A 72,089-nucleotide genomic window follows, 5' to 3' on the forward strand; every position below is an offset into this window, starting at 1 on the left:
GCAGAAAATGAATGTGCATTTTCAATAATCCAGTCTGCAGTTTTTGTTCTGACAAAAGCAAAAATTCACCCACATAAATCCGTTTTAAATAATATAATAAATTATACTTCCGCCTCATCCCTTTTCTTAAAAAAAAAAAAAATGGTTTAAAGTTTTGAGGTTTATCATTTTATAATTTATTTTGTATTTTGTTAAAACTTGTATCTCAACGGTTAATCAATTGCTCTTTTGTGGTCTACAACATGAAATAATAAAAGTGTCTGCTACATGAATAAATGTAAATGAAAGAATCATTATAACAAAAAATTTAGAAACATTGGACACAACAATGTGGCACCATTGTGCAGTAGCAAGCATCACGACAAAAAAGGAACCTCAAGGTTGATCTAGGTAAATGTGTGCAAATATATAGGGCCCCATTCCTATATTTGCCTGGGGCCCCCAATTCATTAAATCTGCCCCTGCAGTTGTGTATTACTGTGCTCTCTATACACTGTGCTACATCCTGCCACAGAAACTGTAAAAAACCTGTCTCTCCACTGAACAATAATCAAACAGTTTATTTCACGAGTTCCTGCTTATATAATTAGCTGAAGTATGATAATGCGTATTTGGCGTGCTGTCCAGGGAAGGGCTCTGAGCTCGGGAATGGCCTGAACCTAGAGTACCCACCCGCCCCGTATAATTGTAAAATAAACTCAAAGTGCGGAGATGGGGTGGAGGAGGGATGCTAATAAACTGTCAATGGATAAAGGTAAGTCAGCTGTATTTATACTGTGGTGTTGATTAACTTGATTGTGCTCCACCGGTGTTGATTAGGCTAAGTATCTGACATGCTCCTCCCAAACCTTGTTAATAAAACATAATTTCTTGACATAATATTAGACCTTTTAGACAATGACTGGCTTAATGATGGCTTAAGTCTTTGTAAATTAGTTATCTTTAAGGGTTTTTTATAATAAAATAATCTGCTTAAATGGCATGTAATAGCCTTTTGTCCACATACAATAAGCCAAATTACATAATTAATTTTTTTTATAAAAAATAAAAAAGAAGCCAGAAGAGGTCACCCTTCCTCATTAAATGAACAAGTGGCAATGCCTATTCAGTCCACACATGCATGAGTAAATATATCAATGCAAATTCGGCTGCCACATTTCCTATTTAAACAAGTATACAATGAGATTTTGATCTTAAGAGAAGAAACAAAGTTTTCCATCAACCTCTTTCTGCTCTTGGCAACTGCTGCACACAGTGAGTGTTTCAGTTTCAAGAGTCTAAAGGAATGGGGTGAATGGGGTGTGTGTGTGTTTATTTAAGCAGCTTTAGGATGTTAAAATATAAAACCAATCCCATTTTATCAGCGATTTTGTTTTTCTCTCTGTTTAGGTGTGTTACTCTCAGGTTGTGCTCACACAGTCTGAACAGACAGTAGTTGTGTGTCTCCAGGTGCTTACTACAAACTGACCTGTGCATGCAGTGGATTCACTCTTAGTGACTATACCATGCACTGGATCCGTCAGGCACCTGGAAAAGGACTGGAATGGATTATTTATTATTATTCAGATTCTATTAAGAGCTCAGCTCAGTCGGTGCAGGGCAGATTCACAGCATCTAAGGACAGCTCTAATCTCTATCTGCATATGAATCAGCTGAAGACTGAAGACACTGCAGTGTATTACTGTGCAAGAGACTCACTTTGCTTGTTTTCATTCAGCTACCCTTACAAAAACCCAGAAGGGGGAGGGGGAGGAATGAGATAACTGGTCAGACTGTGTTTTAATTAATAATTATATATATATATATATATATATATATATTATATATATATATATATATATATATATATATATATATATATATATATATATTTAAAATGTATTTTATAGCATTTTTTTAAAGTGATTTATTTACTTTTTTTTTTTTTCAAATGAATACATTACACTGATACTATTTATTTGTTTGCTCTCTTTCTTATTCTTAAACAATTTTAAGTTATAAAGTCAGGTTAAAAACAACATCAGTTGTCTGGAATCCTTAATGATGGGTCTCTAACTAGATGAACGTTAATAATGCTCATAAGATACATCATACATCATTTCATTACAATGATTTACTTAAAAATAAGTTCACCATCTCCAGAGACACATCTACTAGCACAGTATATCTTAAATGACAAAATCTGCAAATTGAGGACATAGCTGTGTATTGCTGTGTTCGGTATACAAGCATACCAGTTTAATGCTTGTGCAAAAACATGTGCACAAATACTTTAGTCTAATCTTAACATGCATGTAATAGTTTGGACACTGAATGCCATGATAAGACCTTAATCATCATAGACTTTATATTTACAAAAAAAAAAAAAGGAAATAAAAGGCCAAAATTGTACGTAAATTAAATTGAATATGAAGAAAAGCTGAATATGACACCATATGTATTCGTAGATTATTATTTATGTTTAGTTAACCATCAATTAAATATACCAGAAATACCAGATACACATGGAATAAATAAATTAAAATCATAATTTAATATAGAAGGCTTTGAGCTCATTACTCTCCATGCCTTGTATCCATAAAATGTATGAGAATGATATGATGCCCCTATTTAAAAACAAGACATCCCCAACTGAATATTCAAATATTTAAATATTTAAATATTAGAGTATGCAAATTCATCATCCTCTTCATAATCAGTTCTGTATCACTGTACAGCTCAGTAATTCAGTACAGAATTATGGAGCATAAAATCTTGGGGTTTACATTACTGTTGCTGGCTTCTCAATGTATGATTCTAGTTTTTTGTTTCCAGTCTGCTCTTATCTGAATGTACATACACTGATCATGTTTTATTTTGCAGATTGTTGGTGTCAAACACTGACTGAGTCTGAGGCTCCAGTCATGAAACCTGGAGAATCCCATAAACTGACATGCACTGCCTCTGGTTTGGACATGGCTAGCTACCGAATGGCTTGGATCAGACAGAAGTCTGGAAAAGAGCTGGAATGGCTGGCAGCGATCAGCTATGATAGCCAGTATATATACTACTCTCAGTCTGTTCAAGGACGGTTCACCATCTCCAGAGACAACAGTAGGAAGCAGGTGTATCTGCAGATGAACAGCCTGAAGAATGAAGACACTGCTGTATATTATTGTGCAAGAGACACAGTGACTGAAATGACTACAGCACTGTGCACAAAACCTGCCAAGACAGTAGACAGATAAGACATTTTTACACAAAATAGTGATGAGCTAGAAAACAGCATTTCTGGAGATTATAATATTTGAATAAGAACAATTCAACATAGCTTATGTTATTCTGTTGTTTTGTTATGTTTGTAACAAAAAAAAAAAAAAAATTATAGGACTCTAGAGTCTGTCTTTAAAAAAATAACATTGCAGAGAATAAAGACACAGCTAATTGCTGTAGGTGTACAATTTTATTTTCGTATCAATAGGTGGTACTATTGTCCATGAAATGAACCTCAAAGTACTAAAACTTCACATGTTCACGTCATTTCTCTTGCTGTCGGGTTTCAATGCAAATGAACTGATGTCTGTTTCATATTTAAACAGCTACACTGTGGAGTGGAGGACTCATCACCAGCTCAACCTTCATATAAACCATGTTCACTTCATTTCTCTTGCTGTTGCTGGCTGCTGTGTCTTGTAAGTGAATGCCCTGGATAAAACAAAGTGTGTTTAGTATAAATATTCATATTCATAATTCTAAATGTTGTGTTTATCCACAGATATTGACTGTCAGGTTGTGCTGAGTTGCTGGCTTTCATCTCATCTGGTGGTACCATATTCTACTCTCAGTCTGTTCAGGGACGCTTCACCATCTCCAGAGACAACAGCAAGAAACAGATGTATCTGCAGATGAATAATATGAAGAATGAAGACACTGCTGTATATTATTTTGCAAGATATAGATATATCTATTTTTTTTTAAAAGTAAATAAATTATTAAATCAAAACAACTTACTAATGTCTCCCCAATCTCATTTGCGTAAATTGTTCTGTGACAAATTTGCATTTTTGCTGATAATAGCATATAAGCTACTGCTTGTCTGTAGTGTGACAACAGCGTGCACCATCAGCAACTGCAGAGAAATCTGGACCTAACCACCCCCACCTGGACCACTCTGGAGACAGACAATATCATAAAAGTGATCCTCAGTAGTGCTGCAGTTATTTCAGGAAGAGGACCATTTACATCCAAATTTTAATTTACACAGACCAAAACCTAAACATAGATGTTAGAATATAAACTGATTAATCCATTGCTTTTCAGAAAGAGCTACTAAATATAAAGTGTCTGTGTGTCTGCCATTGTGTGTTGATCGTATACCCAACAAAAGATTAATATTTTAAAGTAGTGGGCAGTTCTTGTCAGTCCTTCATTTACTTTATAAAAGGCTACTTTGAGATTGTGTTGACAAACACGCTTATAGTGCATTATTTTTCAGCTAACATGACAAAAATAGATTATCTTACAAGTAATTAGTGTACGATGTAGTTGTCATGATAACCCTACATGCTGATCTATGTAATTATAGTGAAATCGCTTGAATGGTACACAAAAAGTGAATTTGTAAGTTCAATAAAGAAAAGCTAAAAATGTGTTTAAAAAAATTAAAATTGGCTCAGTCTGGACATCCCAAGTACAAATGTCAAGCTATTACTGAGCTGGGGTCTCCAACACTTCACAATTTGTAGCTATATCTCCACAATCAAACACACCTGATTCAGGTCATCATCTCATTAGTAGAGACTCCAAAACCAGAAATGGGTGTCTGAGAGAAAGGAGACATTCAAAATTATCCTCACTAGTCTTTAGACGGGCCTCAAAATGTCACATCAAAGCATCAGTCTATCAGCAACAGCTGTCCACAGACCTCATATCAGCTATTACAATTAAAATACAACACTTACTCCACCCACATCAATAATACAATATACAAACTGAAATATCCACTATCATTAGTAATAAGAAAGAAAGAAAGAAAGAAAGAAAGAAAGAAAAAGCATTGCTGAGAAATTCAAAATCTGAGATTCAAAGACAACAAGGTGTCAAATCAGTTTCAAATCAATTAGAATTTAATAAAAATATGTTAATTAATTTCCCAATTCCAGTGTTTCCATACTTACCACACGTGTTTGCCGTTTTTTGTAGGGCAGATACAGTGTATGCAAATGTCTGATTTAATCAGGAGGATCAGTGTCACTCAAACTCTCAAAGGACTGTGTTATAAACAGGATCCTCAGGTCAGTGTTTGTGTTCTGCTGCAGTACAGTTGTTCTTTTCATTTGACAGGTTTAGGCTGATAATGGAATGCTACAGTATGGAGTTCTGCTGATGAGTTATTTCAGGTGAGAATGATTTCACTTCTCCAGATTGTTGTCACTTAATTTTTCTATCCCATCTAACATGATTTGTTTTTCAGCTGTTAGTGGTCAGTCTTTGACCTCCTCAGACTCTGTGGTGAAAAAGCCTGAGGAATCAGTGACTCTGTCCCTGCACTGCGTCTGGATTCTCAGTGAGCAGCTACTGGATGGGCTGGATCCGTCAGAAACCAGGGAAAGCACTGGAGTGGATTGGATAATATCTGGCTCAAGTGCATATTATGCTCAGTCTCTACAGGGACAGTTCTCCATCACCACAGACACCAGCAAAAACATGAGTAAGAAGAAGTAAGAAGTCCTGAAGGACTGAAGACACAGCTGTTTATTACTGTGCACGAGAGTCACTGTTGTAACAAAAGACTGCAGGACTGAACAAAAACTATTCATGCATCACATCTCACTGAAGCAATTGCAAACTTCCCCACAATTCAACAAATTATACTTGTTTAGAGATGTATTTAAAACATTAAAAAACTTCCGTCATCAAGCAGATTCTCAAATAAATGTGTGACTAAGGTCTGGATTAATTAAGGTACACCATAAAGATTATAGTCTGCAGGGTTTGATCAATCAGCAAAGATACAAAACCTGTACAGTTGTCATACATGACATTATGACACAAAAAAATATGGGTAATATAGCAGAAAATATAATGCAATGTATTTTGAATAACACATTTGTTTATAGGAGACTGGTGCTTCTATTTTTTTATACCCTGCAGTATGCACCATATATGACTATATATTGATACATAATATATCGCAATGAAGACACAAAAAAAACTGCTCTACATTTTTATATGTAATAGCTTTATTGAAAAAACATTAATTTGTGTATTAATCTTTCATGAGTTAATGCTTGAAAGGGTTTTAAAGCTGAACACATTCATAAACTTTTATAAGGCTTATTTTATTTATTTTAATTTTTTTACATATGTAAATATACAATAGACAGAAAAGACAAAGGACAATATTTGTATGTGTACACAAATGTCAACATATATAGCATAAATCAGTTTTTAATATATTTATACATGCACAGTGCTACATTGTATAACATGTACATCTATATTATTGGCTGCTGCTGAACATAAAATTACAAAAAATTATGATATACAAGTAAAATCGTCACATATTTTTTTCAATATTTCAATTATGTATTTATCCAGGATCAGCATGTTTTGTAAAAAGAAGTGCATGAACAATAATTACGACCTGATATTGGAAAAGTGCTGATCTACTACAACTCATTTAAGCTCTACAGCTTTAAAAAGTTATTAACTCACTTTCTCATGAACAAAACACAGTCACATCTGTTTGATGGAACTGAGGGGTTGCACGCACATGCCTGCTGCAAATAATCACATTTATTCACTGAAAAGTACAATCTTATTTCCATACCAAGATAGCAGGACACTATTGCTCATACAATGAACCTCAATAGTCTCAAGCTCCAGTGATTCCACAATTCAGGGTTTCAATGCAAATGATCTGATGTCTGTTTCATATTTAAACAGCTACACTGTGGACTGGAGGACTCATCACCAGCTCAACCTTCATATGAACCATGTTCACTTCATTTCTCTTGCTGTTACTGGCTGCTGTGTCTTGTAAGTGATCCCTGGATAAACAAACTGTTTTTAGTCCTTAAGTGTAAATATTCATAATTTTAAAATGTTGTGTTTTATCCCCGGGTATCGACTGTCAGGTTGTGCTCACACAGTCTGAACAGTCAGTAGTTGTGTCTCCAGGTGCTTCCTACAAACTGACCTGTGCCTGCAGTGGGTTTACTGTTAGTAGCACTTACATGTACTGGATCCGTCAGGCACCTGGAAAAGGACTGGAATGGATTATTTATTATTGTGAAGATATGAAATAATAAGAACTCAGCTCAGTCAGTGCAGGGCAGATTCATGCAGCATCTAAGGACAGCTCTAATCTCTATCTGCATATGAATCAGCTGAAGACTGAAGACACTGCGGTGTATTACTGTGCAACAGAGACACAGTGGAAACACAAATACAGGCAGCTGTTTCAAAACTCATCATGAGAAATGAGGACATGTTTGAGTTATGCAAGCTCTAAAGTAACATAAGGCTCATCTGAGGTGTTTTAAATGTACTAAACACAAAACAAAAATATATGTTAACAAAAACGTAATAATTATAAAACTTTTATTATTAATTTCACACTTCATTTTCAGTAATCTTTACTGGACTATTATCTGCTGTTTTTCTGTCCTATAGTAAACTATGTTTCAGTATGAAGTATAACCTGTACATTTTATATTCAGTAATTTTATGTCTCTTATAGTAATAGTGGACTGGTTGTTTTTTTTTCTAATAGCATTTCTGCTACATACCTTCATTAACTCTACGTGGATCCTGTCACAATGGAGGTCATTTAAAAAAAGTATTGCTTTGATTTAATAGAATAATTAACTATTAAACATATCATCACCACACTATGATACAACAAGTGTAGCTAAATCCAGTGAATCTCAAATACTTTCTGACAAAAAGCAGCCTACCAGGCAGATACATGTGACATCACAACCAGATCAAATAGTTATAAGCTGATCCTTTCACCCCCCCAAAATGAGACTGATACCAGTCAATGGCATTTCATCAGGGAACGAGAAAATGCAATAAACTATAACAACAACAGTAGTAATAATTAAAAACACAACACTACCAAACAAACACTTCCCTGCTGAGCTAGAATATTGGATTGCTGAAAAATGACTTAACAATGCTGGTGGATGTCCATTAAATAATTATTTCTTTCAAACCAACCTCAGGCTCCCACTTGGGCCACGGTGTGTCTCAATATTAAATAACACACCATGAAAGACATTACAGAACAAACACAGGGACATGAAGAGAGTCCCTCTGGAGCAGGGGCTCAATATGTAAAAGTGGGCATCAACTGTTAAAGTAAAATAGTATAGATGCATATGAATATAAAATAATGTCCTTTGCGTGTTCTTGAACTTGAACGGTCACATGTCGCATAATAGGCCTGTTTTGTGGCACTTGGGCTTCATTTAACCAACATGATAGTGTCAACAAATAGGTAAATGTTTGTATCAAAAAAGCATACAAACATGCAACAACTTCTATTTTAGCAATTTCCCAAAAAACAAAAAAAAACAAACAACAAAAAAAACACAACAGCTACGTAGTTTCAAACAGATTAATCGCAATGGTTAATTATATAATAATTATAATTCAAATGCATTTACGACGTGTTTTACTGAACACAATATTGTTGTTGATAATTGGTGAGAGAGGATGGTTAATTTTGGAAAAAGGGCAGGGGCCTTGAACATTACGAGCACGAGATTTCCTTTGTACCTGAACAAAAGTAAACATAGATTACGCAATATAAAAATATAAGTCGAGATTTCCTTTGTCTACTGTATAATAACACTCAAATGCAAATTATTTTGTGGGAAGGGTCAATGGTCTCCCAGACTCCTCAAAGACTTTGTTATAAGCTGAACTTTCAGTCAGTGTGTTTAAACAAACCCATCACTGTTTTTTACTGCGGTAATGGAGATACAGCAGGTTTGGACTCCGATGAATATTTCAGGTGAGAAACGACCAACTAGTTCTATATTACTGTTTTAAATTTCATTGTTCTAAATCATCTATATGACATGAACTTGTTTGTTTTTTCACAGCTGTTAGTGGTCAGTCTTTGACCTCCTCAGATTCTGTGGTGAAAAAAAAGTCTGGAGAATCAGTGCCTCTGTCCTGCACTGTGTCCTGGATTCTTCAGTGAGCAGCTACTGGATGCACTGGATCCATCAGAAACCAGGGAAAGCACTGGAGTGGATTGGGCGTATTGACTTGGGCGTATTGGCACTGTTTTTACTCTACAGGGCCAGTTCTCCTCACAAAAGACCAAGACTTCAATACCAGCAAAAACATGCTGTATTTAGAGGTGAACAAAGACCTGAAGACACAGCTGGATCTCCAAGGTCCAAAAAAAATTGTAAAACAAAAGACTGCAGGACTGAACAAAATCTAGTTATGTGATCTCCAAGGGTCCAAGAACATGTTTAAGGCACACTTCAACTTTTTGTTAATTCTTGTTAATTCTCTTAGTGTTTTAGAAATTGATGTAAACTTGAATAAATCAAGAAAACATTTACCCAAAAAAAAAAATCCATAACAGTTAGAGGGATATGTTGAATTGAAATGTTATTCTGAACAAAAAATCATTCACAAATTACAATTAATTTGAGTTCTATAACATTTCCACTGTGTGAACATTATTAATCAGCAAAATGTTCAGCACATCAGTATCTTTGAATGAAGGACCTTTCAACAGGTTTTCAGTCTAATCAGTGCAGAATCATGATGAAAGTAGTAAAGAAGCATCTTACATTCTGCATGGTTGTGTTTATATTATCTTTTGTTGTTTTCCTGTGTCCTTTTAAAAGAGTGGTTATTAAAGACGTTAGTTTAATTTATCTTCTTTGTCAACACTTTATTATTACAGCAAATTTGAGACACTACTATGTCTCTCTGAACTACTACATATAAACATACAATACATTTAAAAGACAAACAGGTTATGAAAGTTAATAGTCACAGAAATGTCAATTGTCCCTTTAGAGGGCACACCCGTCATGGCAAATGTTTACTTCTCCCCGTCTCTTTAAAAAAGCCCTCCACTCCGTTGTTTGTGATTTTGTATGCCTCAGCTTCCTCTTTTCATAACCATGGACAATGGATATTGTGTCTAATGGGTTTTTGTCTTCACTCTTCATGTTGCTCTCAACAGAATGTAAGAGACTCCCTGAAAACCTGTTGTAATCAGACTTATCATGTGTACTGTTTGTAAATGTTAATGTTGAACTGTTTGTTTTTTCAGTCCTGTTGGTTGTCAAACACTGACATGAGTCTGAGTCAGTGGTCATTAAACCTGGAGGATCCTCACAGACTCACCTGTACATTCTCTGGATTTAGTAGTGACCCGAGCTTAGCTTGGATCAGACAGACTGCAGGAGGAGGTCTGGAGTGGCTGGCATACATCTCTGGTGGTAGTAGTTATACTACTCTCAGTCTGTTCAGGGACGCTTCACCATCTCCAGAGACACAGCAAGAAACCAGATTGTATCTGGCAGGATGACGAATATGAAGATGAAAACACTGGCTGAGTATATTATTGTGCAAGACAGAACCACAGTTGATAAATACCCTGCCTACGTTTCTGTACAATATCTGAAAACAACCATATAAAACAGCTCAGTGAGCTCACAATAATAAAACCTCAGTGAATAAATTAATTAAACATATAGATAATTAGATTTGTTGCTTATACAACGATATCAAATGTCTTCAGGAGATTTTGGATGGAGGCACAAGTCCCTACAGTATGGGCCAAATTTTTTGATGTCTTTAGTGGAAGCTCTCATTATTTACTTGTGTTGAGAATGTTTCCATAACAACAGCAAGGTGATTATTAAGCTTAGCTGAAATTTTTTTCTGTATATTTTACATACAGCAATTGTGTACGACCCTTATAGGGAGCAAACACAAATGAAGGAGGAGAAAGCGGTTCGTCGGCGGGGGGAGGGGTTTACACAGAAAGTCCTCATTGTCGTGTGTGTCGACGTACAGCTCCATAACCAAAGACCATCTCCTCAACTCGGCCTCCATACCGCAGCAGCAACGCCAATCAACAATCACGGCGTCCCAGATGGGCGGGAAGGTGATCGACTTCTAGATCTGAAAAGGAGGCCCCCCGAGGACCGCCGCAACAGGAAATTCCTTATCATAGGCCACCACGTTGCACCCCAATCCACCTGATTACCTCACATCGGCTCCGCAGCCAGTCTAAGCCTAGAGAGGGGGGAGCACAACCACAACCAGACACGGCAGAGAAGATATACAAGTGAAGAGGCCAGTGACAAGCATGTAGTTTTGAACCTGAGTCCCCTTAGACAAATACTGAAATCTCTGGTCTATAATCCTGCCTTAAAGTTTTTACAAAGACTACGAGTAAGTAATTTTTTTTTTTTTTTCAGGAGCATCTATTTCTAACTGACTGTAGTTAAAAATATTTATAATAGTCACCAACAGATGGGATCTCAGAGCATTGTGTTCACTTTGACAGATGCTAATTGTATCTCACGGGTTGAAAGCACACCATCACCTGGTTGTTCAAACAGCCCGTATACAGAATTAAATATAATTAATAAAAAGTCCAGACATTGTTTTTTCCAAAAAAAAAAAAAAAAAAAAAAATACACACAACTGTCATTCCACATTTATAATTTGAGGAACTTAAAAGCAACACAATCACTTGTGAATTCAAAAAAAAAAAAACACAACAAAAAACAAAAAAAAAACGAAATGTTACCATTTACTTGAAGAATGTAATAATGATAAAACATTACTAAATGTTGAATAGTACATTACAGCAATTATTCACTGCTTCCACCTGAGGACTCCACAAACTTACGTAGTGACAAACGGAGAAGTACTTTTTATAACGTATTGGGGAGAAGTAAAGGCTGTAGAGACAAAAATTATATCAGAAAAGAAGTCAAAAAGACAATTAAGATGACTTCAAATACACTTAAAGTAATGTGGTTAAATTGGAGGTCAATGTGTAATTCCTCAAGTAGCACCATTTCAGTAACACCTCCCTCACATTTCCACCCCATCTTACTTCAGAAACTTTGATATTCAGCCCAAAACTATGGCATATGCCAAACTCACTCTCCACCTCACCTGTATATAATACACAATTCAGCTCAACAATTGGCAAACATAAAGATGTATAATTTAAAATTCGCTCCCCTATAGTTACAAGGCAGTCACGGTTTTAGTAAACAATGATGCCGAAAAGCATTTGGTCTGTTCATTATTGTGTGATTTTAACTCAAGTAGTTTTGAACATTTTCCGTTTTTTCTAGCCAGAGCAGTTCAATACCACTATGGATGCTCTAACATCAATGTAATTTACTTATAGATTTTATTCCACAGGTATCAGTGGTGATGAAATCCGGTTGGTGAGGGTCAGTCACCTGCTGAGAATAAAGAGACCATGGAGAAACAGGATAAGATTCTCCTGTAAAATTATCTGGTTTTTTACAAGTGAACAGACTACTTCATGCACTTGGAGTACGACTGACCCCAGGGAAAGCTTCTGGGATTGGATAGTTAACACTGGCAGTAGTTCTAGCTCTGATTTATTCATTTACGCAGACTCCAAAACGAAAATCACTTCCGCCTGAGTGTGAGGACTGTCTCAAAGTACAAGTATCTTGAAGCCAAGAGTCTGAGAGCAGAGGCCACTGGCTGTTTATTACTGTGCTACGCCAGACACACTGACTCCAATCTGATGAAAGCAGCTCTACAAGAACTGACAGTAAGTGAAGTGAGATTATGTTATTTATTAGCTTGATACCTTAATCCACATGTACATTATACCACTGCAAATTTATTCTTCATTGCAATAAAAATGTGTACATTTTAGCCTTCTACTTGCAATTTGAATAGCTTTCTTTATTTCTTTATTATCCTATTCTACCACTTCTGAAATCTTATAAATTGTTTCTGGAATAGCAAATGTGATTTTAACCTAAATAACATTATACTTTCATTGTATGGAACAATCCAAATGTTGAGTTGTATGTTCAAATTATGTAGATATACAAAAGTACTTTTTCTCTGTCCCACTCCAACCTCCTAAAGGACCTTTACCTAGGCTTTAAAATGCCACATACAAGCACCAGTCCTCCAGAACCACTGTAAACAGACTTACTAACAACTATTAAAAACACCAATCTCAGAAACGTCTAACATTTACTGCACCCACACCAATGACAGTAGCAGCCTGATTTCTTCACTTGTATGACAGAATAAGTAATAACTGGATATATATAAAAAAAAAAAACAGGTTGTTTTATCTAAGTTATCTGTATAGACGTTTAAGTTGACTTGATGAGTTAATGCAGTTTGAAATGTGTTACTGTAAACATATTGTTCAATAAGATGTCGGAAAACCTCTGTACTGCCCTAAAAACAAAATAAATGTGAATTATGTATAAAAAAAAAAAAAAATAAAAGATTAAAAAAAAAAAAAAAAAAAAAACATCTCACTTCCAGTGTTGCCAGAGTTAACTTGTTTTTCAGAATATATGCAAATGTTATGATTTAGTAGGGAGGGTCAATGTTACTTAAACTTTTAAAAGACTTTAAAAGTCTCAGTCAGTGTTTGTGTCCAGCTGCAGTGAAGCTAAATATTTTACTCAATAGTTCACAGTTTCAGGGTGATGATGGAAGGGTTACTGCATATAGTTTCGCTGTTTATCATTTAAAGTTAGAAACTCTTATTTTCAGCACATTAGTAATATAGTATCTACATTGTTCTAAATCATCTAACGTGATTTGTTCCATGTTTTTTTCAGCTGTTAGTGGTCAGTCTTTGACCTCCTCAGATTCCTAAAGGACATTTACCTAGGCCTTAAAATGCCACATCCAAGCACCAGTCCTCCAAAACCAATGTAAACAGACTACTAACAACTACCAAAAACACCAATCACAGAAACGTCTAACAGTTACTGCACCCACACCAACGACAGTAACAGCCTGATTTCAGTAACAGCCTACATTCTCTCCCCACTGCTTTTCTCCCCTCAGAATGATAGCAGTCCTGAGTAGGAATACAGACTTATGCTTATTGATTCATCCTGTTTGACTCCCCCCGCCCGGCCTTCAACACTACTATCATCCCAAACCTTCTCCTGCCCCAAATCCAACTCAACAGCTTCCTCAGTGCAAAAGTAGCCTTCACCAGGCAGATACATGTGACATCACAACCAGATCCTTATAGCTGACTCCTTTCTTTCACACCCTTAAAAAATGGGGCGAGATTTCAGTCAGTCGGCATTCATCAGGGAACAAGAAAATGCAATAAACTAATAATAATAGTAGTAGTAATAATTAAAAAACAAAACAACCGAACAAACACTTCCCTGCTCAGCTAGAATATTTCTTACTAGAAATGGCTGAGCAATGCTGGGTAGATATCCAGTACACACTATTCTTTCAACCAACCTCAAGCTCCCCCATATGCCAGCCCACGTTCAATCCAATATTAAATAACACAACATGAAAGACATTACAGAACAAACACAGGAGGACATGAAGAGAGTTCCTCGAGGGCAGCAGGGGGCTCAGATGTATAAAAAAGGGCCATCAATTGTTATAGTAAAATAGTATATGCAAATGAATATAAAAACAATGTCCTTTGCGTGTTCTTGAACTTGAACTGGTCACAGTATGTCATAATAGGCCTGTTGGTGGCACTTAGGCTTCATTTAACCAACAATGATAGTGTCAACAAACAGTAAATGCTGTATCAATAAGCAGTAAATGCCAGTAGGCAGCTTCTATTTTAGCAGTTTTCCGAAAAAAAACAGCTCGTAGTTTCAACATAATGTCATAATGTAGCGTCTTCTCAGACTAACAGATAAGAGTAAAAGAAATAAGCGGTATTTTCAGGTTTTGGGCCATCTGTTGCACAAACATGCTAGCGTTATCATAATAATTCCTCAATTCAAAGTACATTTTGTTTTGCTAAGACATAATGTGTGTGTCTTCATTTGAGAGGGATGGTTAATTTTGAAAATTTAAAAATATAAAGTGGAATTCCCTTTGTCTACTGTATAATAACACACAAATGCAAATTATTTTATAGTAAGGGAGTCGAGTATCTCCCCAGACCCCTAGAAAGACTTTGATATAAGCTGAACTTCGGTAATGTAGATGCTACAGTACAGACTCCTGATGATTAAACCACCATAAAAACTACAATAATTTTGCAAATTAATTGTACGTTTCATTTATTCTAAATCATCCTAACATTAATTGTTCCATGTTTTTTTCAGCTGTTGGTAGTCAGTCTCTTTGACCTCCCCTCAGATTCTATGGTACAGAAAAGAGCCTGGAGAATCAATGACTCTATTCTGCACTTGTGTCTGGATTCTCAGTGAGCGGCTACTGGGTGCACTGGATCAAATCAGAAACCAGGAAGCACTGCAGGTGGATTGGGGAGTATTGACTTAGGCGTGTGGCTGTATTTTTACTCTACGGTGGGAGTTCTCCATCTAAAAAGACCAAGACTTCAAAGCTATAAGCAAAAACATGCTGTATTTAGAGGTGAAAAAGGCCGAAGACACAGCTATTTATTACTGTACAGGAGATTCAGAGTAAGACAAAAGGCTGCAGGACTAAGACAAAGTCTAGTTATGTGATCTCAGAGAGTCCAAGAACATGTTAAGCACACTTCACTTTTGTTAATTCTTGGTAATTCTCTTGAGTGTTTTTAGAAATTGATGTAAACTTGAATAAATCAAGAAAACATTTGCCACAGTACATATTTTTTCCATAACAATTTAGGGATATGTTGAACTGGAAATGTTGAATTTATGCTACAATAAAAACATTCACAAATTGCAATTGGAGTTTAGGCTCTATAACATTCCACTCTGTGAACATTTATAATAAACCGATATTCAGCGTAGTATCTTTGAATGATGATCTTTCAAACAGGTTTTTTCCAGTCTAATCAATGCAGAATCAATGATGATAGTAGTAAAGAAGCATCTGTTCTACATAGTTGTGTTTATATTATCTTTTGGCATGTTTCCTGTGTCTTTTTTAAAGAAGTGTTATTAAAGGCTGTTAGTTTAATTATCTTCTTTGCTCAGGCACATCATTTACAGCCAATATGAGATTTTAGCATGTAGTTTGAACCTGAACATATAAACATACAATACATTTAAAGACAAACATGGTTATAAAAGTTCATATAGACACAGAAAATGTAAATGTACCTTTAGAGGGCACCCTATGCAAATTTACAGTACAGCATGTAGTTTGAACCTGAGTCCCCAGACAAATACTGAATCTCTGGTCTATCCTGCCTTACAGTTTTACAAAGAACTACTAAGTAATTTTTTTTTTTTCCTTTGGTCATGTCTTTTCTCAGGAGCATCTATTTCTAACTGAATGTAGTTAAAAATATGTATAAAAGTCCACACCAAAACAGATGGGATCTCAGAGCATGATGTTCGCTTTGACCAGATGCTAATGGTATCTCTTGGACTGAAAACCATATCACCTGGCTTACCCAGCAGAAACAGATTATGTACGGGAATTAAAAGGCAAATGAATAAACAAATCCAGGCATTGTTTTCCATACACAGAGCACAATACATTTCCACATTTATTAAAAAAACAACCAAAAAAAAAGAAAGAATATCATCAAAAGTTGATTTATTTCACTAATTCCATTTAAAAAGAAGTGAAACTTGTATATGTATATTCATTCATTACACACAGACTGATATATTTCAAATGTTTATTTCTTTTTAATTTTGAGTAGTTATAACTGACAAGCTAAGGAAAATCCCAAATTCAGTATCTCAGAAAATTAGAATATTGTGAAAAGGTTCAATATTGAAGACACCTGGTGCAACACTCTAATCAGCTAATTAACTCAAAACACCTGCAAAGACATTTAAATGGTCTCTCAGTCTAGTTCTGTAGGCTACACAATCATAGGGAAGACTACTGACTTGACAGTTGTCAAAAAGACGACCAGTGACACCTTGCACAAGGAAGACAAGACACAAAAGGTCATTGCAAAAAGAGGCTGGCTGTTCACAGAGCTCTGTGTCCAAGCACATTAATAGAGAAGGCGAAGGGAAGGAAAAAGATGTGGTAGTGAAAAAAAGTGTACAAGCAATAGGGATAACAACACCCTGGAGAGGATTGTGAAACAAAACCCATTCAAAAATGTAGGGGAGATTCACAAAGAGTGGACTGCAGCTGGAGTCAGTGCTTCAAGAACCACTACGCACAGACGTATGCAAGACATGGGTTTCAGCTGAGCATTCCTTGTGTCAAGCCACTCTTGAACAACAGACAGCGTCAGAGAAGCGTCTCGCTTAAAAGACAAAAAGGACTGGACTGCTGCTGGAGTGGTCTAAAGTTATGTTCTCTGATGAAAGATAAATTTTGCATTTCCTTTGGAAATCAGGGTCCCAGAGTCTGGAGGAAGAGAGGAGACAACGTTGCTTGAGGTCCAGTGTAAAGTTTCCACAGTCAGTGATGGTTTGGGGTGCCATGTCATCTGCTGGTGTTGGTCCACTGTGTTTTCTGAGGTCCAAGGTCAGCGCAGCCGTATACCAGGGAGTTTTAGAGCACTTCATGCTTTCCTGCTGCTGACCAACTTTATGGAGATGCAGATTTCATTTCCAACAGGACTTGGCACCTGCACACAGTGCCAAAGCTACCAGTACCTGGTTTAGAACCATAGTATCCCTGTTCTTAATTGGCCCAACAAGCTTCGTACTGACCTTAACCCCATAGAAAAAATGTATTGTGAAAGATGCCAAGAAGGCAGAGGGCTGAAGGCCACTATCAGAGTAACCTGGGCTCTCATAACACCTGAGCAGTGCCACAGACTGATGGACATCCATGCCACGCCCGCATTGCTGCAGTAATTCAGGCAAAAGGAGCTGGCTTAAGTATTGAGTACTGTACATGCTCATACTTTTCATTTTTATACTTTTTAGTTGGCCAAGATTTCTAAAAATCCTTTCTTTGTATTGGTTTTAAGTTATATTCTGATTTTCTGAGATACTGAATTTGAGGATTTTCCTTAGTTTGTCAGTTATAATCATCAAAATTAAAAGAAATAAACATTTGAAATATATCAGTCTGTGTGTAATATACAAATTCACTTTTTGAATGGACTTTTTGGATGCGGAATTAGTGAACTAAATCAACTTTTGATGATATTCTAATTATATGACCAGCACCTGTATATCCTGAATACAACGAGGAGAAGCTGATGGAGATGTTTCCATTTTTTTTTTTTTCTGTGTATAGCTAGAGAGCATTTTATAGGTATAGTAGAGTTATTCATTTTGCTGGAAGTAATTAGAGAGCACTTTTGAGTTTTACCACCACCATATCCAGCATGCTGAAAGAGTGGAAATCAGAGGAAACAAACCAACTTGCTACCAACACAACACAAAGGTACATTATTTATTTTTCTTCACGAGTACCAACTTTAGGGAAACTTGTCAAGTTACTGATATCTTTTTTCTTCTGCTTTCCACATTTTTATCATGCAGGTTCTTATGATCGACTGATAAATAAATACATATTTTTTGCACTGTCACTGCAGGTCTGGACTATGCAGCATTACTTGTTTAGTCATCTACATTCAGATAGAAAACACCACCTCCTCTCTAATTCAAGTAAGTTTAAGATTTGATTTAATTGTAAGAGATTCCTTTCTTTTCCTGTTGTACTGTACTCTCCATAGGTCTAATAAATGTTTCTCTGATTTGTATCCCCATCTTAGGATGTCAAGCCTACTCATTGCAAGGAGAGTTAGCATCAAAATGGATGTGTCACTGACCAATAGCACAGAGATGCCAGAAGTATCTGTTTGCTGTCTACTTTTTATTCAATTACTATGGACCATCTAAAAGCCATCACTCAGTTAATTTCAATCAGCACTATTTGGCGCTTCCCAGTGCTGCTGGGGTATCATGGAGCCACTTGTAAATTATTATCTAAATGCAAAACTAAAATTAAAATCAAAATTTAACACTGAGTCAAAGGTGTGCGGATCCATTTGCAGCTTTATTTAATCACAGTCAGAAACAGACAAGATCAATCACCAGTGTCAGGGAACCAGTATTAAGGGTTGACACAGATAATCAGAGAGACATAGATGTATTCCAGACAGAGGTGAAGGGCAGGCAGCAATCAGCATATCGAAAGCAATCAGAGTCGGGGAAACAAGAGCAATGGTCAAAGGGGCAGGCAGCAGAGAATCACAGAGTGGTACAAACAATGCAAAGATAATACACAGCAGGACCAAACACAAAGGAAACCACTCAGGGGAAATGTCAGACTGGGCTAAACAAGACTTCACAATTACTGAGGAGTGCAGACACAGTATATAGGGGAGTGGTAATGGGGAACACCTGGTGGTGATCAGCCCCTAAGAGCAGGATTATATGGAAGTAATGGAGTTCAGACACCAAATGCAAGAGTCCTGAGTGGACTGCCCTCTATTATTGGAGTTCATGGGCACTTTCCAGCTAGCTGATCATTGACACTTATACATTTAAAAACAATACTACTAGTTAAATCTTTTTAGCTCCCTTTTCAGAAACATGCGGTTCCTGCATCTCTTATGGGTTACAGAGGTGGCAAAGAAGTTGCAGTATACAAAAAAAAGTTAGACTAACCGGGTTTATATGGGGAGAATGTAAGAGTAAGTACTTGACATTCATTTAAAGATAGTAATGTAATGACCTTGTGGTGAGATGCAAAAATAAGATACTATTTGATGACAAATGCTCACATTCTCATTTTACTTATGTATTTATTTATTTTTTAATTATTTTTTGCAAGTTAACTTTAGATTTATTTATTTGTGCAAGTTAACATTCGAATTTGTTTTTTTGTTTTTTTTTGTTTGTTTTTTTTTAGATTCTAGTATATATTTGTGACTGATTTGTTGGATGGGTGATAAAGGTGAAGGGGGTTGGAAAACAATATTTCTAAAATGGAGAGTGCTTTATTCTAAAGAGGTAAAAATGATAAAAGTATGAATAGATAAAGAAGAAAAAATGCTGTAACTGTTGCACTGTGAATTGCTGTGTTATATATTGCTTGTCATTGTAAATGCTAAATAAAAAGTCTCTTAAATGATCACACACCACCTTGATGTGTTATGCTTATTGTTATTTAAGTTTTTTAGTGATAAAAAGCTATATGAGCTGCTCAAGTCTTGAAAATGTAACTAAAATAAAACAAAAATTAAATCAAAGAATGATCCATGATGGGAAACCCTAAAGGTTTCTGTATAGAACATTTTTTCCTGGCTACAAAAGAACCCTAAGAGGGGTTCTTTAGGTTGTTTCCAACAAAAGGGTTCTATATGGAAACTATTTGGGGGTTCCCTTATATATGAAAGCACCTAGAAAGAACCTTTAAAGGGATATTCCATCCCCTAAAATGAATCATTAATCACTTTTGTCATTAATCACATACATTTTGTGAAAACGTTTTAGCAAATCGAGGGAACGCAATAGTAAATAGAGGGAATGCAATAGTAAAGGTGTGCACATTTTAGTACATTGAGGACCTAATTAGATTCCCTCGATGGTAAATCGTGCGTTGCACAATTTTTTTATTTTTCTTGCATGTCTGTATCTTGCTGGGAGGCTCCGTAGGTTTGAGACTGTCCCATAGACTGCCACGTAAATAACTTATAAAAGGTATGAAAAGTTGTCATCAGAATACTCTATCTGCCAACAAACGAGAAATATAAAATAAAAAAAAAGGCAGGGAACACTTTTTTGTAAGTGAAGAAAACTAATGACTTTATTTAATAATTTCCTTTGTCAACGGTCTCCTCTGTGTCTCTCCATATCACCGTGCTGCGTATGCTCTTCTGTGTCCTCTGCACCTCAAGGATACACTGTTTAATTTAAAATCAAAGCTAAATGCACGTAGAAACAGCCCATTCTTGTGGCGCGGATGATAGCTCGCTACCATGTGCTAATAGAATAAATACCATGTAAATGTTCACCTGCCATTTCAGTCTTTCTGGCAGAATTATAACGCTGAGCTCTGAGAAACTGCTGCTGTTGTTCATTTAAACTAAAGCGGTCCTAAAGAATCTCAAAAACAGTCTCCTAAAGAATCTCATCTGACCCCAACACTGCATGTTTGAATATTTTTATTTCTCATTTTTATCTGAAACACATTTAAGGTGTTATTTGAATCTCTAAACTAATGAGGGCACTGAAGGTTGAATCGACTCTTTACAGACATGACATGACTTTGAAAAGTCGTAGAAAATTAACTTTTTTTTTTTAGTACATGACATGACTTTGCATGACAAAATCTCCGCTTAATCTCCGCTAATGGTTTAATTTAATGTTTTTATCCATAACACTTTTCTACTGTTGTATTCAATAAATGTTTAAGCGAATATATTTTTTTCTTTGGATTAACTTAGTAAAAGTTATTTACACTAAATGTGAATAACTTCAAGACTTATATATATATAAATCAAGAATATAAAATGAAATGTAATTCACGTAAAGATTGCTTTCAGTTTATAATGTTAATACTATATCTCGAACCAGGAGAGGTCGCTAGTTTTCAGCCGCTCCCCCGTATTCATTTCAGTGTGTACTGTAGTAGGACATGCACTCTAATGTAAACATTCACTATTATTAATAAATAATAAATGAAAAGCGGACCATGAAACGTGTTTTTCTAGTCAAGATGGTAAACAGGTTAGCTTTTTATCAAGTCCAAGGGGATACTTATATGTTTGGAAATCTGTTATTTTAAATCGTCATCACATCACTACGCACTATACACTGTGTGTGTGTGTATATAACAAAAAAATGCATCCTAGCAACTGCACTGTCGCACATATGCATTGTCAACAAAAGCTTTTTGCCAAATTCATGACAGAAATGTTTGCACTGAACTATGTTCTTAAGGTTTCCACAGGTCCTTAAAAAGTCTTCAGTTAAATCGTTTAAATTTAAGGCCATGTAAACTCTAAAATGACACAGAATATCTTAAATATAAGAGGTCTTAAATTTGGGGACAGAAAGGCAAAATTGCAATATAGATTAGTCTGTAGATTAAACTTCAAAAGGCAATGATTTCACTGAATAAACTTGAGCGCTGCATGTTTCAAAGTCAGACACTGTTTTGTAACCAGGGATACCAGGAGAGCACTGTTAATTCTGGCAGAGAACAGATGTGCTTTTCAGTAAGCCCCGTCTGCTGGTTTTTGCTACATTTTTTGCTTTTTTAAATGTTAACCAATGTCGACAAAAAACTAATGTATAATAAAAATCATCTAAAAATTAAGACACTAAGATATTTTTTATGTAATTTAATATAATTGATTAATAATAGCCTAATTGTTTAAATTAATATAATAGTGATACTTTTTGACTCTTCCTTTTCTTAAAAATTGTTTAAAGGCTGAAATGTGACGTGCAGGTCTTAAAAATGTCTTTAAAGCTCCTAAATTGTATCTCTGTACCTTTGTTTTTATTGCAAATTTACCAGACAATGCAATTGAGATGTTTATTGTTGGTGTGATATTGCTGTCAACTGACAGCAGAAGTTTTCCTTCTGAATTAGCTTAACTGCAAGTTTTATAGTTAATAAAATCTTTAAAAAACAAATTACATTAAATATAGCCTACTTTTAATTTACTTCAATAAAAATGAATTGAGTAAGGCTGATGTAAAAGGTGTGTGGATGTAGAAAATGCTTTGGCCCACCGTCACTATCAAAGTTGCCCATCCCTGCTATAGAGCCTGTAGCCTATGAGCTTAAAATCCCAGGACATCCCTAGTCTGAACGTTCACTGTTATTTATTACTTCACATTGTCTGACATGGAATATTCCATTCTTTCATAAAGAGAGACAGCAGTGATTCTACAATGAGTTGCCAATGTTGCTTCTGGCAAGTTATATCCTGTAAGTTTTAATCCTATTTTCTGTGTGATACATAATTTTGTTGATCAAAAGATCCACGATCTCTTATTAGCTAGGTATTATTTGATTTAATGCAGGTATTGATTCATATATGAACTCCACTCAGCCTGAGTCTCTGTACAAAAGCATCATCATATAACAAATTACGTTTTGTTTATTTATTTATTTATTTATTTTATAATTTTCCTTAGTCTGGCAGCTTTTTACAGGTGCATATGGGTAATTGTTAGAAGCTCATCAAAAATTCTAGACATCAATTCAGCTGATCAAAAAAACAAAAAACAAAACCTCAAGAAGACGCAACCCTAAAGTAAAATGCATAATAATCAACAAATATAATTTGTGCTAAAATAAATAAAACAAACTAATAATAAAAATAAAAGAAACTAATAAAAATTAAACTTTCACATTTTGCTGTACATAAAAATATTGCTTAAGCATCATGATAGTAATGGGATGCTGTAATGGAATTATGCAAAAATATTCCTCCTCACTCCTTGTTATTTTGAGTTTTTAAGATGAAAGAAGCAGCTTGTTCTCACTGGAAGTCTCAAACCATGATCTCTTCATCTCTCTGGTTGTTGCTGCTGCTGGCAGCTGTTTCTCATCATAGTCTTTAAGCTTCTATAGAGATACTTCATATTAAAAACACTCATGGTTATACATAATGTTGTCATATCTCTAGCATTGATCATATTTTTCCCCCTCAGATGTTCACTGTGTTAGAACAGCCAGAATGATTCTGTGGTCTTAAGTCGACAGACAGGTTTTGACATGTCCTGCCAAACTCTCTGGGGTATTCTGACAGCAGCTACTGCACTGGCTTCGATTCGGCCTTGGCAGGAAAAGCTCTGGAATGGGTTGGAAGGATGTGTGGTAGCGGTAACACATATTACAGTGACAAACTGAAAAGTAGATTTCAAGTTACCAGAGATTCTTCCAGCAACTCAGTGACTCTTCAAGGACAGAATATGCAGACTGAGGACACATCTGTGTATTACTGCGCCAGAGACTCACAGTGACACAGAGCAGCTACTGCCTTGTTCAAAAAACCACACTAACACTTCCGGCACACAAATACACAGCTTTGTTTTACTGATTGAGTGATTTCTGATCAGAGTTTTCAGTTATATTCAATGTTCACAAAATGATGGTTAAAAGTTAGCATTAACATGTTTTTATTTTACATAAAAATAGACCACAATGCTTTCTAGTTCTAAAAATAGTCTTATAGGCCTATGTATTATGAGGCAAAACTATTGCCTCTCTGTTCTAACCTTCTAAAATCTGCTAGCAAAAAAGTTAAAACAGGGATACTTTTACACTTTTCATTCCTTGTATCTCTGTCTTCTCCATTTGCCACACAAGCTCATTAAACTGACATACTCCTGCCTCCTGATACAGTATGGTGTGTTACAAGTGTATTCTTGGCACATTTCACAAGACAGTGATCACGGTTCACAATTTAGGACAGCCGCTGACCTCAGTCATATGACAAAAGGCATTGCACCTCTGACTAAAAGGCTTCAGCCATTGGACTAAACGGCACTGTGTCTCTAACTGAAAGGCTTTCAGAAAAAACAATGTCAAGTATCAGGTCTTGTACAGTTAGGCATTGGAAACAGCATCAGACAAAAAGCCATCTTTGAAGTCTTTGGTTGCTGTAATATAATTTCAGTCAAAAAAAGTGGATACCACAGAATAGATATAATTGCTGATAAAAAAAAAAAAAAAACTATTCTAGCATCGAAGCAACAGATATATAAGACATATATGGAGACAAGGGAGTGTCTACAAAAGAGACATATTTACTGATGTGTGACCCCCTCAGGAAACACCTGCGTTTAGATTATTGCCTCTAAAAAAATAAGTGAATATGCATGTATAGTTTCATAAGATCTATTTACATTCTGTAACTACAAGGCATATAGAAACCACTAAAATACATTCTGTTAAAGCTAATAACATGTTCATTCAAACATAAATGAAAGACTGATACAATCAAGAAATTGCTATATCCTTATATCTTCTCAGCAAGTGATATCAGAAGCAAATTATGTGACCCTGATGACTCTAATATTATTCTAAACAAGGTTTCTAAACCAAATTCTGCTAATCAAACTAAACTTATGACATTATTATGACATTTCAATAAAACTGCGATGATCATTTTCACCTCATAAGAATCCACTTGCTCATTTCTGTCCTCACTCTTTCCATCTTGCTTCTCCACTGCGCGAGAGTCTCTGAGGGGCTTCTATAAGATATTGCTTCCAGATGGATATTAAGAGTTGGTAATACTACTCTGATCATAATAATTTGGGGGTTTTGATTTTTGCCTTTCAGTGTCAAAAGACAGTTCAAAAGAGGAAAAAGACGTGTCAGAGGAACTTGCTGAGGAAGCCACAGGTAAATAATGTAAGATAACACCATTATTAAAGACTCCACCACAACAGAAGACTAGGAACACAGTTAGAGCGGCCACTGTGTTTGTCCTACATGCACGTCGACTGTACTTCTGAGTCTTCACCATGTCTCCCTCATTCATCTTGCTTCTCGCCTTTAAAACAATAGAGGAAAACTTGGTAAAACTGAGTAATACTGTGTATAGACTGATCTGGATCTTCAAAACCCTGAATGTCTGTTTAGTATTTGCTGTGCTGCTGATTAGATCTGAAGTGTTACATCACCACTGTCAAGATGAAGAATGCACTCTGCTTACTGCTGCTCTCATTCAGCCTACAACGTGAGGTTTCACACATCCTATTATCAGATCTAGGGTATACAGATTCCAAAAATTAAATCAGTCTTTTTCAATCTTATTTCTTTTAGGCATAAAATGTCAAAGTATGGAGTCCACTGAAAGCACAGTTCAGAAAAAGCCTGGAGAAACTCTGACTCTGTCCTGTAGAGGATCCGGGTTCAGCTTTGGCTGCTGTAGCATGCACTGGATCAGACAACAAGCTGGAAAACTACTTGTTTGGATGGGACGTGTTTCTAGTGACAGCAGTGGCAATGACTACTCTGAATCCTTCAAAGGTCGAACTGAAATCACCAGAGATAATTCATATAGTATAGTGTATCTGAAACTATCAGGCCTGACATCAGAAGACTATATTTTTGTATATTTTATATTTCATGTATTTTTGTGCAAAACAAGCACAGTGACACAGGTCTTGTACGGCTGAACAAAAACCACACTGGCTGTTTTATCTCTTGTTACTAGAAGTCAACAGGTGGCAGCAGAGAATTAAAAAAAAACCTATAAAATGCTACCTAATGAAATGATATACCATCGCTGGAGATGGTACAGTATGCAGTGAAGTTCTCTATAAAAGCTCAGACATTATACAGCACAAAGGCATATCTGATTCCTTTAACACAATGTGTGTCTTTTCATGTGTAGATGTTTGGTAGCGGTTACACGTTACAGGGACAAACTAAAAATCTGACTTTTAAGTTACCAAGAGTGAACACAGTAACAAAACAAAACCATAACTACAGAATATGATGATGAAGGACACAACAGTGTCTTATGATGCACGAGAGTGAACACAGTAATAAACCACAATCACAACAGAAAAAAGAAAAGTCAAACAATTCCTCACACATATGAATATAAAATTGCATATGTTTCTTACCATATTTCAAGAGATTTTTTTTCAGCATTTTTTTCAGTGCACAGGTTCTCAAAGGACATAAAATGAATTTGAAAAGAGATGGAGAAAGAAAATGGTGTAAAAATCAATTCAAGTCCATGAGAAAATAATAACATATATATAACATTTATAACACTTCTAGCACTTGGAGGACTGATAGGTCAGGCAGATCGCTCTCTTGAAAACAGGACCACCATCCCACTGAAAGGACCTGGCTTGACTCTCTAGGCATACCAGTGGGGCATGTTAATGTTATTAATCAAAGTTTATTAATTATGTCATACATTAAATAATTTGATAATTATTTTACCATTGTTCTAGGTTTGTGGCCAGCTCTGCTCTATTCATTGCAGCTCTGTACAGGAGGAACTGCACTGATTCTCAGTTCTAAATAGTGTGCTGTCTAGTACAGTGCTGCAACAGTATGGATGGGAGTCCTTTAAAACAATAATTATAATAAGATAATTACGATAATTTGGGTTACATATTTAATTGATTTCAGATACATTTTGAATTACTTTCAGTTGCATTTTAAATTGTTACTATATTTAAAATAAATTATGAAGAATAATTAATATTCTATATAATGATACAAACATGCCAATAGAATGTAAAGAGATCAGTAATATTTCAAAGTGAAAGTGAAAGTGACATGACATACAGCCAAGTATAGTGACCCATATTCAGAATTCGTGCTCTGCATTTAACCCATCCAAAGTGCACACACACAGCAGTGCACACACACACACTGTGAACACACACGTCCCTATCCCTCCTAACCATTTCTGATCTTGTTTGCTTTTTACTGAATAGCATCATCATGTTTGTGTTAGGGATCCCTGGAAAACTGCTATATTAAATGTTAACAATTAATTCAAGCTTTAGGTTACAGATAATAAAAAATTAAAAAATTTCAATAACTGCCAGAAACTGTCAGACTAAAGCCCCGTTCACACAGAGAATGATAACTATTAACATAAGGATATTAGCGTCCACACCAGCGAACGATATAATTTGTTTATTCTAAGCGCAGGCTTGTCCGCTGCTTGCTCGTTATAGCAGGGTTCTAGCAGGTTCTGATGATTGCTGTTTCATGTATTTAATCGTTCGTCAGCTGAAAAAAAAAAAAAAAGTTGATTCCAACCATATAATTTCTCTGTGCCTTTATCATTATAGCTTGTGGTGCAGACTCTGCTATTTTTTTTTTTTTTTTATTACTGAGAACGATTTTTAAAAACTATATCGTTTATCTTTATAGTTATGGTTTGTGAACGGGCCTTTAAGGTTTTATTACAATACATGGCAATTTAAAAATGTCCAACAGTATTTAAATACCTTCATAGCAAGTGAAGAAGTTCCTGTCACAGCAAACACCTATCAGAGCCACCGATGCAAACGTGGATTACCGGGATCCCTGCTGTTATTTTCTACTATCTCTTAGGAGTTATAAAAAGCTGGAGGTGGACAGAGTTTAAAACTAAACTCTAACTTAGCCCTGCTATTTTAGTGCTGAACAAAATCAGTGCAGCAGCTAGATTTGCTAGAAGACGATGGAACAACAATAATACTAAACAACAAGAACTAACACTGAACAATTCCATTCAACATGCGATGAAAAATGCCCTATTTACAATAATCCGGTGCTAAGTTCTTGTAAAATGAAAAATCATCTTTCTCCTTTGTCATTTGGAAAAGCTCTACGAAAGAGACTGTGAATAGAAGTCCATTGTGTTACAAGAGCAGAGCTAAACTGTCCAAATGAAAAATAATAGTATTGCTTATTCTGTGATTCATGAATCGATACATTATCAGGATATTCAAAAAAACATTTCAATGTAAAAAACACGTTGTTCATTTCTACAAAAACCGCCGATTACACATATAACGTTACACATATTAATCCTTTGAGAATTGTAGTGGCATCACTCGAGGACTATTGGTGTTAACTCTTGTCCAACATTGCTCACTAGTGGTCGGGAAGCATTTCCGTTTGTGTTTTGTGGCTCTATGTCGTTGTGTTTGTGAGCTTGTTTGCTTTTTTAATGGTCAGTGTGTTGTGCACTACCCAGGCCACCGTTATGACAGAACTGGGTGACCCTTTTAACATTCTGTCACGGGGTCTCCAGATTGAAAAATAGCCTTTTTGGCTAATTCTTGGCACACATTACAGTTATGCTCATTAAACGTGCATTGTCCATGTTAACAAATAAACTAACTACTAAACCTGCATGGTAGAAATCTCAGTATTTCTTTTAATAATGGCAATACAAACCTTCAGAATACTTTATTCTTTCTACTTTTTTAAATCACATGCAGGAAATCATTCTGGAATCAAAGGGGAAGTTCAAATTTCCATTCACACAAAGTAGATAGAGTGGTAGGTCTTGATTATTTAACAGATATACAGAAAATTTATAGATCAATTAGTTTTAGACCACAACATCAAAGGTTGCAGACAGTATAAAAATACACTCACTTGGATTTTTTTTTGTAAAAATTATTATTATTATTTTAAGTGTTGGTGTAGTTACAGTGTTTTGCCCTTGTATGGCTGCACAGGTTAACAACTGTGAGTCACGGAGTGTTGTGATGTTCAAATTGAAAGAATAAGAGGCAACTATAAGGGAAGTAATTTAAAGTGAAATTAAATATAAGACATACAAACAACAAAACTGTCACTAGATAAAATACAGAAATGTTGGACATGCATGCAAAATTCTTGAAGAAAATGAGTATTTATACCCAATACTTTCATTAAACAATGAAGTCAAAAAAACCCCTGATAGACAAGTTTAAAGATCTGTTTATTAAACCATCTTCGATGTAACGAAATGTCTTGAAACATGTTATTTCCGGTCCGTTTCTTCAAGTCAAGTCAAGTCTGCTTTATTGTCAATTCTTCCACATGTACAGTACATACATACAGAGAATTGAAATTGCTTTAGTCTCAGACCCTTGGTGCATACAACACTAACAGTAGAACATTAAATACAGATAATAAAATATCTAAAGCCTACAACAATCAAATATACAAATAGGTCATGGTAAAAAGACACGATAAGTAAAGCAGCACAATGGCACATGGCAGATAGAGTGCAAACCAGTGAAGTAAACAGTGCAGATATAATGATTGTAGTGCAAAAGAGCTTCTTCAGTCTGATTAAAAAAAAAAGTGCAAAAAATCTCAGGGGGAGAGCAGTTCTTATTTAAACTGACAGAAGAGGTAGTTGAAAATGAGGTCAGTTAACTGCTGAATGAGGTAGTGAGTGACCAATGGTGTACAAAGTGTTCTGGTGCAGGGTCCCAGTGTGTTAGTGGGAAGCTGTGTTCAGAGTTCGGTGTTGCATGGGGGAAAAGGGGGGGGGGGGGGGTAATTAAATACATTGGTAATTACTGTTTGATTTTCTACATAACATGATTAGTTGTTATTGTGTTTTCTACAATACATTGGAAAGTTACTGTCATTTTCTACAAGACATTGCTGGTTACTGTGACAATCACAGTATTTATTATAGTGCGCCAATTTTGACTGAATCTACAGTATTTACTGTGATTAGTATACAGTAACATTACTGTTAGATTTCACATGTGTTTTACAGTGAACGCAAGATATACTCGGAATTTGGTGCTCTGCATTTAACCCTCCAAGTGCGCACGCACACAGCAGTGAGAAGTAAGCACACACACCACACACAAAGCAGTGGGCAGGTCATTTTTGCTGACAGCGCTCAGGGAGCAGTTGGGGGGTCGGGTGCCTCTTGCTCAAGGGACTCACCTCGGTCTTGATCTTAAGGGTGGAGAGAGCGCTGGACACCTCACCCCCATCTCCCCCCGACCTTACCAACCCCTGCCGGACTATCAAAGTATCAAAAAGTTATTTTTATGGTTAAGATCAGGTATAAATAGTCGTTCTTTAAGGTAACACATTGTAGGGTATAAGACCAAACCAGACAAATTAAAGATTCGATCGGGGAGCATGGTTGAAACATGAAGAGCCGAATTTCACAGGAACGGCTCAATACACAGGATGTTGTAAATCAATTCCTAGCACCACAACGGAAGCACGTCCACGAACTAGACAGCTTGAATAGCTTTAACATTTAGAACAAAAGAACATCCAATTCGCCAAGAACTTTCAGATATCTGAAATTCTCAGGGGACCTTTTAACCATAGAAGGTCCTTTTGTCACAAGAATGACATAGAATGTCTTTTACAGATGTAGATGCACCAAAATGAACTCCAAATGAACTCCAAAAGACTCCATATCATATATGAAACCCACACATTTGACTATCATGTTTTTTAATCACTTATTGTGTATGTCTTTTTAATAACTATTGAATAGCTTAAGGATTCCTATTCTTGTTTAGTATGTGTGTTTGAATCTTCTAGCTTGAAATGTTTCTGACAATCAAGTATTTGTCAAATGTATCATATTCTTGTTATAGGAATCATGTCCAAAATTATACCCTGCAAGAGCAGGAAAATTCGGACCACATGATCGATAAGATAACATATGATTTATGAACGGGCAGTAGGAACATCGCAACACCCGAGCAAAGTACAATCATTTGCCAGTCCAAACTCGCCCCCCTATCCACTATATAGTGCACTATATCGGGTGTCAGCCATTTTGTAGTGCTGTCCGAATTCTGAGTGAACGACTTCATTCCGCTACATCGTTCACTACTTTTTTACCCACTATTCATTCTGATTTCGAAAGTGTACAACCGATGTACACCGCTGAAGCACTATTTCCCACAATCCAATCGCGGAGTAGCCGCCGCGAAGCTGGAAGCGAAGGCTGAGCGGGAAGCGAGCGAAGTTTGAATGAGATGACGCTACATCTATTTCTGTTATTCGCTTATTTTGTTAACTTACAAAAATGATGATAATTTGGTGGCTGCAATAACTCAGTTTAATATTTTACTAATTTACTGAGGTGGCATCGTTGTTAACTTACAAAAATGATGATAATTTGGTGGCTAATTTAAAAATGTTCGTTAATCACCTGTAGGTAGCGTATTCATTCTGATGTAAAATTAACGGTCGCCTGAGGGCTTCTCTTCGACCATTATCTTATCTGAGCTAAAACGCTGCTCGGGAGAGTTTCAGGATACTAAAAAAATAATTACATAAAATTATGAACGTAGTTAACGTGATTATTTTTGTTCTCAGTATTTTAATAATATGATTATGAACATAAAAAGCATTACAAAACAAATAAATAATATACCATCAATGAAAACACAAAGCTGACGGGGAGGTATGTATAATTACAAACAGTAATTTTGAGTGTTATTGGTATTTATAGTATATACATGTAATATAAAATTGCATATGTGACGACGATAATTTTTGCAACCGCTCCAAGTCTCACGCGCAGTGTATACGTCACCGTCATATAAAAACAGGTCACCGTCCGAATCCATTCACTTATTTCGTTCACTCCTTTATGATTATAGTCCACACAACTGCTATTCACTATATAGGGATTAGTGAATGAGTGAACGAGTGAGCGATTTCAGACACAGCAAATATCTAACTGGTCAAGACAACATTTGAGGTGTGGCCGAAAGGCCAGTTTAAATACTCAGGACACCATCAAATTTTGCTTTTAGCTTTTGCTTTTACTTTAGTCATGCCGCTTTTAGCTTTTTGCTTTAGTCATGCTTTTAGTCATCACTTCTTAGCTGCTTCTTCGAGCCGTTCCAGCGTGCTTCGCCTGCATGCCTGCTGCTACTTAGCCACAAATGAGAAGAAACACCACCTAGTCTCGTCAAACTTTCCTTCTTTTCTTTACTTTAGTTTATTTTCTTTTCCGTTTGAGAGATCGTGTTCTGAGTTAAGTTTTGTAACGCCGCGGTTCCGGAGTCTGACCTCAAGTGCCCGTCTGAAACTTCCAACCAGCCCACAACTCCGCATCTTCAGCCTACGCCCAACCACGGGCTTCCCAAGACATCACTTCAACGACTACTGAACTTCCAGCCAATCAGCAACCTCAGGAAACCCCCTTTTTGACGACAACAAAGTGAACCCCTTACATTGGTAAGCAACACAAGTAACGTACCTCCAGACTGAGCTAAACTGGTGTATCTAATATAATTTTAATCTCATTGAGGAACTCAATGCGAGGGTTAATTAAGTACGTATTGCTGTAAACTTGGGATTCCACATTTTAATTCTCTTAAACTCATTCTTTCATTACTTTCTATCTTCCTACAACTTGTGTGAATGTGAGTGCGTGTGCTTATGTGTTAGATTAGTTTATATGTCTTAGATTTATCTTAATAAAGCCTTATTTATATTGAAAGAGAAGTATCTTGTGCTTTGTGCTATAAGCTTCTAATGTCTTAAACTGCCGATCTTGTTACTGTGTTAATTAATAGTGTTTTCACTATACTTTTTTGATATTAATATCCAGTGCAGATTTTATGTTATACGGCTCGTTCAATGAATCGCTGGCCGTTTCAGTGATCAGCCGTGAAACAAAGGGATTCCCCTGTCCAAACTCCCAACATATTCACTCACAACTCATTAACAGTTTTTAAGCATTATTAAACAAAGCCTTTTCCACTGAAACATGATATGACCATAACCAAATTGACTACAGACTTTCAAGACTTTCTTTTATAAATTAAGAAAACAAAAAATCAGACAAATAATTTTCTATTATCATTATGTTGCATCTTTTCTCTCTTATTCTTTCTTAATGATCATCATTACTATATTAATAATCACAATATAGCTATTTTTATTTTATGTTTGTTTTTATAAATAAGAACAAATGTAAAAAAAAAAAATAAACAGCAGAACAAATATAAGAAACAAATAGTGCATTACTTTTTTTCATTTTACATCTAAACAAAAGCATTCAAGAAAAACAATCAAATGTAAAAATCACTTAAGTGTGTTCATTACGAATAAATTATTCAAACTACAAAAGCAATTAAATCAAGAGCAGCAATATATATATTTTTTTTTATATTGTTAGATTAACATTAATGAGAAAGGTGTCCTATATATTAAGACCTACTGCAAGGATCTAATATAATGTTACATTATCAGATGTTCTTTTTCCCCAACAGTTCTCTAAACGTTTACGTAAGAAATTACAGATTATGACTGGGCGGATCAGCCTAGCTTAAATACTGTAATTCTGTGTATACACAGTATGTGTATATATTTATTGGGATCATGCGCTTGGTGGAATGGCCATCGGAATGGTTGGGCCTTTATCTGCGCGATTCATCTGCAGCATTAAAGAGCGAGCAAAGAAAAAAAGGTTCTCCTCTCCAAAATCATACATTAAAGATCATTTTAGATGTTTAATTAATATTTGGATCATTGTGATTTTTTGTGAAAAAGTGCTCATTTCAAAAAAAAAATCAGCATTTTTCCCTTTTTTTTGTCTGTAGCTCCAAATTAGGCCGTGCTCATTTCAAAAAAATTTGCCAGCACGTGCTAAGTCTATAGAAATACAAAGACAATTCAGTCCTATACTTATGAATGGGAGAAACTGCAACCCGCAATATGGTGGGATAGTCCTGCCTTTTAAATGAAAGAGACAATTGTTGATTGGTAAAGTCATTGCGCATGCTGACCAGCCGATGCGCAGGCACAGTCATAAGCGCGTTGGAACTACGCATGCGCATTGGCCGGTCTAGCCTGAAAAATAAGCTTTTTAAAGCTATTTCAGCATAAGAAACAACATCCATGGGGCAGTTCATTTCAGATTTTGTTGCTGATTTGAAATATGTAATTTAATCGTGAGTTCAGCAGGCAATTTTTGAGATTTCAGGATTCCTCCATTCATTTAGATAGGACTTAGTCTTGTTTGAGCTGCCCGGAGGTAAATGAAAAATATGGCCGCCGAGTGAACAAACTTTCCTTAAAAGCAACGGTCACAAAAATCACACAAAAAAACCTTGTGCACAACAAACCACCCACATTTAAGAATAATTGTGATGCCAGAAGAGGGCACCCTTCCATGATAAATGAAAAAAAAAAAAAACTGACACTCAGTGAACTGGTTTTGTTTGAACACACCGACTTCTGTGTGTCCTCATACACAGCAAATATATCAATGCAAACTCAACTGCCATATTTTCTATTTAAAACTAGTAAATGAGTGATTTATCTGAAGAGGAGAAACAATGTTCTCCATAAAAATCCTTCTGCTCTTGGCAGCTGTACACAGTGAGTGTTTTAATTTTTAAAAAATAGGAGTTTAGGGGGTTTTATTTAGGCAGTTTTACAGACTCCTGTTTTGTCAGTATTGTAACTGAAAAAAAAATAAAATAAATAAATAAATACATCACAATAATGCACAAGTAATCCACAACACAACTCTAGTCCATCATTTAATGTCTTATGAAGCGAAAAGCTGCGTGTTTGTAATGCAAAAACAGAATGTTTCGTATTAAAGGAATAATTTACCCAAAAATCAAAACAATGTGTCATTATGTCTTTCCAAACATATATGATTTTCTTTCTTAAAACACAAAATGAGAAGTGCAAGTTAAATGACTAAAATAATAAGACATTTAATGGCATTTATTTCATCATTTTGGACATGATTTTATTTTACATTGAAAAAAAGCAGCCAGAATATTTACTTTTCTGTTCCACAAAAGAAAGCAAGATATATGGGGTTGAAACAACATGAAAATGAGTAATTAATGACAGAATGATAATTTCTTAGAGAACTGGTAATTATTTATTTTTAATTAAAAGTCAATTCGAAATACCAGAAAGATACAGATATACATCAAACAAATTACAAATATTAATATTTAATTTACAAAGATTTCAAATCATTACTTTGTATGCATTGTATGGATCCAAAAGATGCATATGTATGTGATTCAGTAATATGATGCCCCTATTTAAATACAAGACATCCCTAACTGAACATTTAACTATTCAAATGTTGGGTTATGCAAATTCATCATCTTCTTGATCCCTTCATAATCAGTTCTGAATCATTGTACAGCTCAATATTTCAGTACACAATTATGGAGCATAAAATCTTGGGATTTACATTACTGTTGCTGGCTTCTCAATGTATGATTCTAGACTTTACCGTTCAGAATATATGTTTTTTTTATCTGAATGTACACACAGTGATCATGTTTTATTTTGCAGATTGTTGGTGTCAAACACTGACTGAGTCTGAGGCTCCAGTCATGAAACCTGGAGAATCCCATAAACTGACATGCACTGCCTCTGGTTTGGACATTGCTGGCTACTGGATGGCTTGGATCAGACAGAAGTCTGGAAAAGAGCTGGAATGGCTGGCATTGATCAGATCTAATAGCCAGTATATATATTACTCTCAGTCTGTTCAAGGACGGTTCACCATCTCCAGAGACAACAGTAGGAAGCAGGTGTATCTGCAGATGAACAGCCTGAAGAATGAAGACACTGCTGTATATTATTGTGCAAGAGACACAGTGACTGAAATTACTACAGCACTGTGCACAAAACCTTCCAAGACAGTAGACAGATAAGAATATTTTTACACAAAATAATTATGAGCTAGAAAACAGCATTTCTGGATATTATAATATTTGAATAAGGACATTTCAACAAAGCTTATGTTATTCTGTTGTTTGGTAATGTTTATACTGGAACATAAAATCAGGCAAATAGGTCTCTAGAGCCTGTCTTAACAAAATAACATTGCAGAAACTAAACACACAGCTGTAATAGGACTCTGCATGACTAAAATACCAGAATTCTTTCACCAGAACATGGAGAAACTAAAAATAGCTGCATGCATGTGACAGGTGTTTACAAAAATTACTCGTGTTGTGGGTGTACAATATTATTTTCATATCATTAGGAGGTTTCCTATTGTTCATGAAATGAACCTCAATGGAAAAAACTCCACTGACTCCACAGATTTTGCTATTTGAAGGTGTCAGCACAAATGATCTGATGTCTGTTTCATATTTAAAAAGCTAAACAGTGAAGTGGAGGATTCATCACCAGTTCAGCCTTCATATAAACCATGTTCACTTCATTTCTCTTGCTGTGGCTGGCTGCTGTGTATTGTAAGTAAATCCTCTGGATAAACAAAGTGTTTTTAGTGTAAATATTCATAATTCTAAATGTTGTGTTTATTTGCAGGTATTGACTGTCAGGTTGTGCTCACACAGTCTGAACAGTCAGTAGTTGTGTCTCCAGGTGCTTCCTACAAACTGACCTGTGCCTGCAGTGGGTTTACTGTTAGTAGCACTAACATGCACTGGATCCGTCAGGCACCTGGAAAAGGACTGGAATGGATTATTTATTATCATTCAGATTCTGATAAGAGCTCAGCTCAGTCAGTGCAGGGCAGATTCACAGCATCTAAGGACAGCTCTAATCTCTATCTGCATATGAATCAGCTGAAGACTGAAGACACTGCAGTGTATTACTGTGCAAGAGACACACTGTTCAGAAATCATCATGGAAATGGGTGTGGACAAGTTTGAATAAGAAGCTCTAAAGTACACATAATGTCCATCTGGTTTGGAATGTACTAAATGCAAAAAAAAGTCCAGTAAAATTTAATAATTATAAAAACTTAATTACTCTTTTCACACTTGCTTTCTTATTCACTGTACAAGTAAATATTGTGGAGGACAGTAGTCGGTGTTCTACAGTTGTGTGTTTCAGTGATGAGTAATAGTCTTTTATTTATTGACCACAATATATTGTTGTTAATTGGTCAGGGTTGTTGGTTAATTTTAGAAAAATTGCGTATCTAACAAAAAGTAACCATAGATTAATAATATTAAATATAAACGGTTGGTTTTGTTAACCCTCAGATGCAATGATTTGGAGGAAGTGGCGCAAAGCTGGACCTCACCTCGCAAACACTCCTCAAACACTTTGTTATAAGCTGTCTTTCCGTCGTGTGTGTCCACGGCTCCGGTCAGTGTATCACTATACTGCGGTATGGACTCTGCTGATGATTATTTCATATGAGGCAATCCTCCATTTTGTTCTGCATCATTTTCTAATTTCATTGTTCTAAACTCATTATCATGATTTTGTCCATGTTTTGCTAGCTTGTTCGTGGCTCAGTCTCTTGACCTCCTCAATTCTGGTGGTGAAAAAGCCTGGCAGAATCAGTGACTCTGTCCGGCCCCCCTGTGTCTGGACCTTTGTGTCAGTGTCTGCAGCTACTGGTATGCACTGGATCATGTCAGGATCACCGGGAACGCTACTGGAGGATGATTGTACGGGACGGCGTTATTGACCACTGGCATCTGTTTTACCCAGCGCTCTACAAATTCAGTGTCTCTTGCCCAAAAGACATCACAGCAAAAAACATGCTCCCGCTATTGCGAGGTGAAAAATAAAGTAAAGACATAACGACTGCAGGCACTGAGGAACAACAAATTCTTGATGGGTATGTGATCTCTGAGGGTCCAAGAAAGAAACAGTTGTAAGCACAACTTCACTTTTTTGTTATTTCTGTTAATTCTCTGAGGTTTTAGAAGTGGATGTCATCTTGAATAATCCAGAAAACTTTAAGACAGTGGAGTGGGTGGCCTACAAAAATTCATATCTGGTAGTAGTTTATATATAACTACTCTCAGTCTGTTCAGGGGACGCTTCACCATCTCAGAGACAACCAGCAAGAAAACAGATGTATTGCCAGATGAATAATATGGACGACTTGAAGACAATGTGTATATATTGTGCAAGCGAGAAACAGTGATTGAATACGGTACAGCACAAAATCCGTTAAACAAACCATATAAAACAGTTCACTATATAAACTCAGTGAAGTAAATTTAATTAAACATTTCCAAACATGTCATTCCGCATAATTTGTAATTTGAGAACACTGAAAAGCAACACAATACACTTGGCGAATAAAAAAAAAAAAAACTGAAATATTAACATTTTCTTGAAGAATGTACATAATGATACAACATTATAAATGTTGAATGGACCATACAGCAATTATTCACTGCGCCCAACAGAGGGACTCCCAAAACTTACAGTGAAAACCTGACTTTTTGTCTGAAAATGTAAATTGTAGAGACAAAAATTATATTAAAAACAGGCCAAAAGAAATTAAGATCAAATTCACCTTGAAGTAAATGTGGTTAAATTGGAGTTCATGTGTAATTCTTCAAGAGCACCCATTTCAGTAACACACTCCTCACATTTCACCACACATCTTACTTCAGAAACTTTATATACAGCACAAAAATGTGGCATATGCAAACTCGCTCTCCACCTCACCTGTAGATAAAAACAACTTGGCAAACATAAAATTATAATTTAGAATACACCCTTATACAGTCAAGGCAGTCAAGGTTTTTTAACAATGAGGTCGATAAGCACTTTGTCTGTTCATTATTGTAGTGATTTAACTCAACAAGGTTTGGTTTTTTTTTATGTCGACATTTTCCACTTTTTTCTAGCCAAGCGCATTCAATACACTATGGATGCTCTACATCAATGTAATTTATTATTTTATTCCACAGGTATTTCAGTGGTGATGAAAGTCCGGTTGGGGATCAGTCACTTTGCTGAGATAAAGAGACTGGAGGAAACAGTGAAGATCTCCTGTAAAATATCTGGTTTTTACAATGACAACAAGAGCTATATGCACTGGATACGACAGAAAACAGGGAAAGCTCTGGAGTGGGATTGGGAGAGTTAACTCTGGCTCTGGTAGTGCTGATTATGCAGATACAATGAAAAATCACTTCACGCTGAGTGAGGATGTGTCTCAAAGTACACAGTATCTTGAAGCCAAGAGGACACTGCTGTTTATTACTGTGCTCGAGAGACACACTGACTCCATCTGATGAAGCAGCTCTACAAGAACCTGACAGTAAACTGAAGTGAGTGAGATTATGTTAATTATTAGCTTGATACCTTAATCAACATATCACTGCAAATTTAATCTTGATTGCAATAAAAATGTGTACATTTTAGCCTTCAGCTTTCAAATTTGAGTTTTCTTTATTTATTTATTGTTCTATTCTACCATTTCTAAAATGTTATAAATTGTTTCTAGAATAGAAGATGTGATTCTAACCTAAATAACATTATACTTTCATTGTATGGAAAAACTTGCATTTTTAGTTTTGGGTAAGCTATATTTTTAAATGTATATCTATGCGTGTATTTATTTTTAAAATAAAAAAAATTAGCTCTATATTCAAATTATGTAGATATACAAATGTATATCTATATCTATATAAAAGAGCAGGTGGTTTTATCTAAGTTATCTGTATAGATGTTTAAGTTGATTTGATGAGTTAATGCAATTTGAAATGTGGTATTGTAAACATATTGTACAATAACATGTTGGAAAACCTCTGTTAATAAATATATAAATACATATAAATACATAAAAAATAAATATATAAATACATAAAACAAAGTGACAGCATTTGATTTTTTTTTTTTTTTTATAAAAGTGACAATAATGACAACTGTTGTTACGAGATAAGTAAGATAAGGCCATGCTTGGGGTTTTATTTTTAGTTTTGGTCTGACTTTCTTTGTACTGATGTAAAATCAGATGGGGGATGAACAATGCTAATTAACTGTACCTTCTGTCTTATAAACCCTCCATATTTAACTCCTCAGTGTCTTGTCAGTGAGATTTTTGAACAAAATCTGCTGCAAAAAATGGTCCTCAGAATTACGTTTAAAAAACATAATCATATTTATGGACGGTAAGTATGATTTAGGAATACCTCTACTTTTATTATTGACTGCTGTAGACAATAGTCTGACTTTTATTTTTAAACAGAGTGCAAAGGTCAAACACTGACTGAGTCAGTCGTCATCAAACCAGGGAACAATCATAAACTGACCTGTACCTTCTCTGGGATTGATGTTGGAGATGCAGTTATTTCATGGATAAGACAAGCTGAAGGGAAAGCACTCGAGTGGATCTCATATATTTCTGCTCCAAGTGAGTAACAAATATTACTCTAAAACCATTGAAGGACGATTTACCATCTCCAGAGACAACAGTAAAATGCAGGTGTATCTGCAGATGACAAATCTGTAGGCTGAAGACACTGCCGTTTATTACTGTACCCGAAAAACAGTACAGTTTCTAGGCATAGGTGCCGTACAGTTTCTAGGTGAACTAGGTGGTCGCATATTGCACCACCAGCTGGAGGGAGTGCCAATGAGCGCACACACTGGCACTATATTTATCAGGGTTGTGATAAAGAGCGGCACAGCCACCCTGAAATATTACTGTTGCCCCCACTGGATCCCCCAACATCATTAGACTAGACTCGCTAGAGTACTGTCAATCTGACGATGCCTGTATGCACACTGGATCAGAGCACTGTCAAATGCTTCCTGATTGTTGCATGCAAAGTTTGCATTTGGAGCATTCAAAACACTATTAGATCAATGTGTTCTGTCAGTGCTTTGGCAAGGTAATGTGTTTTGTTGTTGTTGTTGTTGTTGTTGTTTTTTGCCATGCAATAAAGTTAAGTTCAAAGGCCAATTTAAAATATTGGTACAGTAAAAAAAAAAAAAAAAGCACAAAATCAGTATTTTGTTTAGACAGTATTTGTGGCAGTCGAGAAATCATGTTCCGAAATAGTTCCAAAAGGTGTGCGTTTTTGCACCAATACATTGTTAAAAGATCAGTGTGTCATGTAATTGTCACGGTACACACAGGGAGCATGGAAATGAAGGAGCGAGAAGATGAGGAGTAAAGCAAAATCCAAAGTCTTTAATGCAAACAAAGCACAGAACACAGGAACACGGGACACACTGAGAACATGAAATTACATTTAACAGCGGACACGAAACGAGGGGCAGAACACACTCTAAATACACAGAAACTAATGAGACACACCTGGGATTAAATTAACTAAACAGAGAACACATGGAACAAAAGATAACATGATCAAGACTGGGACAAGAAGACCAAATAAGGAAATAAACAAAACATCTTCACGTGCTCCATGTGGGGGAAGGAAACACACACATAAATGGAACAGAGTCTGACAGTTGTATTCCCATATAAACTTTAACAGTCAATTAAAAAATATTGGTAAATTAAAATTCTGTAATTCATGAGATCAATACATCCTTTATTAAATTGCTTTGTCAAATTTAACGCATCTTTATGGAAGTGTCGAAATGCTCAATCAATTCAAGCATTTCAAGAAAGAAAGAAAACCACAATGACAAATACAACTACAGTACAAAATCTTAGAACAAGCAACTCTCTATTCCATTTCTCATTCCTTAAACAAAAATTGAGTGGAAAGATTGATGTAACCCTTTACAATACGGGTGTAATGTAGAACATTCCAGCACCAGTCTTCCAATAACCATCCACAAACCTACTATCAGCTTAAAGAACTTAAAAGCAAAATATTAACCAACAGCAATATCATACACAACTAGAAATGGCAGATTTAAAGTAAGATCTAGCAGAAAGATTCTAATGCATGCCATTCATTGATAATTATTAACTTAAACAGAGAAGTCACTGCTTGACACTAGGAGTGTATAAGTACTGAACTTTTTTTTTTGACAACCTTCCTCCCCAGCACCACCAGGTTGGTCCCTGTCCATCCGTCAGAGGGTAGGCTCTGTACCTGCCTTCATCTTCAGGCAGGACCAGCCATATCTGCATCCACAGGATTCGGACTAAGCTCAGGGCCCGTGCCAAATAACTTTTCCATACAAGTAGACATGAATCACTGTAGCTCTCTACCATCTGTTAATCCTTTATAGAATAAATACCATGTAAACGTTCACCTGCCCTTTGAGTCTTTCTGGCAGAATTATAACGCTGAGCTCTGAGAAACTGCTGCTGTTGTACATTTGAACTAAAGCATTGGTTTCCAATCCTGAAGAATCTCCAAGACCCCAACACTGCTTTTTTTTTTTCTCTCTCTCTTTTATCTGACACACATTTAAGGTATTTGAATCTCTACTGATGAGCAGATTAGTTGAATCAGGTGTGTTTGAATATAAAACTCATAATGAAAATTGACATTGACTTATTTTCTTCACCTTTTCATGTGCTTATAGGTTTATGTTGTCCATTTTCTGTAGAAATGAAATATTCCTGATATCAAATAAAATAAAGATTAAATGGTAAAAGAATAGAAATTTCACATCTTTTCACTCTTTACAGTGTATTATACAATCCCTGACCTTGCAAATACATGCAACAGATAAAGTTTATAAAATACATAAATATATGGTCACTGCTTACTGTCTTGTCATTACCTATTCTCATGAGTCTTTAAAAAATAACTTTTTCTTACATGACATTACTTTGCATGACAAAACCTCCCCTTTAATGGTTTAATTTAATGTTTTATCCATAACACTGTTCTGTAGTATTCAATAAATGTTTAAGTGAATATATTTTTTCTTTGGATTAACTTAATTATTGTTAATAATTATCATAAGGACTACAGTCAGACAAATGTTTACGTCAATGCAAATCTCCGCCCTTCTCTCACGTAAACAGAAGCACACATACACAATAAAAGCTTTTTGTTTTACAGAGTCATAGCAGAGTAAAAATCATGTACTGCATTTCACTACTACTGATTTTGGCAGCTGAGTATCTTCAGGCCATCAATAAACATTTCTAGAAAATTCATTGTGGATCACAATTTAATTCAGTGGGAATGTTTTAATCATTGTTTGCAGGTCTTTTCTGTATTGAGCTGGATCAGCCTCCTGTCATCCTGTTGGGAAGTCATGGCCTAATGGTTAGAGTGTTTGACTCCTAACCCTAAGGTTGTGGGTTCAAGTCTTGGGCCTGCAATACCACAACTGAGGTGCCCTTGAGCAAGGCACTAAACCCCCAACTGCTCCCCGGGTGCTGCAGCATAAGTGGCTGCCCACTGCTCCGGATGTGTGTGTGTGTTCACTGCTGTGTGTGCACTTTGGATGGGTTAAATGCAGAGCACGAATTCTGAGTTTGGGTCACCATACTTGGCTGTATGTCATGTTACTTTCACTTTCATGGTAGTAAAACCAGGAGAAACATTTACCATCGCCTGTAAGATCACTGGATATTCCACCTCAGGAGGTGACTACAACACAAACTGGATCAGACAGATTAAGTGGAAAACCGATGGAATGGATTGGATATTTCTATAGTTCCAGTAGCAATTGTGTCACAGATTCTCTGAAAAATATGATCAGTTTCTCTTCTGAATCCTCCAGCAACACAGTTATTTTAACAGGAAAGAATTTCAACACTGAGGACACAGCTGTGTATTACTGTGCTCGTGATGCACTATGCCACAAACTGCCACAGGACCTGTACAAAAACTAAACTAAAAACATTTTTTTCAGTAAACAGTTCCTTTACATGTTATAAAGTACATATTTTCACACAATAACCACAGTATTGCAAAATCAAAGCAAATAAATAAATCAGTATAGAACACTGAATGAGTCAGTTGATGTTTTATCCTTTGTAAATACTTTTTATCAAATTCATCCACTAAATGGCATGAAATAACCTTGAATGCTCAACGGACCCATTGTAAGAATAATTTAGATGCCAGAAGAGGACACCCTTCCATAAAAAAAAGAAACTTATACTAGGTTTTGAACACACCCACTCTGTGTCCCATGCAAATATATCAATGCAAACTGAACTGCCATATTTTCTATTTAAAACTAGTAAATGAGGGATTGATCTGAAGAGGAGAGACAATGTTCTCCATAAAGCTCTTTGTGCTGTTGGCAGCTGTACACAGTGAGTGTTTTTATTTATTTTTTTAAAAGAGTTTAGGCAGTTATTTAATATATGCAATGTAACACCCTATCCTATTTCATATGTATTGTGATTCTTTAGATGAGTAAAGACTTTTTTTTTTGTCTCTTTGTTTAGGTGTTTATTGTCAGGTTGTGCTCACACAGTCTGAACAGTCAGTAGTTGTGTCTCCAGGTGCTTCCTACAAACTGACCTGTGCCTGCAGTGGATTCACTCTTAGTGACTATAGGATGCACTGGATCCGTCAGGCACCTGGAAAAGGACTGGAATGGATCTTACACTATTATACAGACTCTGACAAAGGCTCAGCTCAGTCAGTGCAGGGCAGATTCACAGCATCTAAGGACAGCTCTAATTTCTATCTGCACATGAGTCAGTTAAAAACTGAAGACACTGCAGTGTATTACTGTGCAAGAGAGACACAGTGACTGAAATGACTACAGCACTGTGCACAAAACCTGCCAAGACAGTAGACAGATAAGACATTTTTTACACAAAATAAGGATGAGCTAGTAAACTGTAACATAGAAACAAGCAAATAGGTCTCTAGAGCCTGTCTTAACAAAATAACATTGCAGAGAATAAACGCACAGCTGTAATAGGACTCTACATGATTATAATACCAAAATACTTTCATCAGACCGTGTGGAGAAACTCAAATATAGCTGCATGCATGTGCCAGGTGTTTAAAAAAAAATACTCATGTTGTGGGTGTACAATATTATTTTCATACCATTAGGAGGTTTACTATTGTTCATGAAATTAACCTCAGTGGACTAAAACTCCAGTGACTCCAAGGATTTTGCTATTTGAAGGTGTCAGCACAAATGAACTGATGTCTGTTTCATATTTAACAGCTACACTGTGGAGTGGAGGATTCATCACCAGTTCAGCCTTCATATAAACCATGTTCACTTCATTTCTCTTGCTGTGGCTGGCTGCTGTGTCTTGTAAGTAAATCCCCTGGATAAACAAAGTGTTTTTAGTGTACATATTAATAATTCTAAATGTTGTGTTTATTTGCAGGTATTGACTGTCAGGTTGTGCTCACACAGTCTGAACAGTCAGTAGTTGTGTCTCCAGGTGCTTCCTACAAACTGACCTGTGCCTGCAGTGGGTTTACTGTTAGTAGCACTCACATGCACTGGATCCGTCAGGCACCTGGAAAAGGACTGGAATGGATTATTTATTATTATTCAGATTCTGATAAGAGCTCAGCTCAGTCAGTGCAGGGCAGATTCACAGCATCTAAGGACAGCTCTAATCTCTATCTGCATATGAATCAGCTGAAGACTAAAGACACTGCAGTGTATTACTGTGCAAGAGACACTGTTCAGAAACTCATCATGGGAAATGGGGTGGACATGTTTTAATACCACAAGCTCTAAAAAAAAATAAATAAAAAAATAAATTCAAAAAAAAAAAAAAATACAAAAAATACAAAAAATAAAATTTAATTAAAATTTAATAATTTTACAACTTTACTCTTTTCACACTTGCTTTTCTATACAGACTAGTAAATATATAGACACTAGTCTGTTTTCTACAGTATGTTTCAGTATGAAGTATAATCTGTACAGTTCATAATATTCAGTATTTTTAATTTCTCTTACAGTAATAATGGACTGGGCAGCCAGATTGTATAATTGACTCCTTTCACCACATAATAACTAATGACACAGATATCGGTCAATGGCATTCATCAGGGAAAGAGAAAATGCCATAAACGACTACTATTAATAATAATAATTGAAAACAAACAATCAAACAAACACTTTCCTGCTGAGCTAGAAACTAGATGTCTGAAAATGACTAAACAATGCTGGTGAATGACCATTAATAATTAATCTTTCAACCAACCTCAGGCCCCACTTGGCCTCATTATGTCAATATTAAATAACACACCATGAACAACTTTACAGAACAAAAGTGGGGACTTGTACAAAAAGGGGGCATTAATTGTTATAGTAAAATTATATATACTGTATGCAGAATTATAAAAATAATGTATTTTGCGTGTTCTTGAACTTGATCTGCTTACATGTCACATAATAGGCCTGTTGGTGGCACTTGGGCTTCATTAAATCAACAATCATAGTGTCATCAAATGGTAAATGGTGTAACAATAAGCAGTACATAAATAAGAGTAAATTATAAATAAGTAAATTATATATAAGTAAAAATAAGTACTTTGAGAGTTTTGAGCCATTGTTTTGTACACGTTGTCATAATAATTATAATTATAATGCATTTTATTTTATTGACCACAATATTATTGTTGTTAATTGGTGAGAGATTGTTGATTAATTCAAAAAGAGGGCAGGGACTTGAAGCCAAAAGCAAACCGCCCCCACCCCCGCAAGTACCAGAATAAAGAAAACATAGATTAAGTAATATCAAAATATAACTGGAGGTTTTGTTAACCCTCAGATGCAAATTATTTGTGGGAAGGGTCAGTGTCTCCCAGATGGTCAGTCTTACTTTCAGTCACTGCGTGTCCAGTTGGTCAGTCTTTGTCCAGTGACTAAAACAGCTGCAGTGTAAATATCACTGTTTTACTGCGGTAATGGAGATGCTACTGTATGGACTCCTGCTGATGATTATTTCATGTGAGAAAATACCATTTGTTCTGCATCATTTTATAATTTCATTGTTCTAAATCATCTAACATTATTAGTTGCATGTTTTTCAGCTGTTAGTGGTCAGTCGTTGACCTCCTCAGATTCTGTGGTGAAAAAGTCTGGAGAATCAGTGACTCTGTCCTGCACTGTGTCTGGATTCTCAATGAGCGGCTACTGGATGCACTGGATCCATCAGAAACCAGCGAAAGCACTGGAGTGGATTGGATTTATAGACGGTGGCACTAGCACTACTTTTGCTCAGTCTCTACAGGGACAGTTCTCCATCACCAAAGACACCAGCAAAAACATGCTGTATTTAGAGGTGAAAAGCCTGAAGACTGAAGACACAGCTGTTTATTACTGTGCTAGAGACTCACAGTAAGACAAAAGGCTGCAGGGCTTCACAAAAACTATGTGATCTCCGAGGGTCCAAGAAAATGTTTCAGCACACTTCACTTTTTGTTAATTCTTGTTAATTCTCTTAGTGTTTTAGAAATTGATGTTAAAAAAAAAAAAAATCTTTACATGACATGACTTTACATGTCAAATCCTCTCCTTTGGTTTAAAGCAAATATGATTGTTATAACAATCATATTTGCTTTAACATTTATTTACTATATATTTTATTTGGATTAGCTTAGTAGTAGCAAGATATTTACACTAAATATGAATAAACATCTGCATCTTCAAGAATTTATTTTATAAATCAAGAATATAAAATTGGGAAACTAAATTTTGCATTATTTTTAATAATTACTACAAGGTCTACGGTCAGATAGATGTTTACGTCAATGCAAATCTCCGCCCTTCTCTCATGTAAACAGAAGCTCACACACACAAAAAAAAAAATTCATTTTAATATAACAAAATCATAGCAAAAATAAAAAACAACCAGCATCATGTACTGCATTTCACTACTACTGATTTTGGCAACTGCACACTGTGAGTATTTTCAGACCATCAATAAACATTTCTAGAAAATTTATTGTGGATCACAGATTAATTCAGTGAGAATGTTTTATTTATTGTCCGTAGGTCTTTTCTGTATTGAGCTGGATCAGCCTCCTGTAAAGGTAGTAAAACCAGGGGAAACATTTACCATCTCCTGTAAGATCACTGGATATTCAGCCTCAGGTGGACACAAACTGGATCAGACATTCAAGTGGAAAACTGATGGAATGGATTGGATATTTCTATAGTTCCAGCAACAATCGTGTCACTGATTCTCTGAAAAGAAGTTTCTCCGCTGAATCCTCCAGCAACGCAATTATTTTAAAAGGGTCATATGATGCGATTTAAATTTTTCCTTTCTGTTTGGAGGCTTACAAGCTCTTGGTGCATGAAGAAGATCTGTAAAGTTGCAAAGACTAAAGTCTCAAATCCAAAGAGATATATTATCAAAGTTAAGACTCTGCCATGCCCCCCTAAAACAGCTAATTCTAACACGCCTCCACATCTACGTCACTATGTGGAAATATTTGCCTTCGGAAAGTAGATGCATTTAGGAATCTTTAAGATTACTTACAACAGAACAGCAACGCATTTTATGGACGACCGTTTCATGAACCTAGGAGAGGACTTTGCTACGACAATCTGGCACTTCTGAATCAGCTCCTATAAGTATGCTTTGTTATTAAAGTATTTGTGATTGACTGTTCAGATGTTTGTGTGTGTGTGTGTGTGTGTGTGTGAGAGAGAGAGAGAGAGAGAGAGAGAGAGAGAGAGAGAGAGAGAGATGTTGATGTGAAGAGATGAGTTATTTTTGAGGAGAGGAGAGAAGGAGACGAGAGAGAGAGAGAAGAGAGAGAGAGAGAGGGTCACAACAGTGGAGTCAGCTGTCTTAACCATCCGTGGCTTGTGTACTGCAAACACACACAAGCTTCTGTCACACGACTCTAAGGATATTTTTAACTGTCTTTACATTTATTTTGAAAGATGAAGCTCGCGATTATGGAAAGGGGCGTTACATTTCCGACGAGTGCTTGCGGTGTTTGGCCAATCACAATGCACTGGGTCAGCTGGCCTATCAGAGCAGACTGTGCTTGTCGGAAAGAGGGGCTTTGTAGAAAACAACGCGTTTGAGAGAGGCGGGGCATAGAGGACCTATAATAATGTACAGTATTTGAAAAATGTGTTTTTTGAACACTAAAGCATGTCAACATATTCTGTTACACCAAATACACAAAATAATGATCTTTCAAAAAAGTATCATATGACCACTTTAACAGGGAAGTAAATTAAGTAAATTCACCAGACAAAACAAACTGTTTTCTAAATTGTTTTCTTTAAATAAATACATATTCATAATTCAGTTTTAAATGTTGTTTATCTGCAGGTATTGACTGTCAGGTTGTGCTCACACAGTCTGAACAGTCAGTAGTTGTGTCTCCAGGTGCTTCCTACAAACTGACCTGTGCCTGCAGTGGGTTTACTGTTAGTAGCACTAACATGTACTGGATCCATCAGGCACCTGGAAAAGGACTGGAACAGATTATTTATTATTATTCAGATGCTTATAAGAGCTCAGCTCAGTCAGTGCAGGGCAGATTCACAGCATCTAAGGACAGCTCTAATCTCTATCTGCATATGAATCAGATAAAGACTGAAGACATTGCGGCGTATTATGTGTATTTTGCAACAAAAGCACTGTTCTGAAACTTATCATGGGAAATGGGGGGACATGTTTGAATTTCACAAGCACTAAAGTAACATAATGGCCATCTGTTTTGAATGTACTAAATGCAAAAAAAAATATATATATATCATTAAAATGTAACAATTATAAACCTTTAATTACTCTATTCACACTTGTGAATGTCCATCAGTTATTAATCTTTCAACGAACCTCAGGCCCCACTTGGCCACATTGGGTCAATATTAAAGAACAAAGGGACCTGGAAAAAAAAGATTTCACTTATTCTTAAACTAAAACTACATAAATTCATAAATAAAAAAATAATGTATTTTGCATTTTTTTTGATCTTGAACTGCTCACATGTCACATAATAGCCCATATTGTCACACTTGCTCCACAAAAAAAAAAAAATAAAATTTCAACAAAATTAAAAATTGTAACAATAACAATAACAAGTACAAAAAGAAAAAAAAAAAAGTAAAAAAAGTAATACCACATGCAGGACTCATTATGCTACATTTGGCAGTCGTTTCCATGCTGCTAAATAATCTACTAAGGGAATCAGTCTCTCAAGACTGACCTCTGGTGTAACTGAGGCAGCTAAATCAGTGCCTGAAGTAGAGCACCATTCCCAGCAACCGATCTAACTGTTTTAGAGACCCCCGAAGGGCTAAGCTCGCGGGCAGAAAAAACTGAGAGCAGCGCTCGCTGGAAGCAACAAGCCGCTGCGCCTGGAGTTTCTGTCAGGGTTGGCAGAGATTGATTCCAGAGGGCACTGAGGAGAGACGGGCAACGTGTTAATATGTGTGTAAAACACCACTCTAACCCAGAAGGGGGGCACCCCGCTGCAGTCATGAACCGACACGGGCGTCAGGACTTTTGGCTGAGGACTCCTAGCCTGAAGTACGGCCCTCAGATCCCTTTTTAGTCACTGTGAATTCGTCCCCTATTTCCTGGCCCAGAGCGTGACCGTGCTTCATACGATTTGACAGCCTCCGGAGTTTTTTCCCCTTTTTAGGGACAATGCACCTTCAACTTGCTGGGGGACAGATAGCTGGCTAGTGTCTGTTCAACCCGGGGCATCGCCCTGTAACTGTGCTCACTCAGCCCATAATAATCTTGGAAGTCCACAGGGAGCTATGAAGAGGCCGAAAATGCCCGCTCTCTCCCTCATCCCATGCATCTTTCGGTTTCCACCCCGAGTGTGTGCTCAAGGTCGCCGGAAAAGAATGGCAGGCTCCGGCATGGAGGTGGTGGCCTTGTCCCGCAGGAAGCGTTCATCCAACTTAGCTTCGTGTGGCTCGAACTGACTGTTGGCGGGCCAACCGATGATTTAACCCGGGCCTACCGCATGAGTCACCACCTCCACTAGCTCCTCATACTGGGTGCGAGCGAGACAGCATCGACGTCAACCTTCTCAGAGGAAGAGAGGTAAACATGTGCTCTTATATATCTAACTTCTCAAAAGTGAGAGTAGATAAATGTCATTATATTGATTCAGAATTTACATGCAAATCAAACAATCAGACGAGTAAAACACGGTCTGGTGTGATACACTCTTCCCATATCAAAAAACAACCGAAAGTGATATATTTAACTCTCATAGGCAGATAAATACTAAATTTAATTCCTCAGAATTAAATGCAGCCTAAACAACTAGACGAGTATATACGACGCTCTCTGGTGTGTTAAGATTACATATTGCAAGAACTGAAAATTATGTAATACACGTGTGACTCGGCAGCAGTGCAAGCCGCTTAGTCACACAAACAAATATTAAACTCCTCAGAGATAAATAGCTGCCCGCAGCGAGTGCACAGTCAGAGGGGGAAGAATAAGCCCCCTTCCGACAGGTTTCCGAACCCAGAGATCGGGCAGATAGGGTAATGCTGGGTACACACCAAAATATAATTGATCTTATTCTGCGACGATTTCCCCCCTTCCGACAAATCCTAGCTATGTACCGATTATACTTGATGGTTCTACCAGATATTTATCAGATTTTCCCTGGTGTAAAGTGTGTTAAGAAGTGTACGAACCTGATCAGAAGAAGCGTTTTGGAGCCGCCCGATCGTGAATCGTAATATTCAACATGTTGTAATATTTATAATCAGAACTCCTGATGTGGGGGGGAACCCTGAGGACAAAACGCATGCACGTTCTGGACGATTATCCCGTGAAACGAAACAATATCCAATCAGAAAGCGAGATGATGGAAGACAGAAGCAGTCATGGCGCAGTACAAAGTGCAAATTGATGTGGACAGCAGAGATGGAGGATTCAGCTTATTCTGAAGTCTCGCGAGATTTTGCGAGATTCCTGTGTTCTACAGCTCGAGACTCTGGTTTGAAAATCTGTTGTGTGTGGTGTGCCTGTCTTTGTCACATCATGGCACACCACACACACTATAGGAGCAAAACGGCTAAATCTAGGATTTTTATCCTCATGTTGGTGGTCTATTCCATACGGAAGAGGATTAGGGCCAAGCAATAATAAAAAATAAAACCATCTCGAGATTAAAAGTCATTATATTGCGAGATTTAAACTCGTTAAAATTTCGAGAAAAAAAAGTCGAAATACAAAACTTGCGAATAAACTCATGAAAGATCGAGAATATAAGTCGTTGTGTTTACGAGAATTAAAACTCGGTTAAATTTCGAGAAAAAAAGTCGAAATACAATCTTGAGAATAAACTCTGATAGATCGAGAAGTCGTTGTTTTTTCGAATTGTTTTCGTTTTGGGGTGTTTCGAGATTAAACTCGTTAACTTTAGAGAAAAATAGTCCGAAATACAATATCGCGAGAATAAACTCATTAAATATCGCAGAATAAAGTCGTCTGTTGTTCGAGAAAAAAAAACTCGTTAAATATTCGCGAAAAAAAGTCGAAAATACAAACTTGGAGAATAACGCATTACATTCCCACGCATTAATGGCAATTGCCGTACGGGTTTGAAATTTATCAACCTAGCTGTCCATAGTTGCCATGAGTGCAGTTTTGAGTGAAGACCAACTACTCCCCCACTTCGATAAGCCCTTGCATTTGTCCTCATCGGTTGTGTCATATCATGTTGGACACAAAAGCACTGAGTAGCCTACATCGCGACCTATTGGAAACAAAAAAAAACAAAAATTGGACTGCTTTTTTCGTTCTAAAAAGACCATAGCCCGCTTGCCAAATTCACTTTAACGGTTCGTGTTGCTAATTATTATTGTGTCATCTAATTCGCTTAAGTTGATAGTTATTTCTTTGTTACTGAAAGCCTATAGGCTATGCAATGAAACTGATCGAATGTGTTATTCTCTACATTTCATTTCGACTTTTTTTCTCGAAAACACAACGACTTTATTCTCGAAATTAAATGAGTTTATTCTCACGAGTATTGTCTGACTATTTTTCTCGAAAATTTAATGAGTTTTTTTTCTCGAAACACAACCGACTGAGAGTAGTGCTATTCTCGAATTTTAATGAGTTTATCTCAAGATTGTATTTTGACCCCCCTGCCCCGACTTTTTTGGTCTCAAAATTTACGAGTTTTTTCTCGAAACACAAATTGACTTTATTCTCAAGATTTGTATTTTAGGAGTTTACCCCCTTCTCAAGATTGTATTTCGACTTTTTTTTCTCTTCTCCCTAAATTAATCCCTTGAGTTTAATCTCTTCTTTGCAAGCTATATTAACTCCTCCCTCTTTCTTTCTATCTACCTGATTCACTGAATGTCTCTCTGAGATGGTTTTATTTTTTCTATTATTATGCTTGGGCCCTAATCCTTAGCTTCCTGCTAATCACATTGAAAATAAAAATCTCCTTCTTATAAGATGTAAAAAAAAATCTTTTGGGTTTCACCCCCTGTGCACCCAGCAATAGTGAGGTAAGAGATAGGGACGTGCCCGTCTCACATTCTTTCCTCCAGCAGAGCTATTCTCTCTGCCGCGAACCAACTACCTGAATTGCAGCTGCTGAGATCTGCCCTCAGCGGAAGTGGGACCAGCACCGCGAGGAACGCTGGCGAAGGCTTCCTCCTTGAAGAGAGCCCTCAGATATAAAAGCCTCCACAGTCTGCTATTAACAATGCGGACATTCTTCCCCCTTCGAGAGCGACTCAGCGTGCTTCAATCCACAGGCAGACCATGCACAGGACATGTGTGTAGCCCTGCACTTCGTAATATAGCACGGGAAGGCGAGGACACATACAATCTGAAGCGCGATTCTGGAATCAAATGCCATCAAATGCCTTGTCTTAGTCTTGCTCTTGAGACATATTATGGAGCTTAATAGTGACAGACAAAACTAAAATAAGACTCACTAAGACAGTACTGATAACATTCACACACAGACGCGCTTGCTGAAAGACGCGAAGCTGATGCCAGCTGCGCGGACATGTGCTTTTATAGCTTCCTGGTCATTTATGCCTGTGATGTCACGCCCTTCCATTGGACAGATTGCACATGATATTCAGAGTGGTTCTCACGCAAAAGGCATTCCCCATAGCGTTTCCGACGCACGCTCGAGTCCTGAAGCAGGAACTGGAAGTTTTGTAACTCTCAGATGCAAATGTATGTCTCCCGACGACTCCTCAAAGACTTTGTAGAAGCTGAACTCTCAGTCAGTGTGTGTGCTTCCAGTGACTAAATACCGCTGCAGTGTCTAATCTCACTGTTTGCTTCCACTGCGGTATGGAGAGATCCCCCTGTATGGACTCCTGCTGATGATTATTTATTTCATGTGACGTGAAAATAACCATGGGTTACTGCACTCTATTCCTTTATAATGTCATTGTTTTCTAAAAATCCTCTACTTTTCATCTAACCAATGATTTGTTCCATGTTTTTCAGCCTGTTTTAGTGGTCAGTCTTTGACCTCCTCAGATCTGTGGTGAAAAAGCCTGGAGAATCATTGTTGACTCTGTCCTGCACAGCGTTGGATTCTCTGTGAAGCAGCTATTACATGCACTGGATCCGTCAGAAACCAGGGAAAGCACTGGAGGGATTGGATATAGACACTGGCTCAACTGCATATGCTGCTCATTCTTTACAGGGCCAGTTCTCCATCACCACAGACACCAGCAAAGACATGCTGTATTTAGAGGTGAAAAGCCTGAACGACTGAAGACACAGCCCGTGTTTATCTTACCACATTGTGCTAGAGACTCACAGGATACTCAAAAGACTGCAGGACTTCGGAACAAAAAACATTGATTGCATCACATCACGATACTGCAAACATACCCAAAATATAAAATGTTACTTGTTTTTAGATGTTTTTCAACATTTTTATTTTAAAATAATGGTCCGTCATTAACAAGTAACTATGCAGGAAGTAGTTCAGGACAAATGAGTTCAGAAACACTTCAGCTACTATTAACTACTCAAACAAGATTAACTAATCATTCATTGAATAGCGAAATTAGGCTTTAGACTGAGTTGATTTCTTATCTTAGACTCATCAATAATTACTAAATGAGATTAAACTCATTATGAAACTCATTCATAAACTATGATAAAATTATATAGAATTACCAGTATAATTACTAACCGAATCATTAACACCCCCCATTTTGAGACACAAGCAATTTTTATTTTATTTGTACTGTGGAACATGCTCATAAAATAAATATTATAAAATATTAAATTAAAAGTGACTAATAAAATATACTATCTTTAATCAAAAGTGACAATATTAAATGACAAACTATTGTTAGGAAGGACCATAAGCAAGATAAGGCCATGCGTGGGGTTTTATTTTTTGTACTGATGTAAAATCAGCTGGCACATCGCTGGTGGGGATGGACAGGGGATGCAACATTATTGCACCTTCTGTCTTATAAACCCTCTAATATAACTCTGTAGTATTTTGACAGTGAGATTGTTTTAATAGAAACTGTTACCAAAAATGGTCCTCAGAATTACATGTTTAATAAGCATAATAGTATTTATGCAAGTGGTTAAGTATGATTTAGGAATACATCTTTATACTACCTTTATTACTGACTGCTGTAGACAACAGTAGTCTGGACTTTTATTTCTACCAAAACAGAGTGCAAAGGTCACCACACACTGGACTGAGTCTGAGTCAGTCGTCATTAAACCAGGGTACAATCATAAACTGACCTGTACCTTCTCTGGGATTGATGTTGGCGCTGCAGAATTTCATGGATAAGAACAAGATGAAGGAAGGGAAAAGCACCTCGAGTGGATCTCATATATTTCTGCTCCAAGTGGCAGCAGCAAATATTACTCTAAAAAATGTTGAAGGATGATTACACCATCTCCAGAGACAACAGTAAAATACAGGAGAGAGATGTATCTGCACATGACAAATCTGCAGACTGAAGACACTGCCATTTATTAACTGTGCCCGAAAAACACAGTAAACACACAGAGGCTTCTGTGCTAGTACCATAACTTAATGTGCTTTGGAGAACACTATTACACTGTTTATGCCAGGATATTATCAAAAATAAGTTCAGAGTGTAATCTAAAAATCTGCCCATCTTTCATTCTTCAATATCAACATTAAATTGATAGGAATAGTCAGCCATCTCATTCAGTTCAAACCCAAAACATGTTACTCCAACTATGAATAAAGGAAACTTCTGATTACCTGTTTTTGTGTGTGAAACGTGTATATACTATATATTGGAGGAACAATTTTTTATGTTTTGTATGATTTGAGAAAAACAGGATTTGGATTAAATAAAAAACATATGCAAATAATTGGTAATGTCTATTATAGCTAGTAAATCAGAAAAAAAAAAAATATATAACATATATTTTAATGTACCTTTAGATATATATATATATTTAAAGGCAGACATGGTTACAAAGGTTAACAAGAGCACAGAAATGCAAATGTACCTTTAGAGGGCACCCTATGCAAACCAACTTCTCCCCATCCTCTTTAAAAAGCCTCCACTCCGTTGTTTGTGATTTTGATGCATCAGCTTCTCTTTCATAAACATGACAAATGGATTATTGTGTCTAAACTGGGTTTACTTATCTTCATGTTTTGCTCCAACAGAATGTATAGAGACTCCTGAAAACCTGTGTGATGATCATAGACTTCTTCATTGTGTTACTGTTGTAAATGTTAATGTTGAACTGTTATTCCGTTTTTCAGTCTGTTGGTGTCAAACACTGGACTGAGTTCTGAGTTACAGTGGTCATTAAACCTGGAGGATCTCACAGACTCACCTGAACATTCTCTGGATTTAGTAGTGACCCAGACCTTAGCTTGGGACTCAGACAGACTGCAGGGAGGGAGGTCTGGAGTGGCTGGCATACATCTATAGTGAGGGTAGTAGTTATATATACTACTCTCAGTCTGTTTCAGGGACGCTTCACCATCTCCAGAGACAACAGCAAGAAACAGATGTATCTGCAGATGAATCAATATGAAGAATGAAGACACTGCTGTATATTCTTGTGCAAGACGACACAGTGACTGTGATACAGTTACAACACTGCACAAAAATCTGAAAACAAACCATATAAACAGAGTCAGTGAGATCACAATAGAAAAACACCTCCAGTGAATAAATTTAATTAAACATTAAATAATTAGACCTTTTGCTTATACAACGCTATCAAATGTCTTCAGGAGAATTTGCATGTGAGGCACCACAGTTCATTTTCATCTAGCTGGACTAAATTTTTTGATGTCTTTAGTGAAGCTCTCAAGTTATTTACTTTTGTTAAGGAATGTGCCATACCAAAAACAGCAACGGTGATTATATTAAGCTTAGCTGAATTTTTCGTATTTGACAATACAGACATGTAGGGTCGAGGTTTGGAACCCGAGTCCCTTACACAAATACTGAGTCTCTGGTCTATCATGCCTTACGGGACCTACTAAGTAAACTGTTTTTTTTTCCCCCCTTGGTCATGTTCTTTTCTAACGAGCAATCTATTTCTAACTGACTTGTAGTTAAAAATATTAATATAGTCACAGAAACAAATGGGAATCTCAGAGCATGTGGTCCACGGGACAGATGCTAAATGGCCGTCTCACAGGATGAAAACACACACCACCCTGGTTTTGTACACACAGTTCGTATGAAGAATAACAATAAATTAAATAAATAAATCAGACATTGTTTCCATACACACAAGCTGACATTCCACATTTATAATTAGAGAACCTGAAAAGCAACACAATCACTTGTGAATTTAAAAAAAACAAACAAAAAAAACAGAAATGTTAACATTTACTTGAAGAATGTAATGATGATAATACATTAATAAATGCTGAAAAGTACATTACAGCCAAATTATTCACTGCTTCCACAAGCAGGGACTCCCAACAACTTTACAGTGAAAAAACCTGAACTTTTTGTCTGAAAAATGTAATATTGTTGAAAATATATAAAAGAAGAAATCTGTTAGAGACAAAATCAATATATCACAAAACAATGTCATCCACAAACAGAGCCAAGATATTAAGATCAACTTGACTTGAAGTACAATGTGGTTAAATTGGCGGTTCATGTGTAATTCTTCAGAGCACCATTTCCAGTAACACTCCTAACATTTCCACCCACATCTTACTTCAGAACTTTATATACAGCCCAAAATGTGGCATATGCATAAAACTCGCTCTCTCCTTTCACCGTTATATAAACACAATTCAGCTCAACAACGTGGACAAACAACGAATTTAACAATTATTAATTTAGAATACAAAATCTGTAGTTGCATAGCAGGTCAAGTTTTTTAAACAATGTATTGTCGAAACGCATTGTCTGTCATTATGGCTAGTGATTTTAACTCAAGGTAAGTTTGATTGTTCTTTTTTAGGTCAAGAGCATTTCAATACACTATGGATTGCACTACATCAATGTAATTATTATATATTTGTATTCCACAGGTATCAGTGGTGATGAAATCCGGTTGGATCGCATCCCCTGCTGCGATAAAGCGACCCCTGGAAGATAAAGTTGAAGATCTCCTGTAAAATATCTGGTTTTACCAATGACAAGCTACTACATGCACTGGATTCCGAAAGCAACAGGGCAAAGCTTGGAGTGGCTTGGGAGAGTTAACTCTGGCTCTGGTAGTGCTTGATTATGCAGATACAACTGCCCACATCACTCACGCCTGCAGTGAGGACGTGTCTCAAAGTACACAGTATCTTGAAGCTCCGCGGTCTGCAAGGCCGTCTGAGGATGGGGGGTTATAGTTTTCAAAGACACTGCTGTTTATTATCTGTGCTCGATGAGACACACCTGACTCCATCTGACCTGAAAGCAGCTCTAAAAGAACTGACTAGTAACTGAAGGAGATGAAGTTCAATTAGCTTGGATACTCATCCTATGTAAGTCATTTATAGATACACGTTGTTCAAATGTAAGTCTTGATTGTACAATAAAATATGTGTACATTTTAGCCTTCTGCTTTCAAATTTGAATAGCTTTCTTTATTTCTTAATTATTCTATTCTCCCATTTCTAAAATCTTATAAATTGTTTCTGGAATAGCAAATGTGATTTTAACCTAAATAACATTATACTTGTCATTTATGGAACAATCAAAAATTGTTGATATGTATGTTTCACATTATTAAGGATATACCAAATGTACTTTTGCTTTGATGACTGAAGGAAGCTTAAAAGTGAAATTAAACTCCCGTCCTCTCTGTCCCACTCCAACCTCCTAAAGGACCTTTACCTAGGCCTTAGAATGTCAAATCCAAGCACCAGTCCCCTCCAAAACCACTGTAAACAGACTCCCACCTTGTACTAACAACTACCAAAAACACCAGTATAAAAACATCTAACATTTACTGCACCCACACCAAAGGACAGTAACAGCCTGATTTCTTCATTAGTATGCCAGGATTAGTAATAACTGGGTAAAAAATGTGAAACATTGCTGTGAAGTAAAAAAAAAAAATAAATAAATAAAAAAAAAACCTTGTTTTATGATTTTTAAGTTGATTTGATGAGTTAATGCAATTTGAAACGTGTTACTGTAAACATAAGATGTACAATAACATGTTGGAAAAACATCTGCACTGCCATATATATATATATATATATATACATGCAAATGTTATGATGTAGTAGGGAGGGTCAATGTTACTTAAACTTTTAAAAGACTTGTGCTATAAAACAAAAGTCTCAGTCAGTGTTTGTGTCGAGCTGCAGTGAAGATAAATATTTTACTCTTCACCAAGTTTGGGGGGTGATGATGAAAGTGTTACTGCATTTAGTTCCACTGTTGATCATTTCATGTGAGAAACTCTGAATTTTTTTCTGAATTGTTGAGGACATCTCACTCTTCTAAATCATCTAACATGATTTGTTCCATGTTTTTCAGCTGTTAGTGGTCAGTCTTTGACCTCCTCAGACTCTGTGGTGAAAAAAGCCTGGAGAATCAGTGACTCTGTCTGCAATGTGTCTGGATCTCAATGAGCAGCTACTGGATGCACTGGATCCGTCAGAAACCAGGGGATAAAGCACTGGCAGTGGATTGGGCAGATATCTGGCTCAACTGTATATATGCTCAGTCTCTACAGGGGACAGTTCTCCCCCATCCACCACAGACACCAGCAAATTCCAACATGCTGTATTTAGATGGTGAAAACGCCTGAAGACTGAAGACACAGCTGTTTTATTACTGTGTACGAGAGTCACTGTTACACAAAAGACTGCAGGACTGAACAAAAACTATTCATGCATCAGGTCACGATAGCAATTCTACATTTACATTTATGCATTTAGCAGACGCTTTTATTCAAAACAACTTACTCGTTCAGAACTAATTGATAATTATGATAAAATTTTAAAGAATTACCAGTTGATTACTAACCACATTATTAACATGTGAAACACAAGCAATTTTCTGTTTTACTGTTAACATGGCCATACATATAAATAAAATAAATATATAAATACATAAAATAAAGTGACAGTAATAAAATATCCTTTTTTTTAAATAAAAGTGACAATACTGACAACTATTCTTTACATACAAGATACTTTATTACTGACTCCTGTAGAAAACGGTCTGACTTTTATTTTAACAGCAGTGCAAAGGTCAAAACACTGACTGAGTCTGACGTCAGTCGTCATTAAACAGGGAACAATCTAAACTGACCTGTACCTTCTCTGGGATTGATGGTGGAGATGCAGTTATTTCATGGATAAGACACGCGGAAGGGAAAGCACTCGAGTGAGCTCACATATTACGGCTCCAAGTGGCAGCACACAAATATTACTCTAAACTGTTGTGAAGGATGATTCCCCATCTCCCAAAAAAACATTAAATGCAGGTGTATCTGCACCAAATGACAATCATCTGACAACTGCCTTTATTTATTGTGCCGGAACAGAAGGAAAAAAAACAGTAAACAACAAAAGGCTTCTCTGTGCTAGTACATAAATTTTATGTGCTTTGGAGAAACTATACACTGTTTATGCCGCACGTTATTAAAAAACAGTGTCAGATGGTAATCCATAAAAAATCTGCCCCTCTCTCATTCTTCAATATCAACATTAAAATATGTAGAAAAACTGAACGCATCTCATCACAGTTCAAACACCAAAACAGTGGTCAGTGGTGGGTCATTAAACATGGCAACGATCTCACAGACTCACCTGTACATCCTTCTTGTTAACACCCCCATCTCGTCCACATCTCGCCTCGCCACTCTGGATTTAGTAGTAGACCCGCCTACTTAGCTTGACCGATCAGACAGACGCAGGAGGAGGTCTGGATGTGGGCTTTTGTTTCGGCATACATAAATCTCATCTGGTGGTACTATCTATACTGACTCTCAGTCGTTCTGTTCAGGTGTTGGTACGTCCTTCATCTCCCCACCCGGAAGACAACAGTTTAATCTGAAGAAACAGATGTATTTGTATGGTATTAATAATATAAAGAATGACGACTGCTGTATATGATTTATTGTGCCAAAGAGAACACAACTAGTTGATGAATACAGTTACAGTTCTGTATCAAAATCTGAGAACATACAAAAGAACTCTCTATTCCATTAATCATTCCTTAATAAAAATTTAGTGGAAGATTGACTGTAACCCCTTTTACAATACGGGTGTAATGTATGAACATTGCCAGCACCAGTCTTCCAACAACCATAAACCTACTACAGCTAATATTAACCAATATTAACAAACGCATCATACACAATTAGAAATGACAGATTCTAAAGTCAAGATCTAGCGCTGAAGAATCGCTAATGAATGTCATACATTGATAATATTAACTTAAAACAGAGAAAGTCACTGCTTGACACTGAGTGTATAAGATACTTAGCCCTTTTCTTTTACGCTTCAGACCGATGACGCTGATGTGCCCCTCCATCTTCCCCACCACCACCAGCGTCAGTCCCTGTCCTGTCCGTCAGAGGGTAGGCTCTGTCCCTGCTTCATCTTCGGCCAGGACCAGCCAAAATCTGCATCCTCAGGATTCGGACTAAGCTCAGGGCCTCTGCCACAAGAACTTTTTCCATTTACAACATGAATCATTGTAGCTCTCTACCAGCTGTTAATCCTTTATAGAATAAATACCATGTAAACGTTAACCAATGCCTTTTGAGTCTTTCTCTTGGCAGAATTATAACGCTGAGCATCTGAGAAACTGACCTGATGTCTGTACATTTTGAACTAAGCAGTTGGTTACCAATCCTGTCCCTGAAGAATACTCCAAGACCCCAAAACATTGCATGTTTTTGAGTTTCTCTCTTATCTGACACACATTTAAGGTCTTTGAATCTCTACTAATGAGACCCAGAATCTAGAGTTGAATCAGTGTGTTTGAATATAAAAAGTCATAAGATTAAAATTGACATGTCCTCATTTTCATCATAGGCTTATGTTGTCCATTATTATGAATTATTCTTGATATCAAATAAAAATAAAGATTAAATGGTAAAAGCATTGAGTTTCACATCTTGTTCCACGTCTTAAAGTGTGTTATACAAACCCCTGACCAAATCCATGCAACAATAACAGTTTATAAAACTACTAAAATATATGGTCACATTGCTTTACTGTCTTGTCCATTACCTTATTTCTCATGAGTTCTTTAAACATAACATTTTTCATACATGACATGCATTGGCAATGACAAAACCTCTCCCCTTAAGAGTTCATTTTTAATGTTTATATACCATACAAATTTTGTACCTGTTGAAATCCAATAAACATTTTTTAAATAATATAGTTTTGTCTTTGGATTAACGTATAAGAAGATATTTACATGAAATGTGAATCAAACTTCAAGACTTTTTTTATATCAATGCAAGCAAGACGAATCAACAGTGAGCAACTAATTTCGCGTTTTATTGTTATATTACTCAGAAGGACGGCGGAAGGAAGATGTTTAACATCAACGCAAATCTCCGCCCTCTCTCATGTAAACAGAAGATCACAGACCACGATAAACAGCTTTTTGTTTTACAGAGTCGCAATAGCAGAGTGAAAATCCACCCAGCAGGATAGTACTGCATTTTCACTACTAACTGATTTGGCAACTTGCACACTGAGAGTATTTTCAGCCGAACAACAAAACATTTCTAGAAAATTAATTGTGTGGATCAATTTCTGCATTTTAAACTGGATCAGCCTCCTGTAAAGGTAGTATAAAACCCGGAGAACCCTTTACCATCTTCGGTAGATCACTGGATATTCAGCCTCAGATGGTAGGCTACACGAACTGGATCAGACATTTCAATGTGGAAAACCATGGAAATGGATTGAATATTTCTATAGTTTTCCAGTAGCAATGGTGTCCAACAGATTCTCTAAAAAATAAGATCAGTTTCTCCTTCTGAATCCTCCAGCAACACAGTTATTTTAACAGAAAGGGATTTCAACTCTGAAGACACAGCTGTGTATTACTGTGCTCACGATACACTGTGCCACAAACTGCCACAGAACCTGTAAAAAAACCTCTGCACTCAATACATATGAACATGTATTTATTTATTTTAGACACAGCATTCCTTTTCTCATGTGTTTTTGAGCATTAATAAATATTTTGCTACTGAAATATGATATACCATTATACCCACAAACTGTCCAATTTGAACGACTGTGCTTCTAATTTACACATGTAGATCAATGTTAAACACCCAGGTGCAGCTTTGGAGAATCCCTTTACCTTTTTCTACCAACAGGTTTTGTCAGATGGCTCTGAGGTGACCTTCCTGGATGAGGCACACTGTAATAATGGACGACATAATTTCACCTAATAAAGTTATTTTGGTAGTTAAGATCTGATCGAATAGCGCCCTTGAGGTACCAGCTGTATGTTTTCCAGTTTATTCAATCCCTCATCTCACTATACACACATAATACATGTTTTGGCGTAAAATATGCAATGATCTCAGCTCAGCTGTCCGTCGGTAACAACTCTTAAAAAGACCCCCTTTCTGTTAAATCATAAAGTCTTTTAAATTGTTTCCTGTTTCATCCAAAATTCATCTTACTTATCCAATAAATGTACAAAACATAAATACAAACATATCTGGTCTGACTTCGTGCTACTCCTTCAAAACTATCGTCAGATGAGATTTTTACATCCATGCAATCTCCACCCATTCTCTCCTTGTAAACAGAACACACAGACCATCATAAAGGCTCTTTGTGATTTACAGAGCAGAGTGAAATACACCAGCATCATGTACTGCATATCCGTACTGCTATTTTTGGCAGCTGCAACACTGTGAGTATCACCAATGAACATTAGTTTCAGATGTGGAGCTCAATTTCTATTACTGAAATGTTTTAAATCATTGTTTTGCAGGTCTTTTCTGTATTGAGCTTGAATCAGCCTCCTGTTCTGGTTTGTAAAACCAGGAGAAAACCTTTACCATCTCCTGTATACGATCACTGGATATCTCAGCCTCAGGTGGAGGCTACACAAACTGGATCAGAACATTCAAGTGGAAAACCCATGGTCGTGATTGGCCTGTTACTATACTTCGCAGTAGCAATGGTGTCACACAGATTCTCTGAAAAATAAGATCAGTTTCTCTTCTGACATCTTCCAGCAACGACAGTTAGTTTTAACAGAAGAAACTTCAACCACGAGGACACAGCTGTGTATTACTGTGCTCGCAAATGCACTATTGCCACAAACTGCCACAGGGACCTGAACACAAAAGCTAACCAAACGACATTTTTTTTTCAATAAACATTTCTTTTTCATATGACACATTTTCACACAATAACCACAGTATTGCAAAATCAAGCAAATAAATAAATGAATATAGAACCTCAACCGAATGAGTCAGTTGATGTTTTAATCCTTTGTAAATACTTTTTTATCAACTTCATCCACTAAATGGCATGAAATAAGCCTTGATGCTCAACAAGGCCCCATTGTAAGAATAATTTAGATGCCAGAAGAGGACACCCTTCCATAAAAAAAAAGAAAAAAGAAAAAAAAAATAACATAGGGTTTTGAACACACCCCACTCTATGTGTCCCAATTGCAAGTATATCATCAGTGCAAACTCACTGCCATATTTTCTATTTAAAACTAGTAAATGAATGATTTTATCTGAAGAGGAGAAGACATGTTCTCCATAAAGCTTGTTCACAATGTGCTGTTGGCAGCTGTACACAGTGAGTGTTTTTTGATTCATTTTTAAAGAGTTTAGGTAGTTTTAGGGTGTTATGTATTGTGGATACTTTAGATGTGGTACAGGATTTTTTGTCTCTTTGTTTAGGTGTTTATTGTCAGGGTGGTGCTCACACAGTCTGAACAGGTCAGTAGTTGTGTCTCCAGGTGCTTCCCTACAAACTGACCTGTGCCTGCAGTGGGTTTACTGTTAGTAGTCACGTCGCATACACTGGATCCGTCAGGACCTGGGAAAGGACTGGAATGGATCTTACAACTAATAATACAGACTCTGACAAAGGCTCCAGCTCAGTCAGTGCAGGGCAGATTCATGGCATCCACAGACAGCTCTAATCTCTATCTGCACATGAGTCAGTTAAAGTGGACTTCAGACCACAATTGCAGTGTATTACTGTGGGCAACAGATTCACTTTGCTTGCTTTCATACAGCCACCCTTACAAAAAATCGGGGGGGGGGGGGGGACGCAGATATTATGATGGGGGGGTGGTGTTGGGTGTTTTTAATAATTTGATTTTACTTATGATCTTGTTTTGTGAAGTGTTTATATTCATTTACCACATTTTATTTTCAATAACTCTGATGCAGGTTTGCTCTTTCCTTATCTTTAAATTTGTTAAAAGTTTTAAAGCCGGTTTCAATGAGCAACATATCAGCAGTTGTCTTACTGATTGAATTACGAAATGAGATGAACACTAAATAATATCTATAGACACATTCAAAGCAGTTCATTTCATATTAAAGATAGAATTCACCCCAAAATGACCAGAAAGCAAACCCACTGTCTCTATTCCCCAAACCTGTATGTTGTCCTTGCTTAGAAAGCAAAAGGAGAAGTGCACAAGTCATAATGCCATTATATTAACATTTGATGCAATTTATTCCATACTTTTGGATTATGACAGAAACAGACCACTTTCATTTTCTTTAAAAGACCAGCCACAATATTCACATTTTCTGTAGGCTACCACATAAAAAAAAAAAAAAAAAAAAAAAATCTCATTCAGGTTTGAAATGAGTAAATGATGACATAATGTGTTTTCTTGGAGATCCATCCTTCAGTATTTACCCTGTACACACACACACACATTATTAATATTCAGTGCAAATTCTCCAGTACTTATATATCCATCCCCACACTTGCTGTGTATAATTCTCTAAAAATTGTTACGAAGCTGAGAAGAACCATTCATAAAATCATGTTTTATCTGTTTGTGCTTCTATTGATGTCAGTCACACAAGTTTTTTTTATTTTTTATTTTATTTATTTTATTTTTTTAGCAGTATTTAACATAGTAACTAAAAAAAATATCATTTCAAAATTAACTTTTTTTTTTTTTTTTGGTGTTTTACTTGCAGATGTGTACAGCAGCGTGGAACACAACTAGCCAAGCTCCCTTCTGATAAAACCTGGAGAAATCTTTTACAAACCATTTCCTGTAAAATATCTTGGATATGCTCTCAGTGATACCTCTAAAGCACCTTCCTGGATTAGACTCCACTCAAGGGAAGATCCTTGAGTTCATTGGCCATGATCCACGCTGGAGGTGGGATAGACTACTTTCAACTTTAACTTTATTTTATTTGTATAGCACATTTTTTAACGCAATTCTGTTGCCCAAAGTGCTTCAAAATGTAACAGAAAGCATATGCAAAGATTCAAAACAATAAAATCTACCATAAGTAGTAAGAATAAACCACTTATATGAACCACCACAGATGACAAAATACCCTTTATCAGGTCATTACACATTGGGGTTGTACCCACCAAAATCTCTAATCTAAAAAAGCTAATGTAAAAAGATGAGTTTTCAACTGAGACCAGGGGCAGACTGGCCATCTGGACGTTATGGAGAAGTCCTGAATGGCCGTCCATCCGAAGGCCGTCGGCCTGGTGGTTCATCATCAAAGAAAAAGTGTTAGATAAAGTGACGTTGACAGCCGACAAAAGGGGGCGCTAATGCAATCTATTTTTGCTTATAAGAAACCAAAACTGCTGTAAATGGCCCGCAATGTCTTTAGTACGGCCCGCTGGATAATTTTAGACTGAGATGATAAATTTAAAAATATTTGAAATGTAAGTCACGTAAAGATTGCTTTCAGTTTATAAGTGGTTAATACTATCTCCAACCAGGAGAGGTTGCTAGTTTCCAGCCGCTCCCCGTATTCATTTCAGTGTAGTAGGATGTGCACTCTGACCATAAAACAGCATTTTCCAGTAAAGATGGTAAACAGATTAGCTTTTTTTACAAAGTTCAATGGATACTTATATGGTTGAAAATCTGTTATTTAAATCGTCATCACATCACTACGCACAAACAACGGCGACACCAGAGTTGCACTTGCCCTCAAATTTGTAAATGTTAAAATGCATTGTCAACAAAAGCTTTTTGCCAAATGCATGACAGAAATGTTTGCACTGACTATGTTCTTAAGGGTTTCAACAGGTCCTTAAAAAGTCGAGTTAAACGAGTTAATCGTTTTTTTCGTTTAAAATTTAGGCCATGTAAAATCTAAAATGACACAGAATGTCTTAAATATAAGAGGTCTTAAATTTGGGGACAGAAAGACAAGAATTCCACTATAGATTAGTCTGTAGATTAAACTTCAACAAGGCAATGATTTCACTGAATAGACTTGAGCACTGCATGTTTCAAAGTCAGGGCGCGCTGCGTTGTGTAGTGCGGTTACCAGGGAAACTGCTATATTTCGAATCTAGTAACGAACGAATCTGCTTTTTTCAATAAGCCTGTCTGCAATTTTTGCTACAGAATTTTAAATGTGAAAGTGGAATGACAAAAAGCTTAATGCCTTATAAAATCTAATCATTAAGACACAGATATATTTAGGTAATTTAATATAATAATTAATAATAATTGTTAAAAATAATATATACTAATTTATACTTTTGACCCTTAAAACAATGTTTAAAGGCTGTAATGTGAAGTGCTGGTCTAAAAACGGTCTTTTAAAGCTCCTAAATTGTATTTTAAAAATCCTGCAGTTACCCAGTTATTTTTATGGTACCATTTGGAATAGCTATTTATTTATTTATGTATTTGTTTGTTTTTAATAAGCCCTTTTTAACTGTCCTCTTATGTTGTTCTGAGAATGTCTTGTAGGCTACTAAAAAATGAAATATGGACCCTCTTTACATTTGTTTGTTTGCAAATTTAAACTTGAGAACTGTTTATTTATTTGGGTGTGATATTGCTGTCAACTGACAACAAAGTTTTCCTTCTGAATTAGCTTAACTGCACAAGTTTTATAGTTTAAATAAAATCTTTTAAAACAAATTACATTAATATAGCCTACTTTAAGTAATTTCCTTCAATGAAAAAGTAAACTTGATGTAAAAAAGGTGTGTCAAAAAAAGTGAATAGAATTATGTAATAGCACGGCCCTTGTCAGCTATCGGAGATCAAAATGGCTTGCCCAAATAATGCTTGTCACTATCATTTTTGTTTGCCCCTCCCTCTATAGAGAGCATGTAGTGCCTCCTGAATACATTTATTTCAATCTCCTACATGAAAAGAAAAAAAATATAAATATAGACAAAAATCACATTGAAATATACATCACATAATGAAATTTGTACTGGTTTTAATGGAAACTGTAATCGTGCCTGTTGGTCTCTACTGTTAATTGCTCGCTTTCTGTTGTTGGGCTTTTTTTTCAAACACCACTAAATCCTAATTTACATATGTCCCAAAAACACAATACCATGATACCATTATTTAACTGGTTTTAATTGTTAAAAGTTGGTGGTTTGTAGTGGTAATTTGTGTTAGAAATCTTCATATTTCTGTGATGGTTTCTATTGTTTTTGGTCACCATGGTCGTAGTTATGTTAATTGCCAAAATATGTGACAGGAATGCTGTAATATTGTCAAATAGAATGCCTGTTTGTAGTTGTGGTGGGCTATTTGGGACTTGATACCAGTCAATGGCATTCATCAGGGAACGAGAAAAATGCAAAATAAACTAATAATAATAGTAGTAGTAATAGTAATTCAAAATAAAAACAACCAAACAAACACTTCCCTGCTGAGCTAGAAAACTGATTGAAAATGACTGACTGAACAATGCTGGTGAATGTCCATCAATAATTAGTCTTTCAACCAACCTCAGGCCCCACTTGGCCACGTTGGGTCAATATTAAATAACACACTTTGAAAGACATTACAGAACAAACACAGGGACATGAAGAGAGTTCCTCGGAAAAAGGGGCACAGATTTAAAAAAGGGCCATCAATTGTTATAGTAAAATAGAATATGCATAAAAAATAATGTCCTTTATTAATGTATTGAACTGCTCATGTCACATAATAGGCCTGATGGTGGCACTTAGGCTTCATTTAATCAACAATGATAGTGTCATCAAACGGTAAATGCTGTATCAATAAGCAATACAAACAATGCGGCAACTTCTATTTCAGCAAAAATAAAAATAAAAGTCATTTTCTGAGTTTTGAGCCATTTGTTATTGCTTTGTACGTGTTGTCATAATAATTATAATTCAAATGCATTTTGTTTTATTGACCACAATATTATTGTTGATAATTGGTGATAGAGGGATGGTTAATTTTGGAAAAAAGGGCAGGGGCTTGAATATTAAAAGCACCCCTCTCTGTGTGTACCTGAACAAAAGTAAACATAGATTACATAATATTAAAATATTGTGTATATAAGTGGAGGTTTCCTTTGTCTACTGTATAATAACACTCAAAAATGCAAATGATTTTATGGGAAGGGTCAGTGTCTCCCAGACCCCTGAAAGAATTTGTTATAAGCTGAACTTTCAGTCAGTGTGTGTAACCCATCACTGTTTTACTGTGGTAATGGAGATACAGCGGTTTGGACTCCAGATGACTGTTGTAATTTCACTGTTCTAAATCATCTAATAGTATTTTTTGTAATTTCATTTGTTCTAAATCATCTAACATTATTTGTTCTATGTTTTTCAGCTGTTAGTGGTGAGTCTTTGACCTCCTCAGAGTTCTGTGGTGAAAAAGCCTGGAGAATCAGTGACTCACTGTTTTTACTCAGTCTCTAGAGGGCCAGTTCTCCATCACAAAAGACCAATCCGTCAGAAACCAGGGAAAGCACTGGAGTGGATTGGATTTATAGACGGTGATTCAAAAAACTGTATATTATGCTCAGTCTCTACAGGGACAGTTCTCCATCACCACAGACACCAGCAAAAACATGCTGTATTTAGAGGTGAAAAGAAGTAAGAAGTAAGGCAAAAGACTGCAGGACTGAACAAAAACTAGTTATGTGATCTCTGAGGGTCCAAGAACAATGATTCAGCACACTTCACTTTTAGTTAATTCTTATTAATAAAACATTCACAAATTACAATTAATTTGAGCTCTATAACATTCCAATGTGTGAACCTTTACAGTCAGTAATTGTTCAGTGCATCAGTATCTTTGAATGATGATCTTTCAAACAGGTTTTTCAGTTTAATCAGTGCAGAATCAATGATGATAGTAGTAAAGAAGCATATTTGTTCTACATGGTTGTGTTTATATTATCTTTTATGTTTTCCTGTGTCTTTTAAAGAGTGTTATTAAAGACTGTTAGTTTAATTATCTTCTTTGTCGAGCACATCATTACAGCAAATATGAGACACTACTATGTCTCTGAGCTACTACATATAAACATACAATACATTTAAAGGCAAACATGGTTATGAAGGTAATAAGGTCACAGAAGATGTAAATGTAACCTTAAGAGGGCACCCTATGCAAACCTACTTCTCCCCGTCCTCTTTAAAAAGCCTCCACTCCGTTGTTTGTGACTTGATGCATCAGCTTCCTCTTTTCATAACATGACAATGGATATTGTGTCTAAACTGGGTTTTATCTTCATGTTTGCTCTCACAGAATGTAAGAGACTCCTGAAAAACTGTTGATAATCAGACTCTTATTCATGTGTACTGTTGTAAATGTTAATGTTGAACTGTTTGTTTTCAGTCTGTTGGTGTCAAACACTGACTGAGTCTGAGTCATTTGTCATTAAACCTGGAGGGATCTCACAGACTCACCTGTACATTCTCTGGATTTAGTAGTGATCCGCACTTAGCTTGGATCAGACAGACTGCAGGAGGAGGTCTGGAGTGGCTGGCATACATCTCATCTAGTGGTACTACATATTACTCTCAGTCTGTTCAGGAACGCTTCACCCATCTCCAGAGACAACAGCAAGAAACAGATGTATCTGCAGATGAATAATATGAAGAATGAAGACACTGCTGTATATTATTGCCCAAGAGAGACACAGTGATGAATACAGCTACAACACTGCACAAAATCTGAAAACAACCATATAAACAGCTCAGTGAGCTCACAATATAAAACCTCGGTGAATAAATTAATAAAACATTAAAATATTTTTTTTTCTATATATAAAGCTATCAAATGTCTTCAGGAGGATTTGCATGGAGGCACAAGGCATACAGTATGGACTAATTTTTTGTTGTCTTCAGTGAAGCTCTCATATTTACTTTAGTTAAGAATGTTCCATACAACAGCAAGGTGATTATTATTAAGCTGAATTTTTCTATTTGACAGTACAGCATGTAGTTTGAACCTGAGTCCCTTAGACAAATACTGAATCTCTGGTCTATCCTGCCTTACAGTTTTACAAAGGACTACTAAGTAATTGTTTATTTATTTATTTATTTTCTCAGACCATGTTGTTCACGTGGACAGATGCTAATGGCGTCTCACGGACTGAAAACACACAACACCTGGTTTTTACAACAGTCCATATGTAGAATTAAAATAAATGAATAAAT

At 36.3% G+C, this 72,089-nt stretch overlaps 4 gene segments (V, D, J or C); all 4 read left to right on the top strand.

Annotated features, from left to right (window-relative positions):
* The first annotated feature begins 2,735 nt into the window (after positions 1 to 2,735).
* On the top strand, positions 2,736 to 3,265 carry LOC122143885. The segment is given in 2 exon segments: positions 2,736 to 2,788; positions 2,863 to 3,265. Coding segments are annotated over 2 exon segments (414 nt in total).
* Positions 3,266 to 44,347: 41,082 nt separating this feature from the next.
* LOC109095111 lies at positions 44,348 to 44,850 on the top strand. The segment is given in 2 exon segments: positions 44,348 to 44,404; positions 44,540 to 44,850. Coding segments are annotated over 2 exon segments (354 nt in total).
* A 392-nt stretch (positions 44,851 to 45,242) lies between these two features.
* On the top strand, positions 45,243 to 45,795 carry LOC122143886. The segment is given in 2 exon segments: positions 45,243 to 45,372; positions 45,449 to 45,795. Coding segments are annotated over 2 exon segments (390 nt in total).
* A 1,193-nt stretch (positions 45,796 to 46,988) lies between these two features.
* Positions 46,989 to 47,425, top strand: LOC109090910. The segment is given in 2 exon segments: positions 46,989 to 47,031; positions 47,115 to 47,425. Coding segments are annotated over 2 exon segments (354 nt in total).
* The last annotated feature ends 24,664 nt before the right edge of the window (positions 47,426 to 72,089 follow it).

This window comes from Cyprinus carpio, unplaced genomic scaffold (genome assembly GCF_018340385.1).
Source record: "Cyprinus carpio isolate SPL01 unplaced genomic scaffold, ASM1834038v1 S000006530, whole genome shotgun sequence".
Lineage (NCBI taxonomy): Eukaryota > Metazoa > Chordata > Actinopteri > Cypriniformes > Cyprinidae > Cyprinus > Cyprinus carpio.